The sequence below is a fragment of the Homalodisca vitripennis genome, chromosome 4 (genome assembly GCF_021130785.1).
Source record: "Homalodisca vitripennis isolate AUS2020 chromosome 4, UT_GWSS_2.1, whole genome shotgun sequence".
Classification (NCBI taxonomy): Eukaryota; Metazoa; Arthropoda; class Insecta; order Hemiptera; family Cicadellidae; genus Homalodisca; species Homalodisca vitripennis.
In genome coordinates, this window is record NC_060210.1 from 83,581,807 (window position 1) to 83,653,895 (window position 72,089).

Below are 72,089 nucleotides of genomic sequence, written 5' to 3' on the forward strand. Positions count from 1 at the left end.
CTAGACCGCTCGACTTTGACCTCTGTCTGAGGATGGGGAGGGGTTTGCGATAAGACAATTCCTGTTTTATATTGACGAAATATTGTTCTACGCTAATCTAGTAATCAGTACAAGCAAAATGTCAAATAACGATTCATGTATGGGTGTGGTCGGTATAATCCCAAAGTACCAATGTTTATCAAAGTGTTTTCACTCACTGGTAACTTTTCTCTACGACGTTTACTCATGTTTTTTTACTAATAATACAATAAATCACACGAAAAACAACCGCTTTCAATCACGCAAACTAATTGAGGTTATAAGTCAGCATACAACAACAATGCAACTGAAGTTGTCTGACAACTGACATCGACAAATAAACTACGCTCAATGACGACGAAATACGATGCCAATTGCAAGGTTTATTGTTTTTGCATGTAGCCCGTTTCTTCACCGACTACTATACCGAAACTGATGGCATTTGGACATATTATTAGCCAGCTACATTAAATTCTCGAGACGTCCGGTATATCGGACGTTGGGCATTTTAGCTAGACCACCTCTGTCCGATATATCGGACGCCGGGGCTAAAAGGGTTAAGTTAATTAACATCAGCTTTGTAAAAGCTACTTACACGCTAGGGGTAAATATATAAAATATATTCAGCCACCACTTTAAGGCTGTTTTAGCACCGACCCAAAATATTACATACAAAAGCAAAAGCTTCTTTGTTGGTTTCCAAATTCAAACCTTCACTTACAAATCAAAAGGTTATTTAGCTGTAGATGAATAAAGTCTTAAAGCAATAAAAGAGAATGTATTGGTAAAAGAAAGCTGTTTATTCCAAGTTACTCATATAAAACATAAAAATACAAAGAAAATGTTGAAACGACGATAACATGGACATCACAGCTGCCTTCCACCTCGGCCCGGTTACTGAAACAGATAAAATTTACAATAACATTTATTTATCCACTCATTCATTACAGTGATAAGATGATTAAAACCACAATTAGTTATGGCCTTCCAAAACTTCTTTATATAATGTATTGTAATGCACCTGAAAGTTTTTGCTCCATAGAAAATTTATATATATATATATATATATATATATATATATATATATATATATATATATACAGGGTGTATATTATGTCTGGAAACACCCAAATATATCCTTTAATAATTTAAATATAAATTTGAAACCTCTTACAATCGTGATAGAGATTGGGCATCTACTTTTTGGAACAATGTTTTGTTATGTCACACCAACGGGGGACGTCCTGCCGAGGGTATCGTGAATATTCTTAATGGAAGCCTATACCTTGTGATACATAATTTTAAAGGTAATAGCTTACTGAATTGAATGCCACAAACCGCATCTCAAAGGAATTATTCTATCAGAAAATAGAGCATTTTTAGTATTGAAAATTTACTGATGTTCAACAATGTAATTTTAACATGGTTCTTGCCACAAAATGTGTTACACTAATTTTTTAGCATTTTTTAAATGTTCAATTAAAATAAAATAAACAATTTATTTTTAAGCTGGTTTCATTAGTACAAATTTACCAGTTTTTATTACAATGAATAAAACTTATGAGTCACTTTCTCTGATTACTTATGAATCTGTACTTGGTGTTTTCCAGTCAGCAGGAAGGTTTAAAGAGACAAAGGTCACTAGCCTATGAGAAACATTATTGTGTTATTAATCATCTGGTCTACAGGTTTCAGTTTGTTGAGCATGGAGCTTTCACTAGACAGGTCTAAGCTTGGGAATTACAAATGGACAAAGGTCATATCATTCCTGTCGAGTTAATCAGTGTCTCTGAAGCATTGCTGTCAACAAGTTATCTAATTACAGTAGTTCAGTTTTTATTTGGCATTTTAATGGAATTGTCTGAAAGAGAACGAATTACTCTATTGATGATGCGAGGATATGGCGATCGTCAAAGATCTTATCGGGAAGTTTGTAATTTGTTTAATGACACTTTCCCAGAAAGGAATCCCATAAGTGTTTCAACAATATCAAAAACTATTGAGCGTTTTGAAATGACAGGGAGTGTACGTAATCGGCCAAAGTCGGGTAGGATACAATCTGCAACAGATGAAGAACATGCACTAGATGTTTTGCAAACATTTATTGAAGACCCACATACATCGCTCAGAAAAGCTGCACAGCAACATGATATGCACCCTATGTCTGTGAGTAAGATTTTGAAAATTAATAAATACAAACCATTTAAAGTTCATTTAGTCCAACAGTTAAGTGAGGATGATTACGACAGAAGAGTTGAGTTTTGTGAACTTGTGATGCGCAAATGTGATGACAATAGAGATTTTCTGACCAACATACTATTTTCTGATGAGGCAACTTTTTTCCTAAATGGCAATGTTAACAGGGCTAGTGAAAACCCACATTGGATTACTGAGTCCCATTCACAGCAACCACAAAAACTGAACGTATGGTGTGGAATTTTAGGTAACAAAATTGTTGGACCCTTTTTCATCAATGGAAATTTAAATGCCGAACTTTACTACAATATGCTCCAAAATGAAATAATCCCAGCCATTCAAATTGCATCAGGAGAATACTTTGATAATGTATGGTTTCAGCAGGATGGTGCTCCACCCCATTATGGGAGACAGGTAAGAGAGTATTTGGATTTAAGGTTTCCTCATAAATGGATTGGCCGAAGAGGAGAAATCGAATGGCCTCCAAGATCTCCGGATTTGTCACCAATCGATTATTTCCTATGGGGTCATTTAAAATCCAATGTTTATAGAAGAAAGCCTCATAATTTGGAAGACCTAAGAAACAGGATTATAGAGGAGATTGCTTTGATAACTGAAGAAATGTTAGGCAACTCTGTCGAATCATTTTACACAAGATTGGCTCATTGTCAAACCGTAGAAGGAACACAGTTCGAACAATTGCTTTGACACCAAATGCAGGTAAAACGTTTGTTGTAAGACTTTTCTAACAGCATACATTATTTTTTATTTGTAATAAGAAATCAATAACATAAGTATTTCCATAATTGTACTGTAATAAAAACTGGCAAATTTGTGCTAATAGAACCAGCTTAAAATGAAATTTTTGTTTTATTTAATTGAACATTTAAAAAAATGCTAAAAAATTAGTGTAACACATTTTGTGGCAAGAACCATGTTAAAATTACATTGTTGAACATCATTAAATTTTCAATACTAAAAATGCTCTATTTTCTGATAGAATAATTCCTTTGAGATGCGGTTTGTGGCATTCAATTCAGTAAGCTATTACCTTTAAAATTATGTATCACAAGGTATAGGCTTCCATTAAGAATATTCACGATACCCTCGGCAGGACGTCCCCCGTTGGTGTGACATAACAAAACATTGTTCCAAAAAGTAGATGCCCAATCTCTATCACGATTGTAAGAGGTTTCAAATTTATATTTAAATTATTAAAGGATATATTTGGGTGTTTCCAGACATAATATACACCCTGTATATATATATCCTGTGCTCCTAACATAGACAAACATACAGATTTTATGTGAAGGTAATCAATTATTAAACATTTATATTTCATAGTTAAACCCTGTGTATCCCATTGGTTCCAGCATAGATCCATCACCAGGTGGGAGTCAATTTTATAAGTAAGGGATATCTGAACTGGTTACTTTCATTTTATTGAGACTAGGAACAAGCAAGTGAAGTGCCAGCTAGTAACTGCCATAAGTAAAACCTACAATTTGCAAGTTTAAATCATATTTCCAGTAATTGTGTGTATATTTTCAGATTTAATAAAATAATACACAATATAGAGGCTACAGCAATAAAAATACAGTTTACTAAAGTAATTAGATGAAACAAAATCAATGTTATCTTATCATCATGCAAACTATTTGATTATTCTAATTGTTGGCTATATGGCAAAAAAGACACAATTGTTTAGTTATTTTGATAAAAACATTTAAATTTAAATTAGACGGTATAAAACTATCATACCCCATAATAAAGTTTATCTTTTACTTTTTTTCCTTAATGAATCTTGTTTGTTAAAATGCAAGAGCACATGCAAATTTAAACTTTTATTTAAAAACACAAACATTACAATATATTTATAATCATGCATTTAAACTCTCATGTATTACATGTTAAGCCTGATGAAAGAACATGTCTGATAAATACAAAATATTAAACCTCCTAAAATGACTTTATATTTAAAAATTCACATTTTGTCAAGGAAAAGTGAATTTTCAGCGGAAAAAACATTAGTTTTGAAATCCACTCAGTTAATGTTCTGCAAGCCACTCAGAATTTACCACATGATGGCCTTGAGCCGAGCTGTTTGGAGAGTGAGTATTGCTTCACTTCTTTGCCTGTAAACATTATAACAACTATTGTATGATGCTCTTCATTGTGATTGGTGTTCATGTCACACCAGGCTTGTTTATGACATCATAAACTGGATGCTACTTATTAAACAGTTGGTAAATAAGTGTTGGTAAATGTATCTGGTGAAAGGAAAAACTAACAATAGAACGTCTATAGTAAACACAAAGCTACATTAATATAATTCTAAGGAATGCAAATTAAAGTTTAAAATACATTATTTTTTAACAAATTCTGAATGATTAAGTAAACAATACTAACTCTATGAAAGCGGTATGACCCCATTGCATTAACTGATGTTTTGTTTTGGCATTCACATAGGCTACCCAAGTCATCTCCTGTAAAGATCCTGTTCAAAAATGTTTCTCCTTCAATGTCATATCGAGTAAGAAAGTCTATGGCAGAACTCATTCTTTTCATTTTGTGATCATCGGTAAGCACTTTTGGAATCCAACGAGCACAAAACTTGTGATAGCCTAGTTTTTCTGTCACTATCTCATGCACAAGACTACGAAAAATTTCAGGAAAATATCTGAAAGTTCCGAGATTGTGAAGTGACGGTTCTCGCGAATTTCCTCATCCACTTTGTTCACCAAGTCATCACTGACGAGAGATGGCCTACCACTCTGGTCTTCACTGTGAACGTTCGTTCTTCCATTTTAAAAAAAACGAACCCATTGACGGACTACACCTTCGCTCATAATGTTTGGGCCATACACCGCACTCAATTCACAATGAATTTCAGCTGCTGTGTAACTTTTCGACCACAGAAATCTTATTACACCACGCACTTCACACTTGGCGGGATTTTCTATCACGGAGCTCATGTTTTTACGTTGTAATAAAAGAACGTGTGATCGCACAATGCTCTCCCTTGCACAGCTAGAAGCGTACTGAACGGCTGCGCACGCCGATGTGAGAATGGCGGCACTTACCCCCACTACTTATCGCGCCACGCCCAAACGGCAGTTATGGACGACCCTCGTAAATTTAACGTTTTAATGAAATGTTTTATGTAAATAAGTATGCTTACATTATTTGATCTAGAAAACACACAGAATATCATTATTATATTTATTTAGACTACATTGGCAGCAAAAAATATGCAAGCAAATAATCACCCAACCATTCCTACAGCTGCTACAATTTCTTCACTAATTCTTTGCTGGAGGAGATTTATTTTCACCTATTTGGTCTTTATTGTTGAAAGTAATTTATATTGTATCAGTAAGTGATTATGAAATGATATATATTTTAAAATTAGAATTATTCCTTAATAAATAACAATGTTTAGAAAGGCACAATATCATCCTCTTTCATGCCAAAATTCTAAAATGAACTTGTTTTAAAATTTAGAAAGAGTAATCGTGATTTCTTGTAGATACAGGTAGGAATGATATTATTTTCTTCTTAATAATACTTTAAAAACAAAGAACACTACAGGTACAGAGAGATAAGCGAACTTATCTTAGATGTTTTATTCACAGACACATTGATGTAAATCAAAGTAATGGATACGAAGCTTAGTTTATTTTAATTGGATATAATATATATTTTGATTGGCTTTAATTAATTAAAACTTATATCTGAATTACAGTTACTGGTATTTGCTATTGTAATGTTTTCTGTTTCATTACAAGGGCAAACTCTGCATTGTTTTAATTTCCTGTAGAGGTTGACTAACAAAAAAACATGTTGAATTTCAATATACTACTAAATAACTTCAAGTTTGAAATTTCTTCCACTTTTATAGATATCCACCTCCAGAATTTTGTTCAGGACTATCAATATGTATTAGAAATTTGTAGTGAATTCCAATTGTTATACTAAGTTATACAAGTCTTGTAAATTTAGTAACTATCAACACTGATCTATACAAGCCTGCTGCTTACCTTTTTGCCAGCTGCTGCTCCCACTTTCGACTTCTTTGTGCCTCGAACTTTTTTCATTCTGTTCTTGCGTTCCTTTCTCTGTTTCCTTGTTTGCGTCTTCTTCTCAAATAGACCATGCTGTAACCAGAATGTTCCAGTGATAAAAAAATGTTGTCTTCAGTCTTTAGCATAATGAGAATTACGTATAAAGTAAAATAGAATATTAAGCACTGTTAACACTTTGTACCCTGAGCCGGAGTATAGCTCGAGCCGCGTCGGCAGCGCCTGCTACCGGTGCCCGAGTATACCTCGGGTCGTGTTATTTAATTGTATTATTTAGCTCAGTCATCTTATTTATGGATTCAAACATTTTGATTATGTTCATTGGTTGTCTAAGTTCGTATTTGTTGGTTTTGAGATCCCTGGGTCACGTTTTAGTAATGAAATGCGTATATTTTTCGTCATACTACAAGCGAGTCTAGACAGCTGATCGTAGGCGCTGCGGCTGATCGTCGGTACTGCCGTGAGTCTTAGTGATATCTTACTAAGTTTTCTACAAATCTTGCCGACAAATACTGAAGCAAATATTATTATAATGTATTCTAAATGTGAATTTAACTGTTCGTAAATAATCAGAACTTTAGTTTCTTACTGAATAAAGTAAAGGCAAATGCAAGCAATGTGAGGTTATCCGTGTGTTTTGTTTCGTATTTATACTAGCTTTGTTCTTTCTTCTCGACTTTCCGTTGATTTTCTTTTATATTCTTTACTTATTATTTTTGAGTTTAAATAATATGGGTGATGAAATCAAAAGTGATGCAATTCGCGATCTTTTGTTTGTTTGACTCCAAGTCGGAAAGTGACGATGATTTTGATACACACCTGGGACCAAATATTGATTTTATGAACGATGTAAATGAAAATGTGCGAGATCCTGTATTTGATTCAGACCATTGTGCTTAAAAAATTACCACACTAAGGCGAACTACCTGAACTAACAAGCTATGTAGCAAAAATTTTTTTGTATTTTTTACACAACATTCAATATTATGTAATAATTTTATTTTGAAAATAAACTTTATATTTGTATACATTTAAAAAAGTATGTATCTCTATCTTTAAAAAGATATATAGTATGAGTTTATAACCTAATTACTGTAATAACACAGAATTTTTTAAAAGCATCATAAAACCCCCAGGGGCCACGCCGAAACATGTATTAAGGGTCCAGGGTGCAAAGTGTTAAATAAAATTGGAAATCATGTTATTAAAAGTTATTCATGACCAAATTACTTTTTAAAATCAAATACATTTTTAAACTTGAGTTTGTTCAATACCTAGGTATATATTAGGATCAAGTATCATAACATGCTGATTTTCATAAGCCCGAAACCCGTAAAATGTGTGCAGTTAGCGATCAAAGTGGACAATTGCTTAACAGTTCATGAGTTAAGAGAAAGATATGGACTAAACCAAAGCCACTGTTGCCGAAATCCTGTCCGAGGATTCATTGTTTGCAACAAGTGCTTACAAAATTTGTGCCAATATTGCTCACCAAAGAAAATGAGCAGCATTTAGAGGTTACGCAAGATTTGTACAAAATCATAACCATTATAACTTCTAGCTGTTCCTAAAATTAAAATTCCAAATTTTAAACACTTCAGAGGTCAAACTGAGTGTGACAGTGGAGTTGGCGACTCTGATGGTAGACTTTGCAACTTGTTTCTTGAAGTGGGAGAATTGTTTGAATAAGTGCATCATGTCCATGGAGAGTACTTTGAAGGAAGGCTGTCGTTTGATTGAGATTGATAACCTATTTTATACATTAATAACAAAATATTGGATACTTTTCGGACACCTCTCTTATATAAATTACTTAGGATGACTTAATTGAAGATAATATTTTTTATTAAAAACACAAAATGGTCGCTAGAAACGAAACAATACATTTCTCTACCAATGTTTATATCAATTTTTTTGTTTAAAATTACGAATAATATCACCCACAGAAGTTTGTGACCACCATGTAAATGTCTAGTTAACCTGTTGTGTGTTGGTAACACTGAGGGCTTGTGTTTACACAATGTTTAAATATTGTAAGAGGTATGTTATTCTGGTCATTTGAGAGTATCATTGTATTTCATAGCTTCACAACTATCGTTAAGTGGGACTTTTGCATTGTTTTGTTATGGGTCCGTAAATATCTGTGGTGTCATTAGTATTATATTCTTCAAATTATAAACAGATAAACAACAGAATTTATAAAAATCTATTAAGATACTTATTGTACAATTACACTATTCCCAAACGCTTGTAGATTTACTTCAGCACTTAATGCATAGAACTTTTGAATATCATTGTGCCACTGAAAGTGTTAGGGATTACTTATATTTTTAGTTGTCAAATTCACAAATTCATTGATTTGTAAGTATTTATTTACGTTTTAGGCAAGCCTAATAATAAAAGTGGCTTTGTTTGTTTTGCTTTCACGTGTAAACTAATAAACCGATTGTACTGAAATTTTCATGGATATTCTTACAGTCTCTGGTATGAATATAGGCCTATTCTGATTTCAACCAGGCTACGCCTCACTGGTCTTTAAAATAACGAAAAATATCAACTTGGTCTCTAAAGTTGTGAAATATTAATTGAAAGAGCCTGTCAATTAGTCTGTGTAAAAATTATTTATGACAACACAACAATATGTTTAATTTCAATTATTTTCAATTGTTTACATATTTAGTGTGTAAATTCTATAAGAAGTTGCCATTAGTTTTAACATCGTTGTTAGAATTCAGTGATTAGGTGAGCTAATCTACTACACCTACTAAATTGTGTGCAAAACAGCGGGTATATACTAGCAGAACAGATAATAAAAGACAATGTAGAATAACTTTTACTATACATTTAAAGGGTATTATGTATCTTAGTTGTCTTTAGACAAAATTAGGCTTCTCTGAGCTGTGAATGTATGTATATTTTCTTGATTGGGAAAAAGGCAAAATCAACTATTGAACAAAAAACACTAAGACCAGAATAAATAAAAATTGCTATTTATATACACTTTCTAACTATTAGAATATATGTACAATGTGTCAAGAATTGTATAAATTCAAAAAGCAACACACATTCGGATCTGTAAGTGTTGCACCTCAAACAAGCACTGTAAATGTGAGTGTATAATTTGTGTATAAATTGATTCCAACCAGCATTTTAATGAAGAGACTAAAACTTGAGGTAGATGGTTTAACAAATAACTAATAAGGAAGTTTCGGGAAGAATATTAATATTGTTGTAAAAATTTGAACAGGTCAATTGACAATATTTTTGTTTTTTCTACTTAGATTATTTACAATATTCTTAATTAGCAACTTACCCTTGCTAGCCTGTGTTTGGGCTCAAACTTCTTGGCGAAGTCCATTGTGTCGTAGACTAAAGCAAATCCTGTGGATTTGCCACCCCCGAATGCTGTACGGAAGCCAAAACAGAAGACCACATCTGGCGTTACCTTGTACATTTTTGCTAATTTTTCTCTGATTTCTGTCTTTTTGACTGATGGTTGCCCAGGATGAAGTACATCAACCACCTGAATAATAACACAATTAATACGTTGACAGAATTATACTAAATTGTTTCTATATTATTTGTTATTTTAGATAGATTTTCTTTATAACCAGTAGAATTTTAGAGTCTTTCACCATGATTTAAGGAAGACCAACCAAGATTCTGTGTACGAGCCCAGACATTAGATTTCAAAGAGATTATAAGATTCAATCTAAAACCAAGTCTTAACAAAGGTTGCAATAAATAAATTTCTGGGATCACACCAGGCTAGAGTAAAATATGAAAAGTTTATTGGATTACATTGAATTCAATAATATAATACCTCCATGACAGAAAGTGATGGCCGTCCAACAGAAGAGAGGCAAGGATTTGATTGATTAATAATAATAATTATAGCAACAACCTCGTCTGTTTCGAAATTCCATTAATGCCACCACACAGCCACATACGACCAGGAAAACCATTCCTCCAAGTAAAATACAGAATAACGAAATCATATTGAATTACTGTAAAATTTTATGGTGTACATGAATTAAATGGATAATTTTGTGTTGTGTAGAAAATGTGAGCATCTGTATTGACTGATTTTTGTGGTATTCTAGACAATACCATGGTAACAACATTATTCAATCCTTTGTTAATGTTATTATTTAAGATTTTAAAGGATAATTGACTGGGGGAGACACACCAGTGCCAACTGGATGGTTAATATACAAGATTACTCAGTGTTTGAAAGCTACAGTAAAGGTGTTTAGCAAGAGGACTTCAACAATTAAAACAATTCAAGATGTTTATTAGTTGATAGTTATTAAACTATTGTGTAATAAATATAATTTTATATATCCACACAAGGCATATAAGGACCTAAAAACTATTCCCATAAACACTAAAAACTAACAAAACAAATAAAAAATAAACAATTTAACCATTTGAGTGCCACAGCGTCTCTAATTTTGACTGTACGAAAACTGCATAAAGTGCCCAGTGTCGCTAATTTTGACGTTTCGTATTTCGATAATATTCAATATAGTACAAGATTATTTTGGGCAAATAACCAGACAGCTGTATTCAATACGTTCCAATGTTCCAATATATCAATAAATACGGGTTTTATGTTGTTTCTCTACTATTTTATCTGTGAAACTTATGTTGTTTGGTTACTTATCAAGAAGCCACTATTTTTGGACGAGTTTTCCTTATCGTGGACAAAATAAATTACAGTATTTAAAACAACTGACTTTATTTCACCTATTTTGGAGTTTACAAGTTATTACGACAATCAATGAAATCAAAAACTATAAGAAAAACGTTTCATTATTTGAAAATGTCAGGTCATTCATGTGTCTATTTGGAGACGATTTGGAGATAGGAAGTATGACTCATCGAGTATTTTTCTATTCATTATGGAAGAAGGAACTATAATGAAGTTTATTTATATCTCTGATAAGGAAAACTCGTCCAAAAATAATGGGCTATGATAATACCGAAGTACCTGTGAAGTATGTGTGTCTTCCAGTCACGCGACGTAGCGGACTAGTACTGTGTTGTGTAACGACCTTTCTTGTTGTTTATGTGCCGATAACCAAGCATTTGAGTAAATATAAAATAAAATAGTAACTTATACAGTATTTTACTGTATTTCTTTACAAAAGTAATGTAGTGATTTGAGTTGTGTCCAAGCGAAAAACGTGAATTTTCAGCGTAAATATTATTAGGGTTATTATTTAGTAAATGTAAACTTTAATGTAAATATGTTAGCAAATATTTGTTTCTACACTTACTAATCATATTTATTTGTGTTATATTGATGTTTTATTAGATTTATTGGGAAAACTACATCATTACTAATTATTTCTTAAACTGACAAATGAAGTACGTACAGTTTATAAAATTAATGTCGGTACTGGGCAGCATTTTGTTAATACATATAATGCCATCTTTTTAAAATTATAGAATAAGATATTACAAATAGGTTTTATTTAGAATTATATGGCCTTTATCATGGTATAAAGAAAAAAATCTTAAACATACCATATACACTCAAATTAGGTCGAAACAAAACTTGTTATATAAAAGTAAACTTTTTTTATAAATACTGAATGTTTTATATTTTTATAAATCAAATTTTATTTGTAACAATATGTATCATATTTTGCATTTAATAAGAAAAAAAACACAACAAAATGATGAAAATCTGTTTGGTAGTTATTTTACAACAGCTTTTTTCCCAAAAGCTTACAAATATGTGAAAAACAGCGTGGCACTTTATGCATATACCTTTGGAAAATACACGTGGCACTCAAAGGGTTAAAAATCAATTAATAAATAATAATATTGTTTCTGGTTAATGTACACAACAAAATTAACAAAAACTTTAGTAAATAGTTTAATAATAATATAATAAATACTGCTTATACTTAAAGAGCCAGCTGTAGTAAAATGATCTACAGTTTGCCCCCATATAAACAAGAAAATTATTTTAGTTTTTATAAGTGGATACTTTTGAGTACTTAAGCGATGAAATACAGCAAAATTTGACTCCTTGTATAGCCCATAAAAATATTGAAAAAATAAAAAAAGTGTTTGGATGCAAAAGATGTTGGATGTTTGGATATTAATTATATCTTTACAAGACACATTTCCTAAGACACATACAATTAAAAATAGGGGATAAAACTTTATGAGGTTAACATTGTTCTTATGGAGTAAAACCAAAGGTCATTTTACTACAACTAGTGCTTAAAACTTTCAATTAGGCTATGGCTACTAATACCATTGTCCAGGTGCTTACTTGTCAACAGCATAAAAATACTGTCCTTTCAGCACATCTGCTTAGGGAATTTTAACAATTGTCAAGACCATCTCGCAAGAATTTTTCAGGTAGTTGAAACAATTTAATTTTCAGGTACACAAGTTTTTGTTATCTTATTAACATTGACTGAGCACGCGCACACACACACACACGCACGCACACACACACACGCGCGCGCACAACACACACACACGTAAATCTTGTACCGCAGCTGGGTACATACTGTCAATTTTGATTGCTATTGTAAGTTTGCTTTCAAATTTAATACAGAGCTATAAAAATACAAAATTTCATTTTTTTATATTCTATAATCCTTTAATAAGTAACTTTTCAAACATTCACAACAGATCCCCAACTAAAATTGAGATTTTAAAATTTGTTCAATGGCTTTTTTTAACCCTTTCAGTGCCGCTGCATTTTGCCATATGGTATGCATGAAATGCCGAGCCAAAACACCTAATTTTGCAAGGGTCTGGTTAAAAATTCATAAAAAACTATTTATTGGTATAATGTCCTTGGTTTTTGTTTGTTTTGTAGATAAATATATTTTCTTTATAAATATAATACATTCATTAGTAATTTAACATTTTATACCAATAATAAAAAAAATAACAAAAACTTTACAAACAAAAACATTTTGTTTTTTATTTTGACACAACGTAGTGTTATTAAAATATTTTATTTTTTCATTTTCAGTTATACTTATACTCCATTTAATTCTTTACAAAAAGACATATAACAATTTTTTTATACTTAAAGTTTGGAAAATAAATATCAAAATATGAACCGCTACAAAACTAGGAAGTTTCTAACCTAACCTGACACTCTGTGTCTTGTCTACACTGCTAATGCTTCAATCTAATGCCTGCAATACTAGATCTTCATTGTCAGCAATATTTTTACGACTCATTGTTTATAAATACCACTGAACAAACACAAAAAACATAAACACTATACAAATGTATTTAGTAAAGTACTAGCTGCTTACGATCACCGTAACTCACGGTCAAGTCATCGTTCTACTTACACACAGACTAGAACAACATACACAAACAAATTAGTTTGAAGATACTAACACTACAAACCCATTTACACAAAAACTTTCAATATTTACAATAATTTGTGAAATAACTCACTTTACAACCGCCATATAAATCAGAATCTACCCAAAATTCTACAAAACTTTCATCAAAAGTTACATTGAAGCCTTTGGAATGCGTATGTATAGTCATTGAGCCAATTTCTAAAAATACTATATAAAATATAAGCGTAACTGCAGAAATCGCAAATAGCGATGCTCCGGCACTCAAAGGGTTAATATAATGGTACTTTATATTGTTGTTGTTCTGTTCAACAATTGTGTCATTTTTAGAGTAAAAACTATGAATAACCTGTAAGAAAATTTGTAAATGCTATTTATGATCCATTTTATAGGTCTTGTTTAAAATATAAAGCTATTATTATGAAAAATAAAATTTTAAACGCGTGTTGCTGGTAGCCATGAAACAGTCACTGTGAGTGAGGAAGGCAGATCTCTAATCTTAGCGTTTGGTAGAAGCTGGCCACCCAGCAGCATTACATATTGCTCACAAAACACTTATTTTCGCATTATTAATAGGCTAGTAATAATATAAAACAAAATTAGGAATTTTATTATATTTATTTTCTTTGTGACAATGATGTGAAAATCTGGTTTGAATAAAAAAACAGTTGAAAGCCACCAAAGATTTTTTCCTATCACCCCTTGAAATTCTTCTGAGATACCTTTATATCTCACTCTTTAATGAAAATTTAATTTGTTCAGTTTTGTCCTTATTTACTAGTAGATCAGTTATCTTCATCAATTTGAGGTATCAAAAACTGTTTCAACATATCCAGGTACACTAACTCGCTGACAGTTCTCTCTTAGAAAAAAAGGGGCCCAACATTTTCTTCTTGCTCAACACACAAAACACGTTCAGCAATCATGAGCATGTTGCAATGTTTTATGTGGATTTTCACTGCCAAATCCTATAGTTATACATGTTAACCTTGCCACTTAAATGAAAAGTTGACTCGTTAGAAAAGATTATTTTATCCATGAAATGTTCAACATCATCTAATTGATTTAACATATCCCCACAGAAGTTCTTCTGCATAATCTTATCAGGGTCACACCCAACCTTCGACTTTGGGATTTGCAGCTCACAAGATACAAGTTGAGTCGATTTATACAAGTAGGGCTATTACCAAAACTTTGCCTTACTTGCTCTACGACTTTGTAATATGTACTTGGACGACCTGACGATTTTTTTATGTTTTACTTCCTGTTTCTTAAAAACATTTATGCCACTCATAAATAATGTCTTCTAGAAGGATCTTTAGCGTACTTAGTACAACAATTACGCTGTACTGTTGTCGCCGACTTTGATTCTTCAAACCAAAACACACAGCTAGCATGTTCCGGTCCAGGAGAGACAGCCATCTTAAACGTAACTGCTTATAGCGCAAATAACAGCAAACTATGCGACTCAAAACTTGAGGTATCCATTTAAAACAACACTAAAACATGTATTATACCTTTTTTGGATAAATTTATATGAACTTTCAGTTGTAAAGTCCTTTTTGAAACACCCTGTATTATAACAACATGCTAAAAATACAGAATACCTAGGCCTATTGATGTAATTCATTACTAGTTCATTTAAAACCAGATAAACAATTTTAAACGTAGGTAATACTAAAGAAGTTTTCCGAACAATTCCAAGAAAGCACACATACAATAGTGAATAAACTGGAGAAATATAAAAATGTAAGAGATAACTGTCACAACAAAATTTCAAACCTTTGAAAAATATAATATTATTCCCTTATACAAGGTGTACCGTATCTCTCTGGACAAAAGTATACCACGTTACTGCTTGTACACATATTTTACTGTAACAAGACACGGCCCACATTGAAGTTCTCAGCAAATAGCCAACAATACAAAACCTGAATAAAAGCTCTCAATGTGGGCATGTCTTATCACAGTAAATCTGCTCTAAATCAGTTATTTATTATTCAATTTAAATAATTTTGATGTAATTTAGATTTGTAATAAAACCCTCTAAAAACTGTTATTCTTTAGAACAAATGCTAGTTTTTAAGATATTCAAAGTTTGTAAGTTTTAATGGTCACCATTTTGAATATACTAAAGATAATTTAATGTTATTTTTCTTTATAACTGGCCTTATCATAAAAATTTGAGCCAAATTTGTTATAATTTAATTTATCAATGTTTAAGGTATCAAATTTTTAATAAAAAACACATACACACCGACAGATGGAAAACTAAGCATCGGGGAGACCTATTTTTATATGGTGCAATATGTTCTATCTTGACCTGAGCAATAACGTGGTATACCTTTGTCCAAAGAGTTACGGGACACCCTATATATTATAACTATAAGTGGATTAAAATAATAAGCTATTTTATATATGACAATACACTTTAAAAGCGAAAAATTATACGAAATAGACTAATTACATTTATGTATTAATTTATTTCTTTTTACCCAATAAATAAATTATCACCTTACACACTGTACTCTCATCTGATGAAATAGGTGATGCCAGAACCAGTACTAAGTGGGGGAGGCGGTGGATAACAGCATCAAAACTCAAACTACATTTCGAACATAAAAAATGGTAACTACTATTTTTTTTGTTAAATCGCACAACCTACTCTTACAAAGTATTTAATGAAGTTTTTAATGCAAAACGTATTTTACATTAATGACTAACAACTAGGTTGTTTATTAAATGTTATTATTGTCACTTACCATTTGTTTTCTGCAAAGCAACCGGTTGGTCATGAACTTCCTAGTTCTGATCGTAGCTGTGCCTTCGGCCTGCAAGTCAAATGAATAAGAAATATTGTTAAAATACCATTGTTTTTTTTCAGGAGGTTAATTGAAATATATAATATGGTAGATCTATTCAATTAAATAAGTTACATAAGAAAATAACCACTATATTTAGATACAGTAGCTGGTGTACTAATAACTGATACAAAAGTTCTATTAGTACTCTTCTTTGATTTAACCATTAATGTAGTACATAATTATTTAATTTTTAAAGAATCAACAAGTTAAAACTATCACTAGATCTATTGCAGCATATCCTTTTTACCCAAATAACATGAATATCTAGGTCTCATACATTTCATACTGAATTAAACTATTAAGGCTCACAGATTTCTGACTACACTTCAAAGCAAAACGCATTAATTTGAACATACAAAAAACAAGCCTCGAGTAGTACCTATCAGGGTGAGACTTTAATAAGCGGCCTACACTCGTTATTTGATTGCTATATCGCTTATTAAAGTCTACCCATATGCGCAAAACGCTATTTTTTATGCGACTTTCATCCAAACTAATCCTAGCTGAGAAAAAGAATCAATAATATTGTCAGGAATCTATTATTTAAGCCTACCACAATAGTAACTAATGGTTTTTTTTTGCCTAAAATTATTTTATCTTTCTACTGGAGTAATTTTTAGTATATATTGCCAACTTAAATTAACAAGTAACATTTATTTTTGTACAGGATAAGGACAAAACATAAAAAACCTTGTTACGTACATTGGCTACACAGGCTGTTCCAAATATCAGTTTACCAAGCTATACTTTATATTTAAGAGCTTCAGTTTTAAGAGCTAAGGAACAACCTCGAAATTTACTCCACAAAAACAATATAAAAAAATCAAAACCATAAATTTACAACCTTATTATTGTGAAGGTAAGAGTTATAGGATGTTTTATTGTAATATGATTAATAAACACTGGTACGCTCCTAGAATATTTAAATTGTAAAATCCAATTTTTTTTACAAAATATCAATTACATATACTGAAAAACTAACTACCTTAATTCTGAGAACTATTCCTTAGATAGTGATAACCTTATTAATGGGTCACCTAAACCAATTTGTTTCATATTTTAATATGATTATCAGTTCTTGAAAATTTAATGTAGGGAAGCTATATAATTAATTTGTTTTTTAAATTGTATAAAATAACTAAACTATATTTAAAGTACTCTTGTCACTAGCCTTCTCCTACATAAACTACATAACAACAGCTGATAATGATATCACTAATCTAAATAAAGAAAGCTGGCAATGATTAATTATGAATGAATATCCATTGGTCAAATATCATATTCAATAGTACAGTTATTTAATATCGGGGCTACAGTGTAATAAGTTGCCACCAACACAATCGGATTATAATAATCGAATACAACATTTGACTTACGGATATTCATAAACAATCATTGAAAGCTTTCTTTATTTAGACTACAGATGTCATTACCAGCTGTTGTCATTTCATTTATTTAGGAGAAGGCTAGTGACGACAAGAGCAATGGTGATGAATATGCAGATATTGGCTCAAAATGTTTTTTATAAACAAGAGCAATGCTCTAAATGGTTACAAAATAATGACATTGCTCCTTTAAATCCGAATTGTCCAGCTTTTTATTGACGAGATGAAAACTAAAATTGAAAGTGGGAATCATATAGTGTTTCACTGCAATAAAAGTACTGTAAGAACACAAAGTATCTAAAAACGATCTTGAGAAAACTTGGCTTGAACATTCTAAATTTGGTATTACGATTATTATGGTCATGTTTTGTTGTAATTATATATTGTTATAATTTGTAAATTATATTAATATTTATACATTAATTTCTAAGATTGAAAATTAGCAAAATCATATTGATCTTTGAAATATCTATTACGCTATTTGTTCCAACATTTTGCTTTCAGTCTTGTTGGTCATGAATATCAATGATTCGAATCATTCAATAATAATAATCTGATTGGGCTGGTGGCCACTTATTATACTGCAGCCAATATAGATATAGGGTAGGGTACGATAAGCAAACCTGGTTTTTTATATCGAAGAATGTAGTCTTCGATACCTAATATTCGCATCTCAAATCCTAGATTATCAATCGATATAAAAGTATCTATATTCGTCAATAACAATCATATGTTTAAAATTAAAATATCTATTTAATACTTAGTGATCAAACAAATTATTAATAACAAAAATTAGGAAAACTGAAGACGACAATATTTGCTCCTCTCACAGTTACAGTTGTTTCTTTCCCACAAATTTCACATAATGGGGTTTTTGGTAAGAGTCCAACATGCTGAAGCCCCAAAAACAATATATTTTATTTAGGTCTTATCATCTTTCAAAGCAATGTGTAGGATAATTTCCTAAAATTGACTGCCATTTTTAATCATTAAAATTACTTATGTAAAATTGAAATATTACCCTACGTGTATTATTTTAAAGTGTTTACAGCTGTTGATGTAGACTATTTAAGTTAATAATTCAAAATACCTAATTAATCACTATCGATTGTTATGATTAAGTAATATCATTTGCCAATTTCGATATAAAAAACCGGGTCCGCTTATTGTACCCTTCCCTAGATATCATCTGATTATGTAAATGGCCGCTTATTATTCAATAGCCATTTCGTATAGCCTAAGACTAGGCTAATCTCTATTTTAAATGAGTAAAAAATAAATGCCTTTGTTTGCAGACGCTGGCAGATTATGTGTATCTTTAAATAAGAGTACAACTAGAAGAGACCATATCAATAGCCTATATGTATCTTGGTCCACAATTACAATTTGTGCAAGCTCAGCATAAATAGGACTAGCTAAAATTTAAAAACAATTCTGTCTCAAATGTTCAACCTTAAGAATATACACTACAGTTAGTGCAAAATAAAATAGTTTTTCCTCAAATTATTTTGAAATCCATCATAAGGCCTGTATGTTTTCACTTTACACCTGGACAGAAATGAGGTTAGGGAAACAAATGCCAATAACTTACAGTTCAAAATATACCAGTGGAATTATTTAAAGTACATTAAGTTATACTTTAACTGTTAAAATAAATTTACATGAAAGATTGCTATTAAATAAATGGATAAAATAACTTACCATCTTCAACTCCTATTCTTACGTTTTCTAGAACGAAAACACACGAAGCAGAGTTCACGAAAGGAAGTTCTTTTTTTGGTTAAACTGATTTACCGCGATTTCCGGTAGAAGTTACATTCGACTACAATACGTCGACTATAGTTTACATAGAAAACATAATTATTACATTTTTATTATATTATATAAAATAAAGGTTTAATCTAACTTGTTTTCCAACACAAAATGATAAAACAAATATAAATGTGTTGTAATTGATACAAAACTTTAATGTCGTAGTTGTTATCCTATTAAGTACAATGAAGAAAAGAGGAATAATATACCTGGTGTTTGGCCATCTATGCTCGGTTAGAAATACTTTATATTTCTGGTTTTACTGGTTCTCATAAATTTATATCAAATTAATAAAGAGTATGGAAAATTGGAAAGAACTATTTGAATGTAATGCTAAAATGATGCCTAGTGAAGAAAAATAATTATCAAGCAATTGTTACATTCAACACAATTTTCTACAGTAATCATGTTTAGTAGGCCAGTATTACAATATCTTTCTATGACATAGATCTTTATTATTGAAGTGAAAACTTCTTTAGGCGCGTTGAGCGTTTTGGTAGAGGGTAAAATCCTCGGTTCGCGTCACCGACATGCTAATGATACTAACCTGCATGAAAAAGTCAGTCTCGCTGTGTTAAAACTGTCCCGGCGGAGTATGAAAACAGACTGCGAAAATCAGCGACCTTTACGGCTTCCTCTCGCGATTTAAGAGTGAAGCCGTTATTATTATGTTAAGTTGTTATTGTTATTGTTGAGTATTTATTAATATTTATACTATTGTGAAATTATTGTATATTGGCGGATGCCGTTGAAATAATAATAAATAAATAAATAAATAAAAGCCAATGTCGTACAATTCTGTAAGATGCGTCAAATTAAAGCTCTTAATATTGGCAATCTATTGGTTACATTTTTAAATATTAAAAAAATTTCGAAATAATTTTGATTATTGTTTACATTTTACATAGCGTTTACAATGACAGGAAAAAAGTAGTAAGCGAGGATTTTTTTTTTTTTTTTTTTTTGGTCAGACAAAATTTGTCAGCAAGAAAGTTGTGTGAAAATAGATGAATATTTTTTTTGTAATTTATCATTTTTTTATTGGAAGTTTAGTTTAGCCTGTAGTAGCGTATGAAGTGATGAGTGAACGTTTCTGCCGGAACTGTAGTTGGCGCATTGGCTCACTGATACCGTATTAACTCAATAAATTAGTTTATTGTGCAATAAAAATACCTTTACGAAAGAACCAAGTTAATTTAACTAATTTATTAGTTTTAAAAATATTGTGGGTTTAATTGTTATTGCAATTATATACTTTATCCGTAGCAGTAACTGTATTATTTACAACGGTGTTCAACTCACTGTTGTTCACTCGGTGTTTACTCACTTGTATTCTATGTTTAACTAACTATTAATATTGAGCAATTACAACATATTTTTATACAGATAAATGAATAATGAAAACAACAAATATATTTTTAAACATTTTTAATATTTGTACGAATATTTGTATTTAAAATTTAGCATTATTCATTTTAATTATGTTTTTAATATTTAACCTCTTCATCATGAAATGAGTATTATTACGGTAAAGGATTTATCTTACTTGCGTGGTAAAATAGATTTCTAGTTATTTGATAATATTTTTTCGTGGATTTTAAAATTGGAAAATTAAAAACGCGTCACATTTACAATTACAGATGTACTGCTACTATAACGTATTGTTAATTACTCTCAACTTAATAGTTCCGTTTTCACTTCTATCGGCAGTCCCACGACTGCTACTGTTTTTTATTACACAGTTAATATGTTCACTCTAAGAGACGTATGATCATATTTCAACTACTATAATATTTGTATCAATAAACAGTAATGCTTTTAAATTTCAGTTGTAATATGTTATTGATTACGGTTTGATATTGCTATTCTCAACATTGTAAGTATAAATATAAATTTTACTATGGTTAATACTCGAAAGAATGTTGTGGACAAGTGATGGGACAAACGAAAGATTAATATTTGTATTCGTTTTAAAATACAGTGTTATTGAAGTTACCATATTATGTATTGTGTTCCTTTTATGTTTATCACTGTATGTGCTTTGTTTATAAACGGTTACGGCAAATAAGTTCGAAAACATTAGTTTAAAGCTAAATTTCAGTCAAACTTCAATATACCATACTTTTGTTTTCAATCTAAACATGATACCATATACAAAGATGAAAACAATTCACGTGAAGGACATGACGTTGACGGTTGCAGAAAGTGAAATCTATTACTAAAAGAAGGACAAACACTACTTTTTTAATTCAGATTTTAAACGCCATCGAAAACGAGCCTAATACAGAATGTGTTTGTATAAAGCTTAATAATTCCTTAAAGTCTTTGGATGATTCTAATGAAATATCAGACGACATTAAAGTTGGGCCCACAAAGGAGCTTAAACCTCCTCCAATATATATATATATATATATATATATATATATATATATATATATATATATATATATATATATATATATATATATATATATATATATATATATATATAAATTTTGTAACAAATAGAGTGGCTATTGTAAATGTGATTAAATCCATGGTGAATTTTCTTATATTATTTTTTCCAGAGCTTCGCATTGATATACAAGATTGACCTATTACAATATTTTCCTCATGATAGCACTTAAGAAAAGTGTCTACAAAACGTCACTGTTCTTGCTCATAGAGCCCAAAACAATACTCCGTTCTAACCTGTATATATCTTATACGCGCACGCGCATCTTCAGTAAGCAATTCTGAGAAGGTACATAAATCATAAAATATTTAAAAAAATAGTTGTTGTATTAGTTAAGGGGTAGTTTTCATTATTATAATTTTGTTTGGGTCACTTCAGCATAGTTACTGGGCTGTTGCGTATTTTTAAGAAAATGAACTTACAGTACATCGTTCTTAGCAATGCCAGTAATCTGTTGAATAACTGACGGATGGTTTGTAAACGAAACTTGAATTACTTTGATCTTGTAGCATCCATAGCTTTATTTCAAAGAGAGGGAAACCTTTATTTTGAAGGCTCTTATAAACAATGTAACCATTGTGGTTTACAGTATAGTTATATTTGCACAACTGACATGTTTTAGGTGTCACATTTCATTTGTAACTACATACATAACCGTCCTTTCATTGACTCCTCATTTCTCAGAACAAAAAGAGTGTTTGTATGCCTTTATTCCTGGCACTGATTACATTGAGCAATTTCCTTTTTTGAGGAAGCTCAGCTGTTTTTAGCATTACATATTACACGTTTTATTGTTGTTTATAATTGATTCAATTTATACGAAAAGTATACATAGAGGCAGTCTGGGTTTGAAACGTGTAACACCTGGCATGTCTTACTGTGTGTTTGACACCTGACAAGTCTTACTGTGTGTTTGAGGCTGAACTTAGTCACGACTGTGTCATTTAAATAAGCTATGTTTCCAAGACAAGACTGTAAATGAGTTCTCGTTTTGGGTGATAATTATCAAAACTTACCTTAATCTCATTAATTTTTTGAACAGATTTCCTACGTCTTTCTAGAATATGGAAAAACAAATTAATAAATCCAATGAAATCGTTTTCCCATTTGAATTTTTACGTTTTTATTACCTATGATGTGGATGGTAGTTGTAAGAGCCAGTGGCGGATGTAACGACCCGCAGGATCGCAGCTTATCATGGCCCCGTTGTTATGGGGATCCTCTGTAATGTATTTTTAAGAGGGGGCATGAAGTATCTTGTTAACGCCTCAAAGCCTCGCCGCTGCCGCTAGTCAAGGATACAAACCATCACAAGCTGCATCTGTTTTACAATCCCATTGCTATCGGTCCCTTCCACAGGTACAATATCTCTTGGTCTGAAAAGACTTTTCTTTCTGATAATACGTTCATTCAATTCATATTGCATTATTAATACTACTCCGTACAACGTATGCGTAGCTCATTTGGTAAAATAATAAAGTCAGTAGTAATATTAAGAAATACACGTTTTTATATATTATCAATTAAGAATAAAAAAGGCAAACCCTATTTAAACGTAACTATTACAATATTAGTCTATTAAACGTGCGACTGAGCGCTTTTCGGCACTATACAGTTCTGAAATAAGTTATCAATCATTTAGAAAACAAAATATGGCCAGATAGTAGTAATAAGTAATATCAATGAGTACGTCCTTTTTCTTAGTGCATGTTAAATTGGCTAATTTATAGACCACCTTTATGTAAAACTATTACGTATATCTAAATGAAATCTATACCACTAATTTCAGGCAGCCTAATGCCAACACATATGTAATTTAAAACATTTCATACCCATTATCCAATTGTTTAGATTCTCTTCTATGTTCTATAATATTGTTTTAGTTTACTTTTTTATCTGCCTGGCCATTTTCAGTTCTACCATTTTTTGTGAGTTTTAATTTTTTAATGAATTTTGCAACCACAATACCTAAACCCTTTATAAATGTAATGGGATATCTCTCTACAGTAAAACCAACTGTTTATGACCTTGTTCTTAGTGATTTGTTATATGTGGGCAGTGCTTCATAACTACAAAACTGTAGCACTTTAACACTACAAAACCAACATTTGGCAGTCGAATAACCTAAATCACAGTCCATAACATGATCAATACATACTAGCTTAGAAATTAAGCTTCTGCTTCATCTCCATAAGAATCCATTACTTTTACTGCATTAAATTCGTTTAAGTGGTCACCCACCAAATGTATTTTTATCAGGTATTGTTTTAGTCACAAAACTTAATAAATATTTACATTAAAATTTGTGTTTATTTACAGCGAGATTGCTTCCAAGAATCTGGAAAATTGCGATCAAGATCATGGTTTTAACCACCTATAGTAACATCATCCAGATAAGCAAATGTATATAGAAGATTTTCTGATTCTATAATCTAATAAAGAATCTTTGGAAACAAGCTACGCCATTTGTAACGCCAAAAGGATACGAGTGTACTAGTAAAGTTTTCCGTTAGCTTCGAATGAAGTGAATGGTCGTTCTTTAGGAAGGTTTGGCATTTGATTTAGGGTAGGGTACGAGAAGCGGATCCGGTTTTTTATATCGAAGAATGTAACCATCGATACCTAATATTCGGATCTCAAATCCTAGACTATCAATCGATATAAAAATATTTATAGTCCTCAATAACAATCACATGTTTTAAATTAAAATATGAATTTAATATGTACAGTGATGAAACAAATTATTATAACCAAAATTATTAGGAAAACTGAAGATGACCATATTTGCTCCCCTCATAGTTACAGTTGTTTCATTACCACAAATTTCACATAATGGGTTTTTCGGTACGAGTCCAACATGTTGAAGCCACGTAAAACATGTCTTATCATCTTTCAAAGCAATGTCGTTTAATTTTCTAAAATTGACTGCCATTTTTAATAATCAAATGTTACTTATGTAAAATTGAAATATTACTTTACGCATATTATTTGAAAGTGTTTACAGCTGTTGATATAGATTATTTAAGTTAATTATTCAAAATAATTAATCAGTATCGATTGATTATACCGATGGTTATGATTAAGAAGTATCGTTTGGCAATTTCGATATAAAAAACCGAGTCCGCTAATCGTACTCTACCCTTTGATTATTATCTTATTATACTTCTTTTAGATCAATTTTACTAAATACTTTGTATGAGCAATGTTTTATACAAATGATTCTATGTGCGGCAAATGATGTGGATCAAGTTGTGTGAACCTTTTAACAGTTTGCGAGTAGTCAATGCACAAACGTCTTTTGTGTCCATTATTGATGACAACTACATGGTCTCGCATCATCGGACAGATTACTGAAAGTAGCTTAGGCTGGACTTTTGCATTAAGAAGTTTACATACAATTAAGGCTGGTCGTTCTTCACTAAACTTTAACTCTACAGTTGAATGTTGGTGAAGGATATCAAGTCACAACATCAGCGCATAAATCAGGTATAATTAGACGTTTTGCTTGCTGGTATTATGTCCTTTATATTCCATGTCAACAATATAATAGCTGAGTGTAGAAGACACATGACTGGTTTACACAATATATCTTTGGTGCTTCGTTGGATACTTACGAATGTTGTATCTTCTAACAGGATTATCTCACAAATATTCCAAATCGAATCCTCAGCGGGACATTAGTTTCGTGGGTGCCTTTGTCTTCTACTGAAATAACATTAATTTTTCTTCAGTGAGGAGACTTGATGGGAAGACGAGTCAAACACCGTTTCAGATTCATCATCGTTGACTCCAATATTTTCATTTGTCGGTTGAGTGAGAGAATTGCTGTATTGAATTGTAGATAATTGGGTATTGAGTTGTAAGAAAGAGCTTGATTTTCAGCCGCCTCCAAAGTAACTGATGAATTATTAGAATTATCGAGGGCAAGGTTGAAGTTTTCCAACAATCTTTGCCGGATGGTTTTCGAAGTTAATCTCCTAATGAAAGCGTCCCAAATATATTCGTGTTTGTTTTTACCAGCCTTAAAATTACATACTTTGCTGAGTTCTCTAAGTTTTGCCGAAAATACTAACCAATATTTTCACTAAGTCCTTCAAGTCGTTAACTGGTGACGAGGGTGTATTTCGTTAGTTGGGTTTTTTTTTAAAGTGTGCCTAGGATAATTATAGCTTCCGGATACGAATCAGCTTTTGATAGTTCTTCGTGGATGCTGTAGTTTTAAAATAGTGCTTTCCAGTGTTTTCATTGGTGATCTGCATGATTCATTTGCGTCTAGACATAAGCATTCAGGTTAAAGAATGTTTCCATTGATTAGATGCACTTAATGTGAAAATGACTTATAATATGTATTATACAAATTAAGTTGAATAAATTGTTATTAAATAGATTAAAGTTTGAACCAAACTGAAATGGTTTTATTTACCTTAAAACAAAACTACATTTATATCAATAGATTTACAGAAAGTAAACAGTGAACATGAATATTGAGAATTAATAAATAGCTGCTTAAAACAGAAAAGATATAAGGTACAACAGTTTAAAACAAATAGACGTCCCATGTTGCAGGGTCGTTTATATCAATAATACCAGTAAAAGCTAATGTATCTTCACTTTTTCAGAAATTATATGCCTATCTACATTTTCATGATCTTTATTAATCTCAAAGTCAGTTGGAAACAAAGAAGCTTTCTTATTAGATAAAGTAGTGAGCGTTCCTTGTGACTTTTGAGAGTGCATATTTAGGCCTATAGTGTCCTTGCTTGAGGTAGCTGTAAACGAGGTAGAAGCAACTTTTGAGTAAAGAAGGATGCAATGGCACTTTCTTTAAAAGGTCTTGCTTCTAAGTTTGGTTTTTAGCATTACGCTTCCTAAATTCAGCACTATTTAGTATTTTACTCACAATAAAATACATCTTAATTCAAAACATTGTTATGGGGATGGAGTGCGGATTAACTTAAACAAAATTACACAATACAAATGATGAAACAAAAACCGTTTTCGCTACGCCCACTACCTTTACGAACATATCGATCGAACATAAAATTACAAATAGAACGAGTTCACGATGTGTCAGGTATTGTCGCGATGCTGCGCTCCAGTGTATGCGCTAGTCCACTGATTTGTGTTGCAAAACAGAAGCAGCTTCTGACCGCCTGTCATTCACTGCTGCCACGACAGCTATACAAGTGTTCGTGTCGCAATCACCAGTACTCAACAGTATTAATATGATAACATTATGCTTAAAAACATAATTTTATGTTTTCAGTTTATGTGTATTCAATTTCACTCCAGTTTTTGTGTAATTCCCGTTGCCTATACTTTGAATATAATTTTACGATACCTTCCTTTATTATTTAATAAGTGTTAAAATTTTGTTTGGCCCTAATTTTGCGACCCCTAACATTTGGCACCCTGGTCAGATGCCCAGTGTGTACATTTATAGCTCGGGGGCTGTACACAAGTTACGCAATATTCGGTACAAAGTCGAGTAGCCTTAGACGTATAAATTTGATACAGCAACCTTTACCGCCGTTCAAGAGAGGGAGAGAATGACAGATACCAGTTTAAAAACTGCGTCAGCAGTGATAATCTGGGGTACAACAATTTTATTTATTTCCACATTAATAAAACTTTATAATATTATAAATAACGAACACGATGGCTTAGTACCAGGGCTCCAGGCAGAACGGCAGGGATTTTGATCCACTTTTTGGACGGTTTTAGGGAAATTGTCCCAATGGGTACGACAGATACTGCTTCTAGCTAACAGGGGTGCTCTATGAAGTAGGGTAGGTGGTGAAGACTAACTATTCGAAAATTATCTTTGTAACAGGGGTTCAATAAAGAGCGTAATCATGTGGGGTGGAACGTACTTGGATATTATGTTAAATATCTGCAAAAGTAACAACAAATGAGTGCAAAACAATGCAACAGCTAATTCATGGATAGAAGGAGGTAAATATAGTAGAGCTTGTCGAAGGCGTGCAGTTAAAATACTCGAATAATATTATAATTGGTAGAAAGTTCTTTTCCCTTTAGAACTACATATTTTTCCTTCTATGCTGGCAATATTTAACTTCTAAAATAAATGCTTTTTTAGAGACGTTGGTTCAAGTTGGGACTTTGGTCCAGTCAATGACTGTTTTCTCGTGTATTTATCCCACACAGCTCATATTTTCATAATGACTTGGATTAAGGTTCTTCTACTTGCCCTCTATTTCAAAGTCTACCGTGTGCAGGGAGTTGCTTTTTCCCTGGAGTTGGATGACACCCCTTCTTGGGGGCGAGAAATTCTTCATTGGAAATAAATCCGAGAACGGTGGCATCCACCCCCAGGGGAATAGCAGCTTCCAGCACATGGTAGATTTTGAAATAGAGGACAAGTAGAATCTAAATCCAAATGTTTGTGAAAATCGGCCCTGTATGGTATATTTATATAGTTTTCACTGTTTTACCTTCATTGACTGGACTACTTGTTGAACTACTCGTACTTAATAAGATCTTCCTATCCTCTAAGACTATTTTAAGGAATGGAAGTTGTTTTGTATTACCGCTTTAGTGTAAAATTAAATATTATTGATGTTTAAATAAAGTATTTCGTTTTTTATTCTTAATATATATGACACGTAAAATTTGAGGTACAGTAAGAAAACAGTGTGTGAAACTGTATATTCTATTCATAATCATCTATATCTAAAGCCATAATAGACAATTTAAATAGTTATATCAACGTGCATTAAGTTTAACGTTATAATGTGTATTTATTATACATATAAGATTTGAGCAATGCGTTAGGTTTTTTTTCTTTGCAGGTACGCTCTAGTCATTTCCGTGAACGTCATTCACTGTGGTGGAGAACATGGCGTCGGACTTAGAGGAGCAAAGTTATTCTTGTCCACCAAAACGTCTTAAACTGGATAATTCTAGCGTTTTGTGCAATAGAACTAGTGAAACAGAAAAAGTATCATTCAGTGCAAGTTTTTCAGTACCAGAAACATCTCGAAATCGTAAGTATGTAGAGATAATTGTGAAAACTTGTTAGCAAATTTCTGGTCAAAGATGGCGCAAGGCTTCCAATTTTTAGTTTCTTGTCCACTTCCATTTAATGGTCTCAAGGGGGCGGGGCATGATTTCACAAGTCGGAACAGAAGTACCAACTGTTGGCATGACATTTAGTTGGTCTATTAAGATTTTCTTATGTTTTGGATTATGTTAGTAGTACAAAACTGTTATAAGATTTAGTTATACAATATATGAACAATTTTGTTAATTCTCTTGGACTTTATTTTTTTTAATTTTTGTAATGTTTATGATTTGTCTGGAATAATGGGCACAAACTTAGACTTGGGTATAGGTTAAGTTGTCAAGATAAGCCTACTTTGGGTATCATTTGAATTTACAAGTATAATTATTTTATTTTATTTCTGGAATGTAATATTTTTTAGCAGGTCCACATAATGTCAGTATAAAATGATTTGGAAAACATTTGTAATGGGACTGGACTAGGCTTATTTATTTACATATCCTGTTTACTTAATTTTTGGGTTCAAACTTTTTTTGGTTTCTTGTTTTGTTAAAACTTTGATAAATTTTTGGGTAAATGTTACTTAAGTTGCTTTTGTTGTTTTCTCAAGAGGAAAAAACTTAAAAAGTACATTTGGGTGATGTTTATTTTAGCCTCGATAGGCTATCTAAAACACTTTTAACAATTTCTTTATATATGCCTAGTACAGGCCTACTTTTACAATCCAGAAATAATGTTTTGGTGATTTGCAAACCACAACAATCATTAAAGTGTTTGAATTTTTAGCCAAAACCTGTATCTTAATTATTACCATTGTGAAACTTGGGAATCAAGAGGAATCATATTTATGGGTGGGGGAGGACTGGGTTGTCAACATTAATGAGAGAATTTGAACAAGGTCTATTAGGTTGTTTCAAGATAATTTAGTGTCCTAGGTTTTTAGCACTTTTCTGTTTAGTCATTTTGGCCACAGGTATTGGTCCTATTGGCTATTGCACAACTTCTTTAGGCATCTTTAAGTTTATTTTCCTGATTAGTTATTTTGAAGAATAAACACATTTTATTAATCATGTTGGAACTATAAAATTAATTATTTAAACACAAGATATTTATTAAACTTTGAACATTCACAACTTAGTTCAGGTTGAATACCAAGATTGAAATTAAGGGTAGAGTACAATAAGTGGACCCAGTTTTTATATCGATTAGTATAATCATCGATACTTAACGATACACGCCAACACTGTCACCAACACTATCACTCTTTAAAAAGAATGATAGTACAGAGGCTTGTTTCGACATGCTAACACACAATAGCAGTTAAAATGAACAACTTCAATTTCATCAAATCAGACGAACTTCATCACGTTAAAAAGTCATGTTCACATTGGCAGTGGAGCGTACAGGTTGACCAACCTTTGCCAAGTCAAAAAATGAAAAAGCGGGCGAGTTACTTCATTTTCACGCTTTAAATGACTTGTATTATGTGTAGACTAAGTTTATGTATTTAATTTATTTACACTAAGTATTTAGTCTTAGTACCAGAGGCTTATTTTATTTGATTTTCTCAGCTACAAAACACAAAGCTTTATTATATTTTTTACAATGTTGGTGGAGGGGGCCAGCTCCCCCCCCCCTATGGCACGACACCTATGGCCATTAGTAATGTACTGTACATTTACAAACCATTCAATATAATTACATATTTCTATTAAAAAAAAAAGGTTATTGATAATTGTTCCTTGTTTTTTGTACAAGAGATCTTATATTTTAATTATCTCAGTTTGGACAACAACAAAAAAGACCTAACTGGAGATAGTACTTTTTGTTATCTATTACTGAGTGGACTACTTTGGTTACCATAAGTAGAAGCAACTGTACCTATGTTTATTGTAAAAATTTGTAGACTTATACAAATCTTTCAATTTCAGGTGATATTGGTCTTAGCTCTGAATTGAAGAGGAAGTCACCAGATGACAACAGTACATCTTTTGATCCGACGCTAAGTAACCATCACCAGTCACAAGATGGCGGGTATGTTTGTATTGTGTTTCTAGTAAGCTATAGTTGATTAAAAACAACAAATATGAAGCTGAGGGTGGCTAGGATTGAGCAGGAGGGGAGTAGCCGAGGTTGCAGTCAAATGTTGCCGCACTGTACAGTCTGAGACTGTCACTGCCACCAAACACATTACACTATTTCATTACACTAACCTTATTTCACCATCCTGTCACAGAATTGCTTCCTCATCACTAGGCTAGTGTCACTTTGAATCCATCTGGGAGAGAGATTTGATTTGATTTGATTACTATGCTTAATTCTAAGAAAGATAGCATCAGTACTTTTGTCCTATCTTTTTTAGTGTTCTGTCTGCCCGTTAGTGTTTTTCATTAAAAAATATTATTCAGCACAACTTATAATACAATGATGAAACTTCGTGGTTATTTTATTTTATTATGTGTCCTTATGGATGAACTTATGAAAAGAAAACAAATATTTAGTATTTAACTTTGTATGATAGCTTGAATAGTTTAACTTTAAATTGCAAAAATAAACGTTGGTGTAGTCTTAAAAAAGTATATAAAAAAATCACATACAGTCACTAAAAAAGTGTATAAACAGTTCACAAATAGTCACTAAACATATTGTTCACAATGTATACTCCAGCATCAGAGATGCACAACAAAGATAGAGAACACAACTGACCACTTTACTCAGTAACAATATAGCCTTCCCAATACCAGGCTTGTTTTACTTTTAATTCAACTATAGGTATAGTTGATCAGTAAAGTATATTAAGCATTATAATTTCAACTGAAGGGGAGATAGATTTTGCAAAGCAATAACCATACAGTTTCTGCCATTTATGATTTTTTTTTTAATTAGTTAAAAGTTGTTTTTAATAGTTTAAATTGAATGGATTTTTATTTGGAGTTGGTAAAAGTTTTGGCAGGTAACTTGACTGTTTGGTAAAATTCAAAGATAGTTGACCAAAATACATGTTTGACTTAAAGTTAAACTTATTGCATCTAGGTTTGGCTGGTTTTCTAAACAAATTTCAATAATGATTGGAGTTACGTAGTTGGGAAACAACCAAATTACACCAGAAATCTTTTAAATGTTTTATAAAACAAATATGTATACTACTACATACATCACCATTAGCTCGCTGGATGCTATGCCCCATTTGTATTTTAACGATTCTGTATTCAGAATTGGCCATGAAATTGGTTTTGCCTGCTATCAAGCTTGGATGAAAAAACTGCACTAGACAGTAATACTGAATTATTTTTAGATAAAAATAAAATAAAACGCCCACCTTTTAGACGTTTTCTGGTGGTTACACAGCCTAAGCAAAAATTGTGCTATGTTATAAGTTTTAACAAACCAGGAAGTGGATTGGACTTTGTATACAGAGTCAGTAAGGTTAGACAACTGGGTATTTTGATAACCTCAAGAGTACTTGACTGAAGAGTAATCGTCATTAGGAGAAGAAATTTTATTTACTAAGGAGATTATCTGGGTATTCCAGAGAGATTCCCTGGGAAGAAGGGGTGGAAATGTTGCCAGGTGTTAATAGACCAGGGAGTTATTTCTTGGAGAGAATTGTCTTATATGAGAATAAGTAGACAGGTATAGTTATCAGTAGAATAAATTGATCAGGGGATTCAGGAGATTATCTGGGAATAACAGATAGGTAGTACCTGTGTGACTCATCATAACATCTGTTCGTGGCAGTCACAAATCAAGCTTTTATGTTTGTTTTGCCACTTGCTTATGACAATTGGCTGCTGTGTACAGGGTTTATTTGTAAACTGATACTATTATTATTGTGCAAGGTTGTCTACAATTGAAATGTGACTTCATTCATAGTTTTATAAAGTTATATTTGATTGGTATTTTTATTTGAATACATATCCCTGGTCAAGTATTGTCTTACTATATCTTACCATATCCAGTCATGAGCTGAAAAAGATAGTGGTAATCAATGATATATTTGCAGTTTGGAGGATGATGATGATGATGTCTCCTCTACCGTCAGCAACCTATCTGATCTTAGTGGCCTTTCTGACATCAGTGGCCAGGATTGGAAACCCATTGCAGGTACAATTCACTTATATTTATGTTCAAACAATTGTATTTTATCATACAAATAGTTAATTTTGATATCTGGCAATAATGCACTTCAAAACTTAAAGCATTTGAGTTTACATATATTGGAATTCATTTCTATAAAAATTAATATTTTTGATACAAATTTATTGTTTTAATATTAAATGTTGGTTTGCTGGTAATTATGAAACATTTAAATTAAATTAGAAAAAACAGGTTTAAAAAACAAACAGGTTGTAATTACTGTGAAATATAAAAAATATTTTAAACTATTCAAAATGTGTATGCCCAGAAGAAATGACAATATTTTTCAGCAGATAGGTATTAAACTAGATTTTGTTGTATATTTTTAAATATAAGATGGAACTTTTTACGGTGTGCAAGTCAATTAGTTTTTGCGTGTAAAATAGTCAGACTAATGCCATATGTTAAATTTAGTGGTGAATTCTTTTAGACGTAGGGTTTATGAAACGCTCATGCCAATAAATCCGCTCTAGATTAATTAAAATAAAACATTGAATCCACACTTATGATATCAAAACCATTTTGAGGTGAGGAACACTCCCTCAAAGGGCATTCCCTTACAATTTTAAATGCAAAACAGTACATTACATAGATCTATTAATAGTTCCCAACTTTCCTTTCTCTTTTGTGCAATCTTTGAGCAAAACTTAATAGCTTCGATTTTTTGTTTAAGTCAGTCTTGGTTATTACATTGTGTAAGGAATATACCTAAAGAAAAGTAACTAAATCTCAGTCATGTAATCAAATGAGAATTGATAAGAGTTAGGCCTATAGAATTATTAAACAAAATTGTGTAACCAAGAATTGTTGTATATTGAATCAATTTAGTATTGATTATAAAATTTGTAATATAATGGAATATGAGAATTAGAAAGCTTTACTTTTTTTTACGGTTCGGTTTATTATGTTACCGAACTTTGTTCTTTTCATTTATCTGCCTTAAAATATTACAGTTTATAAAACTTTCTGGATTTTCTTATGTATGATTCTTGGATGTGAATTTTTGCACACGGCTTAGAAAAGAATTGAAGGATATTTTTCACACCCAGAATTATAATTTTAATGATGATTTGCTATTTAGGACCGATGAGTTGGGTGCAGAAGCAAATGTTGAACGGTGTGAATCCTCGCACGCTGCTCAGTCAGATGATGGGTGACACATCTCATGTTCCGACACAAGTAGACGATCTTACCTTGTGGAAAGTATGTTGCATATTGTTCATATCTGTATTTTAAATCTGACTGAATGCTGAAACTCCATTAACAAAGATAGTTGGGCTGTTAGCACTTTTGCTGCTGACAATATAGTTTTATATTATTTACAAAATTATATAAATTTAAGTTAATGTGATGTCCTCTGAAATATTTTGAACATGTCTCATTGTTGATTTACTGCTTAATTGACACATTGATATTTTCCAAAGTTTATTTAGTAGTCTAGTCTTTTTACAGTTTGAAGGTTCAACATTAAAGTAAAATTAGTCCGAACAAACAAATTATAATGTTTCATGTTTTATTGAATTGCTTTCACTGGTTTGTCTTGTTTGTTATGGGTTAAGTTATTATTAATAGTCTATTGATAAGGTGCACTATCGACATCATGAAAATGCTCAGTAGTTCTAGTACTGTATATTTATGTAGTCAAGGGTTAAATAAATATTGTCAATTGACAAATGACCAGTTTTCCTTACCCCTTTGTAACTAAAATGCCTCTTAAATTCTGTCACTCAGGGAAAACCCCTTGAAGTCTTGTGTCACTTGAATTTAGAAAAACTCTTAACCCTTAGCACGCCGTAGACAGAATAATCCGCTATGTTTTTTGGTCTTATAACGCCAAAGACGAAATAATCCACCGATCGATAAAAATATATTTTATTACTGTTTTTGAAGTTTATAAGTTCAATACATAAGCCACAATACTAAGTAATGTACTGGCTTGACCAAATAATCCAGTTGCAGCTGTCAGCTGGCCGCAGTAGGTAAACAATAAATTGTTTTGATGCTGGCAACTGTTCTTCCACTCCCGTCTGAACGACGATGACGATACTATCTGCCATTACCGACTGTCAGTGCAGCACGCATTATGCCTTTGGGAAGTGTTCTTGCGTTGTCATTCCTTATACAAACAGTTGTAAAAAGTTATTGTTACCATGTTTTAGGTGTTATAATAAAGTTTTTATTGTTTCTTTTCTGTTGTGTAATTATGGCTGCAAGTCATGTCTCGAGACCCCATGGCTTCATCCAGATATTTGTTTTGAAGTTTACCGTACAACTGCCTAAATCTATTATTATCAGAACTTATAAAACTAATCAAGATCAGCATATTATACTTTATTTGTTTTCTTATCCTTGTACGTAGTTTTCATATTTTTCATCACATGCATTTGATTACTCTGTAACCTGAATTTGATTTTGATTCAAAATATTCCATTATTTAAAAAAAAAATTTGATTGTTTTATTGCAAGTATTACATTATTGTAAACTTTATTTTTTTTGTGTGACTATAGTCATTAGGAATGAATAAAAAAATTAGCTGTAAGGAATTTTCATTTTTATTTTTTCACCTTGAATGAGCGTAATCTAAAAAAATACTAAATTTATATCGGCGTTCAAAGGGTTAATAATGATGCTAATGATGCTGCCTTAATCTTGATCACTGTAACCAAATATTGGAGTATCATTGATGAGAAATTTATTTTAGATCATCGTAAGTATGCTGAGTGAGCCGCCACGACGAATGCGGCTGCGACACATAAACTCCCTCAATGATGTTATCCAGTTACTCAACACCTGCAGCAGGATCATAGTTCTCACTGGGGCTGGGGTGAGTTTGTTGTTTAATGCTATTGGTTCAATAGCTTTTGTTTATAGAGTGAAATGCAAGGTAACAAAAAAATTATTGTTTTGTGGTGCATTTGCACTGCTGTATTCCATGTTTGGATAGAACGTTATGTTTCGAGGATTGCAATCTAACCTCTTTGCAATGAGGTATACAAATGTTGTTAATTTTCCTGATTTTAGCGAGTTTTATTACGAACATTGATTTATGCTTTGATTGACTCTAGGCAAGTCTGAAAAAGATGATAGATTTCAATCCTCGAACCTTAGTGTTCTTTTCTTGTAACACAAACAATAGCAAATATCCACAATCCTTCCAGATCAATAATCATCAATAACAAATTTCAAACTGTATACTGCTTGTATAACAACATATTTTAGTTAAAATTATCCAATCTGAAAATATTTGTTTTATATTCATACATGTACTCTTTGTATAACTCAGATGTTAAGGAAAGCTTCATTTTGTAAATACTTAGAGAATTACAATATTTGGGGTAACACTTGACATTCGTATTGAAATGGCCTATTTCCAACTTTAAATGTTTTAAGTATTAAGAATCATGCTGTAGACCATTCAATGCTTACATAGTTAATATTTTATGCTATATTTTAATAAATGTGATATAATACTGATAGTAGTTGTAAGTAAAGTCAGAGCTATTGCAAAGAATCATGCTGTAGACCATTCGATGCTTACATAGTTAATATTTTATGCTATATTTTAATAAATGTGATATAATACTGATAGTAGTTGTAAGTAAAGTCAGAGCTATTGCAAAGGTCAATGCAGATGGTACCTGTGTTGTCTTTTCAAAAATAGTCAACTTATCTCAAACTTGCATACATTTAGGCAATATATTTTCAATGTTTTGTTTAAACACATCCATTTTTAAATTTAGTTATTTAGTTTTTATATTGCAGTTTTTGTTTTCTAGGTGTCAGTATCTTGTGGTATCCCAGACTTCCGCAGTCGTGATGGAATCTATTCCCGTTTAGCTGTGGATTTCCCCAATTTGCCAGATCCTCAGGCCATGTTTGACATCAATTATTTCAGACAAGATCCAAGGCCTTTCTTCAAATTTGCTCGTGAAATTTACCCAGGCCAGTTCAAACCCTCACCATGTCACCGGTAAGTTTCCATGTGAAAAAATAAACATTTTGATCTGACACAACATAACGACTTTCAGATACAGTTATTTCTTATCGTACTATTTCTTTTAGTTATAGGTTTTTTGCTATGAACAGAGCTGTTGCATATGATTTGTGTAGTAATGAAATGCAAATATTAGGGAATTCAAGAAAACAATTTACAGAAACATTTTCAAGAGATTTTTATATTAGTAGATTAGATTAGACTGCATTATAAGTTATGCCAGGTTCTTGTTGAGACCAAGAATAAGTGGTACTTTGCCTTTGTGCAAACCATTTGAGACTTGGGCATCTGATTGTTTTTATACTTTTTTTGAACATAATTGGTATACAATATATTAAGTGATTGTATTGTGTTTTGAGGTGGTAACTTTTTACTTTAAGGATTTGACGAAATATACAAATGATTTTTTGCCAATATCTTAATATTTTATTTTACTTTATCATTAAGGGTAGTGTATCTTATTTATTTTATCATTCTTTTTGTTCATAAAATTGTATTATTTTGTATTTGGTAGGTTCATAAAAATGCTGGAGAGGCAAAAGAAGCTGCTGAGGAACTACACACAAAATATCGATACGCTAGAGCAAGTGGCTGGAATAGAAAATGTGGTAGAATGTCACGGTGAGTAAAGCGTTTTCAATTCTCATTTTCCTCACTCTGCTTGTCTTAATTGAAAAACTAAACTATTTCTCTTCATCTTTTAATTTATTTATCAATTGCACAACACTGGCATAGTGCTGTAATTCAATTTAATTAATTTTAATTTACTCGGAGAGTGGTAATTTGTGATATGGTGTAATCTTGGTTAGAAATTCAATACAATCATGTCAAACATAAAGCAGTTTACAGTCCACATAGGTTGAATTGTAGGTCATGTAGTTCTCTGATTACTATGGCTGTTAGGGTGCTTCCTCCTAAATCAGGACCAGATTACAAATGATAATTTTTTCACTAATCTCTTATAATATTTCAACTATTCATTTCCACGAAATGTTTGTAGTGTCCATTAATACGGAAACAAAATTTGGGAGATACTTTTAATGTTATAAAAGTAAAAGGGTTTCTTCTTGTAAGAATTTGGAAATTTTCAGATGGTTACTTTCCCCTTGTGAGTTGAATTAATTGTTTAAATTGGATAAAAGAAACCTATCATAGCGCAGCTAACTCTTTAAAAATTTGTTTGTTTTTAGATACAAACTAGGGCCGCAATTATCCGAAGTTGACAGCACCAAGCTTATTTCTGATAAGGCGGACCACCATTAAAAACTTGCTTCCAGTTGATATTGATATCTAAAAACGGAACAACAGCATCACGCATACATGAACATGCCTACGAGAGTCGGCATTCGCTATTTTTAGCCTTAGAATATAATCATTTCGTAATGGAAAGGAAGCTAATAGCATAGTAATATATGCAGCACTAACTTTATTATTTAGGTAAGTTTACAAAATTACACATTTTTTTGTTAAAAAACGTAACAGTATTGCGGCATGTGCATGGAAACATCGCTATGGCTGATAACACAGTCTCGCCATTAAGAAAGAATTTGATAATCGACTTCAAGCAGCGGTCACTCTTCTCAGCTGTAACACCTGAAAAACATTTTGTAGTCAGTCACTGTTATTTTTGTGCTATGGTATACCGTGTAAACTAATTGATAAAAAGTCATATTTGAGTAAGTTCAGTTTGAAATTTTATTTATACCAACAACATGTGGATTACAAAAAATGTTTTTAATGTATTACAGATAACTGCATTCTAGATCATTGCTTCTCTAGTGTTTGAAGAAGATCCTTTTACATTAATCATAAATAGTCAATAAACTGTAAAAACAACCTGTCCAAGTAGATTGTCATCAAGAAAACAAGAAGTAGGAGAGGTTTGCATTTCACTTACTTTGCAAATGTGCTTAAATTATTATTATGTGGAGTAGGGGAAATCTCTTCAGAATTCAAATTAACTAAAATAAAGGGCCATAAAACACCTTATATTAAAAATTGAAATTTTTCTCTTTTAACTGAAGAGAAAACATAATTAAGAAAAATTGGTAAGATAATTTTAAAGAAGGAAAGTCATTTGTGATGCCAATAGGAGGTATGGTAGTCAGTTTAAAAAGTTTATTGTAGAATACGTAAATAATTTGTTATTACTAATTTATGAACAGTTGGAGGATGGTGGATAAAATGGAATGTAACCTGTTGCAGGATCGTTTGCTACAGCGTCATGCACAGTCTGTGGGCACAAAGTTACAGCGGATGATATCCGCACTGACGTATTCCAGCAGAAGATACCACAGTGTCCTGTCTGTCCAGCGAACTCTGGTAAGAATTTCTGAACTAATTGTTACTCACTTTCATAGATCATAGATCAGTTAGAATAATCAAGATTTAAAAAGAAGAAAACTCCAAGCAAATATTAAATTATTTTAAATTAAATTAAAAGAAAATCCTATTTAACATATTATGAGGGAATTTTGTTCCAAATTAATAGCTGTTTTTTGTTTGTTATTCAGGATTATTTTTTAACATATCAAAAAAATTTTGTGTAAGTAGAAAGTAATAAATTAAATGACTATTTTTATGTCAATAAGCATTTTCGAAATTAATGTTTATTAACATAGTGTTTATATATATACTTACTTACTCTTACTCCCATGGCCATGGATACCCTAGGTGGTATTTGGCCTCGCCAACCGGCTGCCTCCATCTCTCCCTGTCTTCACAATCCCCCCGCTGTCAATTTCCGCAAGTCCTTCTCCACCTGGTCCTTCCAGCGATTTTTGGGTCTACCTCGAGGTCTTCTTCCAACTGGATTGTGTTTCCAAACCTCTTTAATCAATTTATCATCCTCCCTCCTCATCACATGGCCTGCCCACCGAAGTCTCCTGCTCTTTGCTTCTCCTGATTGAAACATCTCTCTGATTTCTTGGTTGTGCCTGATATAAAAAAATATATATATATATATATATTTTTTTTTTTTTTTTCATTAAGTGAGAGACCCAGGTTTGAATGCCTGTAATAATTTATATCACTTTGAATAGACCATTAAGCAAACTAGCATTAAATTTTAAAAGCTAATTGCACGCTAGGTGAAAATATAAAACTTTGATCCAGCGCTGGAAGGGTTAAGAGTAACATTATTTTATTATTGCAGTAAGATTTTAGTAATTTGATATTACAAAACAATTTTTTCAGAAAACTTTATGAATATGATTTCAGAATTGGATTTTTGGCGATATCAGACGGTTCATTTACAGAGCTTACATGATAACATCACATGTTCATTTATTTTTTTATCAAAACTTTATTATTTTGAATAAAAATATGTGCCTGATGTTTTATAATAGAATAAAAGATTCATGACAAAGTTATTTTAAATTGTGTTGCTCAATAAAATAGTCTCAAGGTTAGGCAAAATTTGTTTTAATTTTGTCTGCTCTGATAGCATTCGTGGGGGAACAGTGTAAGGGTACATAAAACCATTCATTGTAACGGGAAATTCTTAATTACTGGGTTTGTTATATTTTATAGTATTTTGTAAAATATATGTAGGTAATATTTTATTGCTAGTCTCTGTTTTAAAGATGATTTATAACTGTAAAAACCTACATCTATAAATAGAAGTTCAGAATTCGAAACAGGAAAGTTAACGCAAGTGTTTTGGAATATGATCTAATTTATTTAACAATACACATTGTAAATAATTTAATTTTTAAAGTGTGTGAAAGTTAAATTCAGATTGAAAATGTATACTATAATTGTATTTAGTATGTTTTGCTCATAGAGAATCTGTACGCTACTTACCGTACAATAACAGCACAACAATAAAAAGTAGTTATGTTTTCTAAATGTTTACTCAAACCGAAACAAATGTGAGAAAGAACATCTAGGCCTAAATACTTATTAAATTTAAAGCTTTTGAAAATTATTTTATGTATCCCAGCTTAATCAATAAGTTTTTACTGTGTGAGTACGTAGTTGTTCACTACTTTGATTACCACTAAAAATTCAGTAATTTTTTATTGTTTACCTTGTGTTAGTGTATCCATCTCACAATCCTGCACAGTTACAGATTTAACAGCACCAGAATTTAAAGCATTTTTTAAAGAGCTTGCGCTGACTGACTGACTGATAGTTATCAGGAGAAAGGGGACAGGAAGCAAGTGCTATTGTTTTCATGTCTAGGCTTGTCTAGAGTCATCACAATCTATACCCAACTGTGTTATGAGGTGGGAAACGTGAGAAATTTGTAATTCATTATGTAAGAGTTTTGTACATTGGATTTTTGTAATACAAAGGTATTATGTTCTCTCCTAAAATTGTAAACATTCATTATATTGAAGCTACAAACCAAAATAACTAGCAATGTAGGGGTGTTATGTTAATAACATTAAGTGTTATGAACGGTTTAAGGGGATTAATAAAATGTGTTATATCAGGGAATTTGTTACATTGAAGTTTGTTATAGTGGAACTCCATTGTACTTTATTTCATTATATTTAGTGTTATTGGTTACTTGATAACTGTTGTTTCATTGGTGGTTATTTTTTGTGTTTTTGTCAACTTGAGTTTTATTAACATTTTTCAATTTAAAAATGTTGAAATTAGAAAAAAATGTATATAAAAGTTTATAAAGGAAAGTAATTTTAATTTATTTTTTTATTTCTAGACATAATGTATACAATAACAGAACTATATAAAGCAGATCGATATAGATGGAACTCATTTATAAGCAGCATCTATTTTATTTATTCATGTAATGAAGGGAAGAATTGCTACCATTATGTTTATATTTTTTATTCATTGCAAAGCAAAAAATGAATTTGAATCAAACAAGAATTTTTTTAAGGTTTAAAATTTCCTTTGCAGATAACGTGAAATTAACTATGTTTGAACTTAACACTTTGAATGTTGACTTTAGCTCCAGTTCACCTTCCTCATAGTGCATCGTCTGCAATCTGACACTCACAGATTTGACTCCTGGATCATATTCGTCTGAAGAAGTAAAAAAAGTTGATAACGAAGAAGCTCAAAAAATGTACATTGTTTCAACATCAGAGACAGTCGGATTACAAAATATAAAAGTTTAGCGTAAATTGGTAGGTGAATTGGCATTCTCATTGTCTCATCAGGTGCACAATTGAGTGCACTTCGATGCTTCTGATACAGTCTCTTAGCACGGTGGATCAACTCAGTTTTCTACACATAACGTAGCTATGGTGTGAAGGGTTGATTCAATATGATTGTTGTCTTTACCTCCAGTACATCTTCTTAGTGTATCATCTAGAATCTGACACTGTCACAGATATGACTCCTGGAATCTGGTTATATTTTTTAGATCTTTTAAGACGAACATAACTCCAGATTCCAGCAGTCAAGTATGTGACAATGTCAGATTCCAAACGCTACACTAAGAGGGAGGTGAACTGGAACTAAAGTCAACATTCATATTGAATCAATCCTTCCCACCACAGCTATGTTAACCCTTATAACGTCACAGACGCCGTACGGCGCATAGACAAACTATCTCCAAACGGCAAAGACGCGGTACGGCGCATCGACACAAAACTGCGTCTATAGCAAATTTAAGTTCCTTTTAAATCCGATCAATGTAACTAACGGTATGCGTCAACCATGTGTGTAAGTTATTGACATATGTCAAGCGTCAAAATATAGCTGTCGCGTTACATTGTTTGAAACAATAGACGCGGTGTCTAGACGCTCTCCCCGCCACACGGCACAGACGCCGTACAGCGCGCGCGCTTTTGTTTGCAGTTTGACTTCAGGTAGTGCGTGTCTAACCATCGCTGAGTCGGTTTCCTTCGTCGTGTTTTCTATTTATATGGTTTTTATTTATTTGTTAAAAGTATTGATATCTTAGTTTTAGTATTCATTTAGTGTTTTTAGTGTCATTTTAGTGTTTAGTGTCACCTATTTAGTGTTCAGGTACTTTGGGATTATACCGACAACACCAATATGAAGAACACAAAAATATAAATTTATAGCTAAACAAACATGATAGAACGAAAAAAAACAACTCTTTAATTACAAAATTACAAACTTACAAGCATTTCCAGGCATTGTGATCGGTATTGTTGTCTCTGTTATCTTATCTTTCTCGAGAATCCCGATTACGACAGGCCACGCGGCATCACATGATTTGCGCGGTACATAATTGCCTTTCCATTACAATTCAATTTATATTTCTGATCATATCCTCTAGAATTTGATATTTTACTGCTAGGTACTATCTCGAGGGATGTTTTTCTTTCGTTGACATCAGCGAGAAGGCATGGCACTCGCATTTTGGGTGGCGGAGTATGATCAAGAATAAAAACAAGTTTTGAGTGTTTTTCAATAAAGAGTTTAGTTTTAGTTTGATCATGTTTGTTTTTATTGAATTTTTGTGTTTGGAGAAATGTAGAGGTAAAACACGGAAGTACAACAAAGCGATGCACCAGCTGAACGGGCGGCGAGACTCTGCAATCACGTTATCTACTAGACCGCTCGACTTTGACCTTTGTCTGAGGATGGGGAGGGGTTTGCGATAAGACAATTCCTGTTTTATATTGACGAAATATTGCTCTACGCTAATCTAGTAATCGGTAGAAGCAAAATGTCAAATAACGATTCATGTCTGGGTGTGGTCGGTATGATCCCAAAGTACCGTGTTCATTATTAGCGATAAATAACATGTCTCGTAACATTGACGATCCTGAGTACAGTGACTTTATAATTTTAAAATTTTTACTTTTTTATAATTACCATAATTATAGAAAGAAAAAATAAAAATGAACTTTACACATTTAATTTTTTTTTTTTTTTTAATATTGTGCCGTTTGCTGGAAGTAGTGAAAAGATATACTGACGTTATAAGGGTTAACACTTAGACTGAGGTGGACGCACCTCATGACTACCCAGACTGTTGGCTAAGTCGGTACATGACTCGTGTCGCAGTAGAGGTTAATAAAATAAAAAAATATAAGATTTCTTTGAAAAAATAATGTTTTTAATAGAATTTCTCTTTTTACATTTAAGCACAAGATAAATATGGGAAAGATTTTTATGTTAAATTAATTAAATGTTTAGCCTGATTTTGAGTAATTCAGAAAAATATTCACATTATATCAGACATGCATAAAAATATTAAACATAAAACTTAAATACTTTAAATTTGATCAGAAACTGAAACAACATAAATGATTTTATAAATACGTACGCTCTAATGGGTTCATCATCACACTAAACAAACTGAGAATGATGTGTTGTGTTTAGGTGGTCATCAGTTATTATTTGATTAAATCCTTGTATTGCTTTGTTGTTGCTGGTAAGTTTTTTTATAATTAATAATTTCTGTAGTGGTGGTTTTTTTCTTGAACCCAGCCAGTCAAGCCCAGTATTTAACTGTGTGTAAAAATGTTTGTCATTGAGAAACTTTGTCATTGAAGAAAAAACTATTTTAGAGGAAAAAAGAAAACTACAACTGTGATTTTTGATCAATGCTAAAAGCTAAATGTAAAATACATATGTAATACAAATTTTAGTTCCATTTTCATTCTGAACCCCTACAATCTCTTGAATTAAAACAAAGCTTAAATTTGAGTGTATTGTTGATCCAAAAAGGCAAAATTACTTACAATTTTTGAAAAAGTTTGTTTCTTAACATACTCAAGAAAGGTGTCAAATTAATCGTTACTTATTATTGAATAAAAAAAAAAACTAACCTAACTCAGAGATAATTTTACGTGGTCTGATCCCAAAACATACCTGCTCATACCCAGTTATAAATGTTAGAATAAAAGTAGTTCATGCTTTATTGATTGTTTGCAGAAATGTCTCGTGGAGTAATGAAGCCCGACATTGTCTTCTTTGGTGAGGGCTTACCAGAGAGTTTTCACACTGCAATGGCCAAAGACAAGGATGTGTGCGACTTGCTCATTGTCATTGGCTCTTCCCTCAAAGTGAGACCAGTTGCACTAATTCCAAGTGAGTACTTCAGAACGTCTCCAATATCTCTGGAAGTACTAAAAAAAATTGAGGATTTTACAATCCTGAAAATGTTTTGGAGTAGTTAAATTATTGAATGAAGTAAAAACATTAGACCCGCTGTATTATTTTAATGCATTATATATGATGTTACTAAACTTATTCCTCTTCAGTTTATAGAATTTAACTGTCACAATTCCAAAAATTAAGAAATTACTGAACCAATTTTACTGAGATATTGAATTTTTAGTTTATTGCTGGTATAACTCAATAACTAAATTGTCTTATAATTCCATTACTTCATAATATTAGATTTTTAGTGAAAAAATGAATATATGTAATCCGTATGTTGTAATAAATGTGTCTAGAAAACTTGAAAGGATAAGAAATTGAAATTTCAGCTTATCTAATAACCTTGCTGATAAACCTGAAATGTTTCAGGTTCTATACCAAACAATGTCCCCCAGATTCTTATCAACCGAGAGCGTCTGCCACATCTCAACTTTGATGTGGAGCTATACGGTGACAGTGACATCATCATAGACCAACTCTGCCGGATGTAAGTCAAATGTGACAATCTATCATCAAGGTCAATGAATTACAAAGGATGTATAGCTTGTCTCTGTAGGCTGGATATGACTTATTTTTAAATATTGTTAACTTTCTAGTATGATTGTGCCCACCATTTCTATAAGGCTGTTAACCAAATGGTCTGATGACTTGGTACCTGTGAGTGCTAAGTGGAGATTCCTAGGTTGTCTGAAGGTATTTAGAAACTTTTTTTGTGGATAAAGGTTTTAGAAAGTTAAAACGCTTGTTTAGTATCTTGTTGAGGCTAGGTAGTAGACAAGAGTAGTGAGTATTGTTGAGAGATTTGTTCTTGCAATGTTCCCATTTTGAGTCGTTTTTACCAGACTGGGCAATGGATTAAATTGCATTAACATTCTATCTAGTCTTATTAAGATTTAAAGAGGGAGATTTAGCATTCTCATTGCCTCCTTCCATAACCTAAATTACTTTAATAAGCCTCTTACCATTATCTTCCAACAATCCAGATATCTCTTTCATACGCTAGTTCACCCAAAGTAGTGTGTTGATTCATCTAAGAAATGATGAATCAATCTGTAATCCACGTCCTGTCCAAACCTCTAAAAGCCTCCATATACATTTCGAAGGTCAGCTGATGTGACTATAAGGTCCAAAATTTGGTCCAAAGCATTCTCTACACCAGGGGTGCGCAACCTTTTTTACCCAAGGGCCACATTGTAAAGCCTTTATGGCCAGGCGGGCCAACATCCCAGGGGATTTGGAACCCCAAACAACTGAGTTGGGTAGGGGTTACGTCACCGCACCGCGCGCTGTGCCGTGCTTTACGTGCGCTCTATTCGCCAGCCGGCAGCCACCACTGTAGTCAGTGAAATCTGTCTGCAACTACTTTACTTCTTTCAACACTCATACTCCACCAAATGAATACGGCTCGTTCTACGTGAAATCGGCTGGACTGCTTGGTTCTCAAAATTTGTATTTATTTAATATTTTAAATGCTTGTAAACAAATTTGGTTGTTTTGGCAACAAGGCGGGCCACATAAAACTGACTCGCGGGCCGTAGGTTGGGCAGCCCAACTCTACACCTTAAACTTTACAAGGGTTGTAAAAAGTTCAACCTTTCCCTCAGCTTCCAACTAAGTAAAGTGGAACTTGCTTATCAGTCGATAACTAGCCCTTTTGCCTCATCATCATCTTCCGTAACGGCAGACTTGGTAATAAGCAAACTATTTCCCTAGTTTTATTTTTTTTATGCAGCAGTTGTCATAAACTTTTGTGGACATAGCAACAATTGACACAGGTGCATAACTTACGTTTTGTTGTGATTTGTCATTCACCTTGAGAAAGCCATTAACAATGGCAAATATAATTTCACAAATATTTGTTCTGCAATTTGCTCTCATTGAAAAATCAGTAGGACGGGAAAGTTTAATCATGTTTGACTTTATAGAAGTTTTGTTCTAAGTTCAATAGTTATGATTATGAAGGTATTGTAGAATTTTCTGAACTGCTAATATCTCCTGTTTGTGTGACACTGAGAATGTGTTGACAGGTTGGGCGGTGGTTGGACTGAGGTTTGTTGGCGAGACTCTCCTCTCTCTGAGGCCCCACAGCTTTTGCCTCGTCCATCCAGGTAAATATCCAACTGTACATTAAGTCAATAACCATCTTTCGGCTGAATTACTGCTGCTATGCTGGGGAAGAATGTTTTAAACTGTTATACATTATACAATGTCATGATTATTAAATTCTCTATATATGCCTTACCGACTTGGACCTGCTGGACCGACGGCCTAACTGTGAAAACAATATAACAATATAATGTCAGTAAAATAGTAGCTGCAGGAAGTTTCAAATAGTTCCAATAATTCTGTAAGATAGCAGTACAAGTAGGAAGGAATTGTGATAACAATGGCTAAATCATTGTCAATGAAAAGATTTATAAGAGATTGAAAACTTACACCTAGACGCACGAAGGACATTGTAGGACCAAGTGCAATGAGGTTTTCTCTCATCTTCTTGTCCTAAAGTTAACAATAAAAGGACCATATGATAGCCACCATAAATTGTAATTATTAGAGCTGTATTGTGAGCTAAACCAGTTTTATATGCTTCCATAAAATTTGAGTGACTCAAGGTGTGGTAAAAAAAATGTTTATGTATTATGGATGGATGGATATAGCTGGTCTTCTAAAGTTGTCCTTATTTATAATGGAAATACATATAAAGGTGATTATTTAAGTATAAAAACTTGCATGTAAAAACATACATTCAATTAAACTATCACACATGTACAAGTATATATTGGTGATTAATAAAGATGGAATGTGTCAGGTGTGGGTTTACTACTGACTATGGCGAGACGGAGGGGGAGGAAGCAGAGATGTCTATTGACAGACATGAGACCATGGATCATGATATGGACACCCAAACACATGAAGCGGCTCTCCATGACAACTGTAGTGAGTTTCACTAATCATAGTTTGAATTATAGCCTATTTAGTTTGTCATATTTGAAAGACATTTTAACAATGAATCTTGGAATTTCCCGTTGAAAAGTTTTAATAATAAATCTCTAAACTTCTCATTGGATGTTTTTCGTGTTTTTACAAAATGTTTTTCAATATATGGTATTTTTTGTTACAAAATGTCATTTGCATTATTAAACAAACATATATGTCACATAAATACAATCACATATACAAAATAAAATAACTTAATTTGAGTTGGGAAATAATATTTTCCTGGTGTTTAAGAAAATCCAATTTTCTAAGAATTTTCTGTCTTATTTTACTGAATTTTAGGTTTCCCAAGACAAAATTGCTGTGTAGTTGAAAATAGTAATGCTATAATACTCCACGCAGTCAGTAATTTAGCCCTTATACCATACAAATTGTTCATTACCTACATCATCTTGAGTGTTGTTCTATCATAGGCGGACAACATACAATGGTTGAAAGAAATAATTTAACAGTATGATTATCCAGAAAAAGTTAATACAATTTGTAACAATTTAATTTTTCATAGATTTTTGTAATCAACTCGATTTTAAATGTAAATTTATCCCTCTAACCTATATTTTTCCCTGTACAGGTTCTTGCAGACCAGGACCTCAGAAGGTGGGACGTGTCAAGCGACTGCCAGTGGATACTTTAGAGGAAGGCATGGCAGTGGAGGGGGAAGGTGAAGAGGGGGAGCGCTGCCTTGTCACACGTCGCCACCTGTCACTTGATTCCACACGGGACAGTGGTATTGGTGATGGCAGCAACAGCAGCCACAGTGCTGAACGCCACATGTCAGTTGAGAGTGATACGGCCATAAGTCTAGCGCAGCGGCTGCCAGGTCAGTGATAATTAAATAAGTTTGCTTGTATTTATTGACTCTTTGTTAACAAGTTTCAACTATAACCTTCTTTAAAACCATATTATGAGATCATACAGATTGTACTGAGCACATAAAATTGTCTGTGGATTTGTAAAGGTTAACTATGTGAACTGCAGATAAGGAAGTAAGTTGTATAACCATCTGAAAACCAATAGACTATCATCTAAGTTTTTCAGTTCAAACTGTGTTGAAACATTGCTCACTCCATTAAATTCTTGAAATATTTCGGCCTCACTGTGGAGGGCGATCTTGTTAACCGAAGTTAAACCGAAACTGCCAATAATAAGCATTTGTCTGTACAGGTAAATTGAATGGGGAAAACTTTATTGTAATTCGCTGAAGCTTAACCAACCCATGGTCATATGGCTTCTGTATCACTGTTTTTTGTATGCTTGCTTTTTTCGACAAATTGACGCTTATTTTTTATTCAAGTTATTTTCTTTCTTAATATTTCTGATTATTCTACTCATTCTTAGATAATAGTAGGGAAATTTTACAAGTACTTTTGATTTGTCAAATTCCATTGCTTATGTTGGTTTGAAAATATTTTTCAATGACAGATTTTTTTCATAGGTTGATGTTTTATGTGTCTCATGTATTCACTCACTCATAAAATATTAAACGATTGTTCTCCACAGTCAACCACAACTACCCAGAATTTCGTGACTCCTGGTATCCACAGTGGAATCGTCTTCTTTTTAAAAAATTATTAATTTTGACTGTGATATAAATTTGGCACAATCAACTCTTTTGTAAATAATTTTTTTCTTGATGGTAACATGTATGGCTCCGCCTCTTTCAACTCACCTGTACAGACAGATTCTTATTTTTGGCAGTCTCAGTTTTAACATCTGTTGACTGTAGATGTTCTCTACAGCGAGGCTTTCATTTCAAAAATTTCGTTGTGTGAACAGGAAAAGTTTAGATGATAATATTATGACACCGGCCGTTTAGATCTAAGGACAATTACAACTGACTATGGTAATTCTGAGGGAGAATCTAATATGTTGAGTACTTACTATTGTGGTTACTTCTGTAGGTTGATATGTGGTGTTGGTACAGGTAATAGAAATGACTTTACAAGACAAGACCCTTTCCATTACACCCAAGGACATTCCTTGATATAGCACAAAATGCTGATGAGGCTCAGACAGTTACGCCACAAAGATTTTAATAGACACGGTTCATGATGCAGTTTTTATTTATATCAAACCTAAGTTCAAATAATATTTTACGAGAATTGAAATTAGATCCTGGTTACTGGAGAATTCTGTAGATCTTGTAATTTTGGATTAAATCTATTCTCTTGTATTTGGAATATATTTGGTAGTAGAATTGGAATTTATAATATGAATATGTGTAGAATATAACATACTTTTTAATAAAACTGATACTAGATGGGTATCTATCTATATATTATATTCTATCTATGGTTTTTCAGATAATTCATACTTCTACCTGCAGCCAAATCGTTATGTATTCCCTGGAGCAGAGGTGGTAGATGAGTCAGATGATGATGACGATGATGATCGCTCAAGCGTGGGCGACTTGAGTGATGTAGACTCTGACACTCCGCAGGAAACTTGGACCAATCAGCCGTAGGGTCGTGATTAAGGGTGACTTGTTGGTGGATGATAATCAGTTGTTATGCTGTATCGGCTTTTGACAATCTGAAGAATGCCATGTTTTTCGACAACATTTTCTTTATTTGAGTGAAAATGTTGTTGGAAGAAAAGTAAAATATGCAAGACCTTATCTAAAAAAAATACATGTGTACTAAAATGCTATGGAGTGTATATGTTTAAATCAAGCTTTAGTTATATATGGCAATATTATTAATATTCGCTGAAGAAATATAATTTCTTAAATAAAGTTATTTAGTTATGAATTAAATTCTTTTAAGCAGAACAATACTATAATATAAAATAATTGTAATTTTCCACATCGAAATAAAAACTGGAAAATTGAACTGAATACCTTTGTTTAGCAGTTATTTTACTAATTAAAACTTATCTTGGCTTCATCAGATTTGTGACCGTAATCCAACACTGTGATGGTTGCTGAGTTACCGTATCTAGACTTAATCTTTAGGCTGTTGGTAGCATCTTGGTTGTGAATCTGTTATAACTTATTTATTTTTAGTGATCCTAAATAATTTCTGAACTACAGGTATTTTAGCTTATCTGGTTTCCCTATGCTGTTCTAATGATTTACATCGAAAATATGTCGAAGCCGAGTATTTCTTCTGGTTACAGTCACACATTGAATTATTCATTCTTTGGACCTGTCAACTGCTGATACAGTGTTATTCATTATTTGTATTGTTTTCTAGTAATATAGAAATTAATTGTTATTGTAATTGTATCTATAGATATAAATTATTATAGAATCTAATGATCTTAATTAAAATTATGTAAATTATTTCTAGATGACAGATTAAGTAGTTTATTTTGATTAATAATCAATTTTTATATGAAGGTCTATGAATATATGTGGATGTACAGTTTATATTTTGATGTAAAGTTTGACAAATTAATGACCCTCAGTTGATATTATTGGATTTATGTTTGCGTTATTGTTATTGGGAGTACTTAGGTAACTAAGTTAACTTATTTGTTAATATTGAGTTTGGTTTAAGATCCCTGTTTTAGTTTTTGTACTATAAATCAATTATTGTACATTAAATAAAAATGTACTGCTGATAAGTTTGGTTTATTATTAATCATGTATTAAATATCCATTTCTTATAAAATAAAAATTATAATAAATCTTATAAATATAAGATTATATAAAAGTACAGTTTTTTGGGTGATTTTAATAGTTTAAGCAAGCTGAATATTTTAAAATAATATAATATTACCTTGATTTATTGAATGTTTTTATGATAAAAAGATACAACTTTATATTAATACTGTTTTTGTTTGTTAGTTGTTCACCAAAGAAAGATATGATTGTATAAGTATTTTTGCTTAGTGATAAGAAATTTTTATATTTGTGTGCTAATCTTTGTTTAGTGCGTGGTCTTTTTTCAAAATGATTTGAGTTGGAAAATCTTGTACTTGAAATCAATTCAAATTCTTTATTAAAGTGGACTGAATATTGTGATGTTGGTTTTTACAAAAGTTGGGTTTTGTCATTATATATATATTTGTATTTTATTACTTTTTTAATTTGTGTATGACTTTTTATAGTTGTCTTGAGTGCTTAACAAAGAATTTTTAGTTTCTGCATTCTGGATTCAACTTGTGATTCATGTTAATTAATGTCTTTTAGACAAGCTTAGAGAAACAAGTGTTCCCGTAGCTTTTGTTAGCTTGGTGCTGATTTAATTTTTGTTTTCACGTTTTTCTAAACACATGTTGCCATGTTTGCAAATATAGATTTTGATACCGTGATTTACACAGAAAATTGCATAGATTAAAAGTATTATTCCTGAACGTGTTACAATTCAACATAGTATACTATAGTCTTATTCTAATCCTTAGAAATTAATTTTAACTAGTGTATAATGAAGTGTAAATACTAGCTTTTCTATTCTCCTGTCACACTTTAGACACCAACACCCGCAATACAGTATATTCAGTTGAAATGGTGCCGCTCTGTCTAGCCATGCAATATGTTTAGTTGATCACTTTCATGTCTGTTGCTATCAATACAATATTGTACACTTGGAAATTTTGTGATAAATGATATTTTTCTAAATAAAGTTGTTTTATTGTTTCTTTAGTTGTGCTTATTAACCTGAGATTTTCCAAATAAATTAGCTCAGAAAGAAAACATTGAATGAAAAAGAAATTAAAATATTGAGATCTTTTTCTCGTTTCACCACTCACCATTTTGAATCTTTCAATAAATAGTTTCATCCATGATAAGTATTTTTTTAAATTTATGAACCCTTTTAGTTCCAAGCTAACCATTGTCTAGCTTCAGAGATAGCAGTATGATTAGATCTTTCAGATACCAAGCCACTGTCATTTAAACAACTACTAATTTGTTGTTATCTTAATTGTTTTCTTAGAAAAAATGTGACTGGTACTAATAAAAATGGCAATCAGAAATTTCAATATCAAGATTATAATTTCTTATTAAAAAATATTAAAGTATGCCTTGTGCTACAAACTGAAATGTTATGTTTACCTTTTAATTGAAAGGTAACATTTAAAATAAGCACATATAGTACTTTGAGGGTTTATATTGCATTGAAATCTATTGGATGTCTATAGTCCAGAATCAAATTGTATACCAAACTGAAAAGTTATGAGTACAGAATTGTTCAATAAATTGAGAAAACAGATTTTTACAAAAACAATTTTAAAATACAGAAATGTCAGATTATGAAAAATAAGATTAAAATAAAATTTATTTGTAAATTCACAATAATAAAACTAGTAGCAGAGTATCAATTCATTTTATTAACACAGAACAGTAAACAAAATTATCATTAGAGAATAAACATTTCTGAAGAAATGGCAAGGAAAAATTGGATGTGGGGTGGTTGTCTGAGAATGTAAGTATCTCTACAGATGGAAAAGGAAAGCTATAGGAACTGGAGACAAATTTATGTAAAGGCTTTTGTCAACAGTCTGTGCCAGTATCAAATTAAAAACTTGCTTTTGTATTCATATTTATAATATTATGTTACCAACAATTATACTCTTATTGAAAAGCAGTTTTCAAAATGTAAACAAGTTTTAATGAATAAGCTTACTATAATATAAATGGTATCTTATCAGAGTGGAAATCCTTATTTTACAATCTTTGAGGTGTAAAAAATACAAAATCTGGTTTTAAAGATTTTTGAATAAACCCTTCCAGAGTATAGATTGGTCAATCTAGAAACCATTTTGTGTAGAAGTTCCTTTCCTCTAATGGGCAGCAAGTTGTAGAGCTTCATTCCCATGTCTGAAGGTTTCCACTCTTATAGCTTGAGATGATGTGTTGGGAGGGGGTTGTAGAGTCCAGTATTGAGAAGTTCTGCTCCAAGCATGTAGACCATATTATCACAGGTGGGATTTAAAAATGAAGTAGTAAGTTAATTTTGCTACTGAGGGAAATTGTTTTATATAAAAGTGAGTAGTATTGAGTTTTTGCTCAGATTTTCCACTTGATTAATCCAATGAAGGTCTGTGTTTATTTTTACTCCAAGGAATTTGAACTGAACTACAATGCTGACAAGAGGTTGAGACTTGTGCTCTCCTTCCAAGAGTGATCTGATTAGTGTATGATAGGTTAACTATGAGGTGGGTTTCATAGCAGACAACATATTAAGTTGGCTTGTACTCCCAAGTTTTATTCCCACACTTAATATTGCTTGTAACAGATTATTATGACAAAAAGATTACAAATATAACAGAACCAGAGAAGTCAAATGACGTTTATGCATTGAATCAGTTTTAGTTGAGCATTTAGAACATATAATTAAAAATGTATCAGTTTGAATTGTACTTTGTAATCTACCAAATGTTATTGTGCAATAAATAAAGTGAATTGAATAATAAGCTCCTCGGCAGATTGGCCAAACAAAGGGATTTGGGGGGCTTGAGATATATTTTTGAATATACAAGGTGTTAAGTCTGGGTACGGCTTAATATTTTACAAACCATAGCAGATAACATCTATAAACTTTGCACAGTGTCGTATGGCTATGTAAACTATTTTTCCTTGCTATTACCATGACATGCCAACCATGGGGGGAGAGCCCACAGAGGAAAACATGGAAATATTAAATTAAAGCATAGGTCGAGTGATGCACAGTGTCATATGGCTATGTAAACTATTTTTCCTTGCTGGGGGGGAAAGAGCTCACTTAGTAGACTTGAATGCCGCAAACCGTATCTCAAAAGGTTTATCCAATCAGAAATGGCGGGTTGTTTTAGGTACACATTGTGAAGTACATTATGCGCTGCCATTTCTGACTGGATCATCGTATTGTGATGTGGTAGGCGGCGTTTCACTCTAATAACCAATGTGTTTTCACTGACTTTTTTTAATTAGCAAATTAAGTCATAAATTTATAACAATAAATATTAACTAAAATGAATTCGTCGTCTTTATGTTTATGAATTAACATAGTTACACATTAGCAATGCTATTTTATTCACTATGTGAAAATACAATCTTAGAACAAAATAATTACTTATTAATAATTTGCAACTAACCTTTTATTTACAATAAATTTTCAAATTGTTCTCCCATTGCAGTTTGACAGTGAGCTAGCTGGTTGAAGTAGCCATCCATAACATTGCATAGTATTTCAGAAGGTATTTCTGCCGCTTCATGTAATATTCTTTGTCTTAAGTCGTTTATGTCATAAGACTTGGTTTGATAAACTTTATTTTTTTTTAAATATCCCCAAAAGAAGTAATCTAAAGGTGACAGGTCTGGTGATCTAGCAGGCCATTCTATTTTTCCTCTCCGACCTATCGACCGTTCTGGAAATGTTTGGCCCAAAACATCACGTACGTTTACCACATAATTATGTGGCGCTCCATCTTGTTGGAACCAAACAGAATCAAAATTTAATCCCAAATTTCGGATAGCTGGAATAATTCTGTCAACTAACAAGTTGCGGTAAGTATTCCCATTTAGATTTCCATTGATAATAAAAGGACTGATTACATTGGATCTTATCAGGCCTGACCAAACATTCACTTTTTGTGGATGTTGGGTGTAAGCTTATCTCATCCAGTGAGAGTTTGTATCTGACCAGTACCGACAGTTATGTCGGTTGAGATTTCCATTTAACAAAAAACTTGCTTTGTCTGAAAAAACGATGTTAACAAAATTCGGGTCTGTATCTAACTTTTGTCATTGTATCGCAGTATTCGATACGTCTATCAAAATCGTCCTCGGATAGTTCATGTACAAGATGTACCTTGTAAGGGTGGTAATTGTTAGAATTTAAAATTTTTCATACAGAATATGTACTAATGTTATACTCAGTAGCAAGATTCCTGGTAGTCGAATGTGGCTCTTCAATGACTGTTACAAGTACGTCGGTAGCCATGTCCTCATTAGTCGCTGTTTTAGGTCTGCCACTGCGACGAAGATCTTTTACAGATGCATTTTCTTCGAAACGGCGGACGGTGGTGACAACACCATTTTTTGAAATAGGTGGTCTGTTCGGAAATCTTTCATGAAATAAATCTGCTACAGTTTGGTAAGAGCGATTGAGGTCACCATATCCCCTCATAATGAGTATATTAATTCTGTCAATGTCTGATAATTCCATTTCTCTTTCGGTACTAACTTGAAATTCAACAATTTTAAACTAGAAACAACTAACACTGTACGTGCAATCACAAAAAATCTGAAAGAACTGAGAAGTGACAATGTGATTTCCCTTACAGTAACAGAAATTAATAGATGTAAGACTTTGTCTGTTGTTGATAACAACCTGAAATGATAAGGAGGGAAACCCAGGTCATTTTGTCTAACATTAGAAAGTGACAGCATCCATGAATGGAAACTTTTACAATAGTAAACATCCAAGCTCCTCTTAAATAAATTAGTTTAAACATTTAAAAATGATAAAGTGGATAATATCAATACTTAAGTTCTACCATTGTTCATTGGTGAAATAGTTAACTTAACACTTAATTTTTGAATTAAATTTTTTTGTTATTTTTTATAATCAGTGAAATCATTGGTTAGTAGAGTGAACGCATCAGAATACGACGATCCAGTCAGAAATGGCAACGCATAATGTGCTTCACAATGTGTACCTAAAACAACCCGCCATTTCTGATTGGATAAAACTCTTGAGATGCGGTTTGCGGCATTCAAGTCTACTAAGTGAGCTCTTTCCCCCCCAGCAAGGAAAAATAGTTTACATAGCCATATGACACTGTGCAAAGTTTATAGATGTTATCTGTTATGGTTTGTAAAATATTAAGCCGTACCCAGACTTTTCAAACACCTTGTATATATATATATATACATATACAGGGCTCGATTTGAGATGGAACGTGGCGGAACAGCGTTCCGAGACCTCTATCCTTCAAATAATAATAATAATAATCTGTACCAAAAAGTCACTGAAACCAAAACTAAATTTTTGGTTGGTGAGTTAATTACCAAATTTATTATGAACATAAAATTCTTAAAATATATGATTACTATAGTTTACCTCGCAATCAATAATAAAACATTTAAATGTATCTCGAAGTGCCTACAGTTTTTAAAATGCGCCAGAAGCCTCTTAATCTTTCCTCCTCCACATGCGTCCTCCCCTCCGTCAGTGGCATATAGACTCGCCCGATTACTAACTTCCCCCCCCCACATGTTCCCTCTCCTCCATCAGCGACGTATAGACCCGCCCGTTTGGCTGTGTCGTATTACGCATTCGCTCAGTTGCTCAGTAGTAGTGGTTTCAAATGTGTATGCGCCTCTCCATCGAAAACGTGGTTTTCTTGCATTTATTATGTTACTTCATTGAGGTTACATATTTTTCTGTGTTTGTATTTGTTAGTGAAGTGTTTATTGTGAAGTAAAATGAACAAAAAATTAACAGATTACTTTTCGTCTCCGGGTGACAGTAAAAGACTTAAACGAACTGTTGCATGTCCAGACAACCATGAACAACAGATTTCATCGACGTCACAACCATCTTCTAGCAGTCATAGTCATAGTCATATTTCTTTATTAACATATTCTTCAAGAACAGTAATAGAGTCACAATGTTAACAAATTACATAATTGATATTAATAAATAATCAATACAAGATGTCAGAGCCTCCAATCTTCCTTGTTTACTTCTTTGAATTCTTCGATGGTGTATATTGGGTGGTCCACCAGGAAGTTGTGAAGACATCTTTTCAAGGCAGCTCCCTTGAGGTTTTTCACAGCTTGTGGCAGGAGGTTCCTCAGCTTCCTACCAATGTAGGATGGTTTTTCCTCGAAAAGTGATGTCCGATGTAGAGGTAGTGTGTAATTTCCTGCATGGCGTGTGTTATGTGTATGAAGGGTTTTTCCTGTTTGTACATGCAGTTGGTCAACATGCAAAATTACTTCTTGTATGTAGAGTGCAGTAATTGTCATAATTCCCAAGGTTTTAAATGCTTGTCGGCAGCTTTGTTGGTGTTCGAGTTCCGCTAGGGTTCGGATAGCTTTTTTCTGCAGGAGTAGTACTCTGTTCAGGTTTCCTGCAGAGGATCCACCCCAAACAGCAAGTCCATACCTCACATGAGTTTCCACCAAAGCATAGTAAGCTGTTTTTGCTGCCTCCAAGTTGCCGATACATTTTATTCGGCGTACTACATATATACCAGTGCTGATTTTTTTGCAAGCCTGGTTTACATGCTCAGTCCACTTAAGTTTGTGGTCAATAGTTACGCCAAGGAATTTGATATGGTCTTTTCTTGATACATCAAGTGGGTTAGGGATATGGTCCTTCCTCTTGCTGAAGTTGATGTGAACTGTCTTCGATGGATTCATGGCTAGATCATTCCTTCTGCAGTAATTGAGGGCTTTACTGAGAGAGCTTGTGGCACTTTCGTACACTCCTTCAGCAGAGTCATTCTTAATCAACAATGTTGTATCGTCTGCATACATCACACAAGTGGTATTGTGATCACGTATATAAGCTGGGAAGTCATTCACAAATAAGACAAAGAGAACTGGGCCCAAAACAGATCCTTGCGGTACTCCGCGGGTAACAGGTAGTGGATTGGATTGATGTGAAGTAGTTACACCATAAATGGTAGTTTGCAGCTCGACTATTTGAGATCGGCCTGTGAGGTAACTTACAAACCATTTGTTAGCTGTGTCTCTGATTCCTAATGATGTTAATTTCTTTGAGATGATGTCGTGGCCCAGGCAATCAAACGCCTTGCTGTAGTCAAGAAAGAGTGCAGATACGTATTGTTCTTTGTCTATGTCAGTGAAAAGGTAACCAGATTTGAAATTAATGTGAAACCCCCTAAAGAAAAAGAACAGCAGATTGAATGCAACAATGACTTGCCAGATTGTTGGAATAACTCGCAAAAAACAGAATTTTGCAAAAGGTATGACTGGTTGTTTATTAAAAATGGAATGTTAGGATGTAGGACTTGTAAGGAAGTTGGGATCTTATCTGTAAGGAAAAAAACAGGTATGAAAATTTCAAAAGAATGGGCAAATGGTGAGATAGACAGTTATGGAGACACATAAGAGAAAAAACAAACTTCATTAAGGAAAAAAATTCATGACCACAAAGAGAGTGCTGGCCATAAAGCAGCAGATGAAATTTTATCCGAAGCTAAAGACGGAGCATTGGAGAAAAATATCTTGAAACAGCATTCCCAGGAAAAAGAAGTGACTGAAAAAATATTTCGAACGGCATACAAGGTTATTAAAGAAAATCAATCCTTTAATGATTTTGAAACAGAAATAGATTTGCAAGAACTTAACGGGATTAACATGGGTCGCATTTTACATTCTGACAAAGCTTGTGCTAACATTGCTTTGCACATCAGTAAGGAAATGAAGAAAAAATTTGTAAGTGAAATTATTGAGAATGAGACAAAAATTGGTCTGATACTTGATGAATCCACTTCCTTAAGTAATAAGTCAAGTTTTATTGTATACGTCCGGTGTTCTTTGAAAAAAACTGGTATGTGTGGCTCCACTAACGTATTTCTGGATCTGGTAGAACTTGATGGCGTTACCACTAAAGAAGTATTTAATGAACTGCCTTCATTCAAATGGGTTATCTGAGCAGTTTTTAAGCGATAACTTGACAAACTTAACTTGTGATGGTGCTGCTACCATGCTCGGAAAACACAAAGGAATTGGGGCATTATTTTGTCAGAATGTGTTGACTCAGTGGTATAGATATTAAATGTTTTGTTTCCCCAATGTAGACTGAGCAACATCTAAATTGAGTTTCATAAGCTTTGATTATGATTATGTTGTTATTACACTGGTTGTGTAAGCTCAAGAACTAAGGTATTAATAGTGTTAAAATCTGAAGGGATTGCATCTATGCTGCATTAAGGAAGATGTTTACAGAATGAGTGTTGGTTCTAGACAGGTTAAAGGTGGAGGGAACGACAATTTTAAACCCTTGTATAATGTTTCAGAATCCTGCAAATTTCTTGGCATGGTCAGTCTAGGATGATGGGTGTGGAAAACTCATCTGTAATTTTGGACCAATTCAATGACTGAGAAATCTACTGACAAATAACATTAAAACAAAGTTTGATAAACTGAAAGAAATTTAGACTCATATGTTTTTACGATTAGAAATGTCAATCAGTTCAAACGAGATTGCAAGCTACAGTGTTATACTTTTGCATTAACTTACAGCTATTGCTCATCCTATTATGGTCCTTAACAACACACAGAAAATGTACAGTTAATTAGAAACAACACTGGCCATGGCTACATCTTAAAAACATTGTTTGAGTACACCTGAAATTCAAACATCTTACTCACATAAACTAACCACAAATCACTAAAAGCAATCAATATACCAAACAGTAGATTTGAAAACCTGCCACCCATGGGGTATTGCAATAGCGCCACACCCCTGCCACATCTGATGACTGCCATATTGCTCTCCCCTAAATGCTAAAATCTTCCACCACCTGAAACATTCAAGTTGCGGTAAACAAAATAAATGGGAATGACAGAAAAGTATCAAAAATGTTACACTGAAACTAACAATAATAAAAGAAATCCAATACATGTAATTACAGGATACTTGTACATCAAATGAGATCATCGCTAAAAGATTTAAGTGAATTAAAACTCTTAGCAAAAGATTTATCATGCTATTGCTATATAAAAATTGTCTAACAGAACTGCTATTAGTTAGCTCCACAAAATTTGGCTACTTAATATTATAATTACTTTAATTATTATATATGTATCAGTCACTGCTATCACTAACTCTTCTAAGGCTACATGAGATGGCACTTCACCATTGTGACCAGTGCATTGCTGTTCTATGTTACACATGATTGGAAATAAAATAATAAAATGAAATAACTTAATTCATATTGAAAATAATTAAATAATTATATCATATTCAGTTAAGCCTGTAAATTAATATTAAATAATATGTAATCAACCCAATTCAACAAACAGAACTATTAATATTAAATTATATGAATTAAAAAAACACACATAATTATAAATAAAATAGCCACCTCTTCACCATCAAGCTTCAGTATTGTTTTTAACATAAACCTATTGATTATCAAAATTTCTATTTCTGCATGTAATCGCATATTGTGTATGGGATTGTAGCGTTAGTACAGATATAGTCTGATGGTCCCACTTTGGGGTGATATTGGTCTATCTCTGATATTTTCATCAAATCTGTGTGTCAAATCGATTCATTTTTCAATAGTGACACGATGTAATATACTGTAACCAGCAGAAGGATAGTAAAATTATTAAACCACAAAAAAGCCTATTTTAATACCAGGAGCCTTTCACAGAAACCTGTCTTTTCAGTTGTGTTTAAAGGGTTTGTTGTAATACGTTTTATCACTTTCTTATAAACTTTACTTTTTTAAATTAAATATATTTCTGAATTTTCTTCTCCACAATTTGTTGTTTAGGGCTGCCCTGATACTTAATGACGTTCATCTGAGATGTAAAAAGACTTGTGATGGACATTTAGTCTTATTCTTCGAAACTAGTGTAATGGAAATTTAGTGTTGAATGTAGCTGAGACACTTAAGTTGAAATTGTCTGGTCCATTCAACAGTATAACGTCTTTACAATAAATTTGTTTATTGCAATGACCGAAAAAACAATGAAGGCAAAGGTTAACTCACTGACAACCAAGTTGCACTTTTAAAATTATTACAGATGAATGGACAGAGAACTTGCAATTTTGAGAGCCTATTCTCCTATCCATTTATTAATTAGAAGTTATCTCCTAACTTCACTATTTCAGTCACAAATTGTTTGCTTCTTATACAAAAGGACAACATTAATGTATGTAAATCTGTACCTTCAGTGAAACAGTTATTGATGAAATAAATAAAGCATAGTAAATAGTATGTTATGGTTATAATTTGTCTATTATAATAAATAATTCTCAGGTAAATAAAATTATGGTTTTTAAGTAAAACATTACATTTTTTTCTGTTTTTAATCATTTACTTTTTTTTACACATTCAAAATCAATCTAAACATTGTTATTAGATATATACAAACTTTACTGGAAACTGTTGCACTATTTCAAACCGATCACAAAGAATCAATCTTGTAATAAAGTTGTGAACTGAACTTGTACAATATTTTACAAATGCTATGCAACCTTTTATCAGTGGTGCTTCGACGCACTATGCTTTTGTATGTAATAACCGTAAATGGTAATGAACTACACACGCTTAATTGTTGAGTGAACATTGCATTGATTAACTTTATTACTTAGTTATTTTGAATATTATTCTTTAAATGTTCATACTTGATCCACATATTACATATGTTAATTTATCTAATATTTCCCACAGTTATTAAACCATGATTTTGTACATTTCATGCTAAATAAATGAAAATTGGTAAACAAAATTTTTTCAAAACTGGCAAATGAATGCTGGGATGCTTAGCAGATTTCTTGCACTTATTTGCTGGAATTTCATGTATATACTTTTTCAAAAGTGGCCGGGATCAAAAGGGTTAAACGATTTCGAGCACTAGAGCAGTAATTGCTTTATATTATTTTCCAATTACATTGTAAAAATACCTGCAGTAAAGTAGATTTTGACTTGACTGTAGTAATTGCCTACATAGTAATGTAGGGAATTACTTGGCTAATTTGGTTGTTATTACTGTTGCATTTCAGACAATAAAATAAAGTTTTTGGTTACAATTGCATTTCAATAGAGCAAATTCATTACTTAAGACTGTACACTTTCAATTTGTATCTCCTCTAACTCAGCTTCTATTTATTAGTTAAAGTAATTAAGTTTCAATTACAGATGAAACATTGGGATATAATGCAATAAAAATAATTATACTATTTCGTGGAGAGGAGGTCCAGATGCGTATGCCAGAGACAATACATTTTTACCAAGGCATATTTAAAGAACCATAAACTTAAATAATATTACAAAAAGATGAACAATAAAACATTTCATTTAGTATACATACACCAGATTGATCTTGGCATGAAGTAGTAACATGTTGTACTTACTGAATCTAAATCATTTACATAATTTTAGTATTTAAAAAGTGAGGCTTAGTACACATTATTCCAGAAATTCTATTAGATTATAATATTCAACTCAGCTCATTTGAATTTAAAAAATGTGCAAATAAAGTAACTTTTGCCAAACAATTTCAAAGACTGTATGTACTATTACTATATGCTTCTGCTTATCAAGATTTATCTTAATTCTGAACCCAAACTTTAATTAGCTTTATTTCTCAAATAAAAAGAATCTATTGCTCTCTTCTGATATAACACTTGTCTAAATGAACCAGCAAAGACTTCTCTTTGCTATATGGAAGAGAACCGGTCGACTGGCATGGGATTACCCACCATCAACCAAGAATCGAGAATCTTTATTAGTCATCATAACATCATTAAAATGCATTGACATCTGTCACCAAAGCTTCAATAAAATATTAGCTCACAATACATTAAATTAAATGTTAATTCAAGTGAAAAACTGACTGGCCGAGATGAAACAATAGTAGCTTACGTTTAAGCATGGACAATAAACAATAAATCTTGTACTAACAGATTCAATAGAAAATAAATTAATAACTGATTTATCAGGGAATCAATTGATAAAAGATTCAATAATAAATAGTAAAATTACAGATAGTTAAAACAGTTGAACATTTAGGTAGGCTACAGTACATAGGTGCCAGATATTCATTTATACTATAAAAAAGTCTAGTTAACAGCCATCAATACATCACTGATTTGAATTTACTAATAACATAATATTAATAAACTTTTATCACTTTTATACTTTTATTTTACGTACAATGTACATTTCGGAATCATTGATTCCATCTTCAGGTACAAATAAGGTTAAGTTAAAATAAATAATTAAAATCAATTTGTCATGTGTTTTTTACTACCTTGGTGGCTAAATTTGTTGTATTTAATTTTATGTGAGATCATTCATTGTATATTGTTTAAAAGTCTATCGAATAATAAATTTTTTGTTAGAAAATCTTTGTCATTTAATAATATATTATGATTAATTTTGGCACTTTTGTAAATTTCAAAATGTTCTAAAGTGGATAATATGCGACTTTTTTTGCTTGTGTGTAAAATTTCAAGATTGTTTTCGATGTTAGTGTATGTATGGCCGGTGTTGTTTAAATGGTCTGCATATTTTGAATTTGATGATGTTTTCAATGCTTTTATGTGTTCATTAAATCTAATTTTGAATGATCGGCCGGTTTGTCCAATATAGTGGAATTTACTAAGCCTAATGTTATGACTGGTAAGAGGTAGTTAATTGAACAAACGGATACCAATAAAAGAATGCATTTGGCTTAATCTGCAGAAGGGCTGATCTAATTATAAGCTGCCTGTAGTATGATTTTGATGAATGTTATTTCTAAGAGAAAAGTCACCAAGATTCGGTTTTAATTTTAATTAGACATGAATAAATATAAAGGTTGATAACTGTTAGTAAGAATACCTTCCTCCACAAAAATAGGTTTATATGTTATATACCAAAACTCTAACAGCCTTTTTCTGTAATAGTAATACTTTTTTAATATCATGATTGTTACTCCATACATTTTGCTATGAGAAAATGCATAATATGCAGATTTAAGATAATCTTTGACAACAAAGTTTCTTGAGGTGGTGCAGCAAAAATATTACTCTTGACAGCCTACAACAGATACTTTGAACATGGGGTTACCAAGTCAACTTAGAGTCTACAGTTATACCCAACAGTCTTACACAGGACTGGACATCTAAATTATATGCAAGATTTTTACAAAAAGACAATAAAATATTTTGTGATTTATTATTATTTAGTAAGAAACAATTAGATGAAAAAAGTAATTAGCTGGGAGGAGAACATGAGTCATCTCTACAAACTAGGTACATATGAAGCGGTGAGATTAAAAAGGAAAACATTCCAGTAACCCTAATTTTACAGGAAACAATAAAAACTCCATAACAACCTTAGCTTAGCATTAAGAGTAAAATGAACAATTACAAATTTGTTTATTACATTTAAGGTAATATTTTTGTGTAAATACTTTTTTAATATAACCAATAGTTTTATCCTGAGAGACAAATAAAACTGATGGAATATTTTCCTTTTTTATCTCAACACAGGAAGAAGGTGGAAAAACTATTAAAACCCTCAGCTTTTATCAAATCAAATAGTTTTAATTGTCTCAAAATATGAAATTGCAATAATTACTTAGAAACAAAGGAGTTACAATGTAAAATGTTGCTTTTAGCTTGGATATTCAGTAGGTATTTTTAGTCATCACCGTCTTCTTGGTTATCAGAGTTGAAGGCCACTCCAATATGTTCTCATAAAAAAGTCTATATTGATCTGGCACATAATGTATTATTTTAGATACATCATTAAGTTTAACTACCTTAATTGGAACTTTTCCATTATAGGCTCTTTCACTTGGAAGGATAACTTCACCACCTTTGTAAAGTTTGAAAATACTATCACTGTTCAATCCATCAATGAATCGACGTGCAGTCACGTATCCCCTTTTTGCTGCAGAAAAAGTAAGATGGCTGTATGTACTGACTTTGAAAGGTTCCTTAGTTCTTACACTTTGACAGGTTTTTTTGAAATATTCAGGCCACCACTGGTTAAAATCAAGTATGTCATGATTTTTAACACTTTTTACTATGAACTTAGGCTCCAGTTTTTTTGCACTTTGTATCATTTTGTTGTATTGCTCAGGGGAATAAACTCTGTCATGGCGACGAATTACCCTCTTGATGACCCCAAAATCCCGGTCACAAGGTAAAAAACTGTGCCCTCTAGTTGGGAAAAAAACTTGAATTTCATGAAACCGCTTCATAAGAGTTAATGATAAAAAATACCTAACCATTGTTTGGTTACGATTTTGCCCTGGGCATGCATCACTAAAAACATAAAGAGTTTTTACTTGTTCATTAACACTGTTTTTGATGTAGTCATTCAATAAGGAACACACATCGTTAGCACATTTTTTTGCAACTCCTTCATGGTATGTATACATTGTAGCCTTGTCATCACTTAAGCTGTGGACACAAAACACATAATGCCATAATTTTCGGAGATAAAACATCTCCTGCACAGGCATGCAAGGTAAAGGGAGGTTTTGCATAAAATCAAAACACACTGCATGAACATCATCCCTATTTTTGCAAATTTCAGTGATCTCTTCAATCTTTTTGTAAAATTTACATGCTCTCCTTTTATGGATCATTAACTCCATTGCAGATGTTTTCTTTGCACTATCAGTCAGATTTGTAGATTTAATTTTAGTATTAAGATTTTCGCATGTAGAACACACATCAACTTGTGGCCTACCGAATCGGTATCCATATTTTTCTTTGTAGTAATTAAGGAAGTATTCATATTTAATTGTTTTGCTAAGATCAGGATGTTTTTCAATGAACATATCATGCATAATTTTGCATGTAAGGCCAGCCTCTAGGTAAGTTACTTCGATGGATGAGTAATGAGAGGTTTTTTTTGGATATGATTCGATATGCTCATTCAACTTAATTAAAACTTCATTTGGAATTTTTGAATGATTACCATGTCTACCTCTCATATCCATAGGCTGCTCTCCTTTGGTTAAAATAGATGTCAAACGAAAAACAACCTTGCTAGTTACTGCATGTAAGCTTAAGTAAGCCTTACGGCACACTTCAAACTTTTTACCATCAACTACGGTGTTATATTTAAAAGATGAGGAAAGCTGTTTTGAATGTGGACTAATAGATCTGTGCCTTTGAACATCACAGCGGTCAATCAAACCTATCAAATAAGTGTCCCGTTCATTCTTAGGCCTACCACTGTAAACCGTACTAACTATTTTAAGTTTTTGTTCCTCAGTAAAATTAGAGGTACATTTGTTCCTACAGTCACATTCAGGACCTGTAGTCTTTTGTTCAACTAATACTCCAGAAATTGTTACAAACTCTTCTCCTTTCAGCCTAGCAACTTTCATTTTACTTACAGCATTTCCTACGCCTCTCCTTTTCTTAGCAGGGCTTTCTTCATTTTCTGATGCTTCAGACATAGTTTTTGATCATCAAAATGATTAGAACTCACTTAACTTACAGGGGTAATAGCACAATTACTGAAAATAAATAGTGTTAAATACTCTCATAACCTTACAACTTTAACTACTTACAGGTTAGTGTATTAGCAATAATAAACCAATATTACACACAATGCACTCTACTGGCCAAACAACGAACTACTCCTCACTGAGGTTAAAAAGGAAAACATTCCTGGAATGTTTTCTTTCTTAATCTCAGTCTAGAATCAAATGGGTTGCCATGGCTACTAAATATAAAGGAATGTTTTCTTTATTTATCTCATTAGAAGCATTTAGGTCTGAAAAACAAAATGGCTATTTCAACTCAATTTGTCAAAAAACTGGAATGTTTTCCTTTTTAATCTCACCGCTTCATATAATCATTTGTATAATAAAACATACAAATGAAAATTTTACTTTGCAAAAATTACTGAACCGCAATCCACATTGGTAGGAAAATCATTTATAAGAACTAAGAATAAGAATGGGCTCAGAACCGATTCCTGTGGTACACCACCTTCAACTAAAGCTAACTGAGAGAGCCTATTGTTGAAGTAGACCCTCTGAGTGCGATCAGTCAGGTAAGTTTGAAAGAACTAAAGACACCATTTAGGCCATAAAGTTGGTAATTTGTTAAGGAGGATGTCGTGAAGAGCAGTCAAAAGCCTTTGTCAAATCACACAAGCTGGCAAGTGTGCTAGTGGAGTGTTTAAAACCACCTATCACTCTTGAGACTAAAAGCTCGAATGCTTCCACAGTGGACAAACCCTTGCAAAAGCCAAATTAATTTTTTGAAAAAAGTTTCAAAAAATTCACTAACGTGGTGTATCACAGTTTTTTAGTGATTTTGGAAAAGGTGGGCTCGACAGATATTGGACGGTATTTCTCTGCCAGGGAGGAGTCACCCTTTTGAAAAATAGGCACAACTTTTGACAGCTTAAGCAAATCATGAAACAGGCCAATAGAAATACAATGAATGATTGGTGCTAGCTTTAAGGGGCTCTAGAATCACAGGCAAAACAAATTTCACCAGATTACCACTGATACCAAAGATGTCTTTACTGAAACACCCTTTAATACTTCCTCACTTGACACTAGTTTCCACAAAAAATGCAGGGGTGGTACCTGCTCGCAAGTTGACTGGAAACTGCTGTGGAAATCAGAACTTGACTACATGCTTCTTTCACTGTTGCAATGAAGGTGTAATTGAAGTCATCAGGAGTTAGGTTTTGGTGGATCTTTCGGGCATTTGAGCAGCTTTTAGAACTGTTAATAATTTCCCATGCTGCCTTGCAGCTATTAGGTGCAGAGGATATATATTGAGCATTGAAATTTAGTCTGGCATGGATAATAGCTTGCTTATAGGTTTACCGAGCTTCAACATAGTTTGACTTGGTTTCTTTGACAAACAGATTATACCTTACTGCCCACATATGAACATGATATAGACTTTTAACTTTCTCTTTTAGACTGAGAAGTTCTTCAGAAAACCATTTGGGCCTACTTTTAGAACATAGATTTATTTAATGTCTAATTTTTACAACTTTCTCTGAAAAGCACAGGTTCATGTCTTCATGAAAATAGTTTAAAATGATTCCAGTCTGTTTGGCCAAAATAAGAATAAAATTTAAATTTGTTAGACACACTGAAAGAGCGTATTACATTTTCCTCTTCTGTGGGAATGCCACCAGGTTAGGCTCAATACTGAATTGAAATGTCAAGGTAGTTATCAAAGCATTGTGATATGATAAGGAAGGCTGTAGTACATCGATAGAGAGAGAATCCCTTGGTAGGCCATTTACAGCTTTGTCCAAACAGGGGTTTCCCCATGTAGGCTTGTAGTTGAAAAACTCCTGTGGAAATTCTTCATTTACGTTATTAATGTTTATATTGATGTCCCCAGAGGCAATGATAGGGAGGTTGAGATTACACAGACAACCACAGTTTTCATGTTGTTTAAAACATATTTTTGTTGCTATTAGGAACTCTAAATATGGATACAAAGATTACTTTAAAATTATGAAACTCTACAACTGCAGTAACAACTTCAAAAATATTTTCTTCATAGAAATGATTTACATTAATTTCAGAAAACTAAGTTAGTTAACTTATTTAATCTGTTTTTAACCCGAATTTAAACCTTGTTATATTTATTATTTTTAATAGTTGTTTACCTGAATTTTAACTATTTTATATTTATAGTTTTTAACCTGAATTTTTAATTTGTTATATCTATTATTCTTTATAGTTTTTAACCCGAATTTTAACACTGTAATATTTATTATTTTTAATAGTTGTTGACCTGAATTTTAACTTTGTTATATTTATAGTTTTTAACCTGAATTTTAAATTTGTTATATTTACTGTAATATATATTACTCAGAGGAGAATTGTTGTTACGATACGTCAAAGTGTTTGTGTCAATACAATAAAATGGTTTTAACGCGGGGCAGGTCTAATTATGCATCCAATCAAATTGAGGAGGCGTTTGCCAACACAGACAATCTGGACGTTGACACATAAACTCTTCTCACAAATATCTGCCTCGTTTTGAAAAAGTTAGAGGCTAATCACCCTCACATCACTCAGACCTTCAGCTGAATATCTCCAGCCTACTTCAGCGTTTGGACAACGCTTTAGCTTCTGAAAAGAATTCTGGGGCAGTTATTAAGGACCTTCAGTGCAACATCTTGACTCTCGAATCCCGACTGGAACGAGAAAAACAACAGCGGCAATCTGATCTCAACGCTTCATTTAACGAACTGGATATCATCCGTGAAGAAAAAGACGTTGTTTTAAAAAATAACTGTGGAATGCTATCTAGCCTTAATGATGTAAAAACTAAGTCTGATGAATGTCTATCATTGCAGTCTTTAGTTGGCGAGAATGATTCAATTATTGCTAAACTTAAGTCAGACCTTGCGGTTAGTAATAATCAAAAACTAGAATTGACTAGATTTGTAACTGATCTAAAATCCTCAGTTAAAAAAGCTGAGGAAAAGTCCTGGCTTAAAAGTAGATGGGTGGATGACACAATTCTCGATACTTTCTTTCAGTCTTTTAGTAGTAATAACAAAGACAGCTTATCCAGGGTAATTTTTATGGGTCCCTCTGTAACTCAGGTTGTAAACCATGGTACTTGTAATGATGTAAAAGCTCTTTTAGGTGAACTTATGTTTAACAGCTTTGATTATGCGTTTTTGTGTGTTAGTAATAACACAGCTACTTTACAGCAAGATACTGGTTCGCACTTGAGCTTGCTGTTTGTTGACATTTCTAGTCACTTGGTTTACCATCTGGATTCATTGCTTGGCATAAACTCAGTAGTTGCAAAAGCAGTAACAATTAAACTGGGCTTCAAGGCAAACAGTTTCCATGAGTTGAGTTGCACTCAACAAAACAATAGTTATGAATGTGGCCTAAGTGTACTGGTCAATGCTAAGTTCATAAACGAGGGCTTTTGCCAAAAAACTATGCCAAGTGCTGGGAGTTTGTTCAGTAACTGGTATGCACTGTTTGTCGATGGCCCTAGTGGCCTTTTGATAAGAAATAAGTCTGAGGTAGCTCCATCTGAGCCAACCACTGCAAGGCCCAATCATGTCCCAAACTGTTCACCATCCGCTGTCAATGTTCGTAATATAGACCAAGTTTTAAGTTCTAGCAATATCAATTGTGATGGTGCTCCACCAACTAAAAAATCGGGGAAATGGGTAAAATTAAAACCTAAGGGTATACGTACCAAAAATACAAATGTTAATTCCCTCCCAAGTAACCACGTTGTAAAATGTACAAACCGTTTTCAAGCCCTTGAGTTGGAGAGTACCTGTATTAATGATACAACAATTTGCAATTCATCTGGTAAATGGCAACAAAAGTCGTTCATACGACAAAAAAACAAACCTAGGGTTTCTGTAAATGTACCAAATCAAAGTAGTTCTAAAGTGGGTAAAGAAACCTTTACTCATCGCAATGTCCTGCACTCAGATGTAAGAGTAAAGGTTTCTAGTGACATAAGCGGTCCAAAGTATACAATACAAGCAAATGAGAAGATTCAGGAAACTCCTATGTCTAATGTTTTGTTGATTGGGGACTCACTTCTGCGTTACTCAGGGAAGAGGTGTGCAGATGGTGGGGCTATCGTGGATATTAATCCGGGAGCTAAAATTTCTCATATTAAAGATAAGCTTGGAAAATATAAATCTGCACAACCTAAAATAATATATCTACTTGTTGGTACAAACAACCTTGTTCATGGTTATAATGGGGGGCCTGGGTATAATGGTGGTTGGGGTAAGCGCACAGTGCTTCACTCTATGGCTGACCTGTTGAGTACAGCAAAACAAGAATTCCCAAACTCTATCATAATTGTAAATAGTGTTCTGACAAGAAAGGATATCAATCAGAAAGCCCTTTTTTATTTTAATGAGCAGCTAATGCTGATGTGCAATAATTTCAACGTAGAGTTCCTTGACACTAGCGCTGTGGTTAAATATCATCATCTAGCGCGTGATGGGACACACTTGAATCGGAAGGGAAATGACTGTTTTGGTGATCTTATTTTTCACTCATTGAAAATAATTTATGAGGCTGTGTCTGCTGAGCCAAAAGGTGTGTGTCCCAGCCCTCAGATATCCCATACTGA

The 72,089-nt window shown here is 32.4% G+C and overlaps 2 protein-coding genes across 4 annotated transcripts; one reads left to right on the top strand and one right to left on the bottom strand.

The window, feature by feature from the left end:
- Window positions 1–797: 797 nt before the first annotated feature.
- On the bottom strand, window positions 798–19,746 carry LOC124359661 (40S ribosomal protein S24). Of its 3 annotated transcripts, XM_046812592.1 has the most exons (6): window positions 19,602–19,746; window positions 16,414–16,482; window positions 9,610–9,819; window positions 6,255–6,371; window positions 4,293–4,349; window positions 798–915 (listed from the first exon to the last, which is right to left on the bottom strand). In XM_046812592.1, the coding sequence occupies exons 1-5, from the start codon at window positions 19,602–19,604 to the stop codon at window positions 4,338–4,340; spliced, it is 411 nt and encodes a 136-aa protein (XP_046668548.1). In that variant the 5' UTR covers window positions 19,605–19,746; the 3' UTR covers window positions 798–915; window positions 4,293–4,337. The 3 variants fall into 3 exon arrangements, with proteins under 3 accessions (XP_046668548.1, XP_046668550.1, XP_046668551.1); XM_046812594.1 differs by lacking the exon at window positions 4,293–4,349 and having other exon boundaries at window positions 19,602–19,745; XM_046812595.1 differs by lacking the exons at window positions 16,414–16,482; window positions 19,602–19,746 and adding an exon at window positions 10,120–10,303.
- A 9,271-nt stretch (window positions 19,747–29,017) lies between these two features.
- On the top strand, window positions 29,018–52,962 carry LOC124359662 (NAD-dependent protein deacetylase sirtuin-1). Its single transcript, XM_046812596.1, has 14 exons — window positions 29,018–29,174; window positions 31,123–31,225; window positions 33,195–33,295; window positions 34,410–34,531; window positions 36,031–36,153; window positions 37,106–37,299; window positions 37,838–37,944; window positions 39,529–39,645; window positions 45,154–45,309; window positions 45,751–45,868; window positions 47,409–47,489; window positions 48,191–48,318; window positions 48,950–49,198; window positions 50,682–52,962. Exons 1-14 carry the CDS (start codon window positions 29,027–29,029, stop codon window positions 50,840–50,842), a joined length of 1,908 nt encoding a protein of 635 aa, XP_046668552.1. The 5' UTR covers window positions 29,018–29,026; the 3' UTR covers window positions 50,843–52,962.
- Window positions 52,963–72,089: the final 19,127 nt, after the last annotated feature.

Coding starts and splice junctions, on each gene's coding strand:
- LOC124359661 (XM_046812592.1), bottom strand. Junction 9,820..16,413: donor TGCTTTGCAGAAAACAAATG/GTAAGTGACAAT, acceptor GTTATTATTCAG/GTGGTTGATGTACTTCATCC. Junction 6,372..9,609: donor CCAAACACAGGCTAGCAAGG/GTAAGTTGCTAA, acceptor TTCTGGTTACAG/CATGGTCTATTTGAGAAGAA.
- LOC124359662 (XM_046812596.1), top strand. CDS start 29,027: ATGGCGTCGGACTTAGAGGAGCAAAGTTATTCTTGTCCACCAAAACGT. Junction 37,945..39,528: donor AAATGTGGTAGAATGTCACG/GTGAGTAAAGCG, acceptor AACCTGTTGCAG/GATCGTTTGCTACAGCGTCA. Junction 49,199..50,681: donor TCTAGCGCAGCGGCTGCCAG/GTCAGTGATAAT, acceptor ATGGTTTTTCAG/ATAATTCATACTTCTACCTG.